The 63856-nt window shown below is 48.6% G+C and overlaps 1 protein-coding gene across 1 annotated transcript; it reads left to right on the top strand.

The window, feature by feature from the left end:
- The first annotated feature begins 27673 nt into the window (after window positions 1–27673).
- On the top strand, window positions 27674–62110 carry RYBP (RING1 and YY1 binding protein). Its single transcript, XM_052678759.1, has 5 exons — window positions 27674–27882; window positions 28742–28867; window positions 54337–54513; window positions 54630–54728; window positions 58224–62110. The coding sequence occupies exons 1-5, from the start codon at window positions 27851–27853 to the stop codon at window positions 58474–58476; spliced, it is 687 nt and encodes a 228-aa protein (XP_052534719.1). The 5' UTR covers window positions 27674–27850; the 3' UTR covers window positions 58477–62110.
- The last annotated feature ends 1746 nt before the right edge of the window (window positions 62111–63856 follow it).

Here is a 63856-nt window from a genome sequence, read left to right as displayed (position 1 = left end):
GATGAGATGCTTGATACTGCAGTGCTTCAAGAATAAGGTTCCATTTCTGTGTTAAAGCAGCAAGGGGAATATCAGAAACAATCAGGTAACTTTTCTCCTTTTTTGTTTTTCTTCAGTGCAGACAATGTCACCCACAGGACATTGCTACCTCTTCATTTCTGAAAGGAAAAAAAAAGTAGAGGGCCAAACTGATTTGTTTGTTCTCATTCCAGCCACTCTCTTTCAGAAGTTTGTAGAGACTTTCTTCTTTATCACAAGAAGAAAGCATTGATTAAACTTGGCTTACTACAGTAAGTGATTGGCATGGAAACGAATTCATAGCACTGGAGTGAACAGGTTGGGCAGCCCTCTGCCACTGGCACAGTGCACTGTCAGAGCTGAGCTGGTTGTCTCAAGGCTGGAGAAAACAAACAGGGAAACACATGTCAAAGAGATAAATAGCTCTACTGCTCAGCTCTCTGTGGAGGCCATTCGTCTCCAAGATAAGGAAGAATGCTCTCCAAAGCTGGAAAGATAAAGTGAGAGAACAAAACGAATGTGCAGTTGCTGTGGTCATCCCTGATGGAGATCCAGACATGCCTGCCCCTCCTAGGTTGTGCAGTGACAGTTGTGAACAGCCAATGTGAACTCGTACAATTCTGTTAATTATTTCAGCAATAGACGTTTGTACCTTCACCACATGCAAGCAAATGGAATTCATGTCAGTTGTTTGCACAAGTCTTGAAGTATTTCCTATGTCTGTTGTGGATCTGTTTATTTCCTTTTTTGTGGTAAATGGGCTGCAGGCTGTGGTGATGCAGGCACATTTGGGTGTGATTCCAAAATGGCAAACTTGTAAATTTGAGTTTGTAGTATTGGGAGACCTGTAAATCACATTTCTATACTTCCAGGTTTTAGAGAAGTGAGTATACTATTTCCACAAATACTGCATTTGGAGACCTGACTTAGGTCATGCTTTAAATGAGTCCTGTGATGTTGGTTTGCATTTTATTAAATGCTTTCTCATATTCAAAAGCCACAATGTGATTCAGCACCGCCTGTGGATGATGCTTGAGGACAAGAACAAAGCTGTGCACCTGTGGTGAGCAGCGTGAGTTCAGTGCAGGGAGCCAGCACATACCTTAACAAGAGATGCAGGCAGGTGAATGCTGAGCAAGCAGCTTGGTTGGAGGTGGCAGCTCCTCACAGCATGAAATTTTGTAGCTTTCAGCTGTGCTGCTCAGTCTGCAGTCATCAGCGAGGCGAGTGGCAGCAGCCAGCATCCTGTCTGCTGTGGATATGGGATGGGCTGGGCAGTGCAGCACGTAATGAGATGTTATGGCATAAATCAGCTGTTTATCAGGGTGAGAATGAACTGCTGTGCCCCACACCCTCCAGGCAGCGACCCGGCTGTGGCACCTTCCCACTGGGGCTGTCACCACGTTTTGTTTCGTGTCTGCGGTTTTTGGTAATTATGCAGAAACATCTCGTTTCCTACAGCGAATAAATTGGGATTCATGTTTTGCCTGGATGTAACTCCTCCTCCTCCAATACGCTGCATTGTCCATTGATTTGCCTAATTGCGCGTATTGCTGCAGCGCAAGGCGCCGCGTAGCAGCAGGGCTCCTTGGAGGAGGAGATGGCTCCATCTGTTCTACGAACTGGTGAGAGGCTCAGAGCAGAGGGGAGGAATTTCCATCCAGTGCAGGTGCTCTGGAAGGAGAATCCCACAGCCAGGTGCTGACAGCAGCTCTGTGCAGCTCCTCGTGTGCTTAATTACCCTGCAGTGAGGCTTCCCTGTTAAATTAGAGCAGGCAATTGCAATTGAAGTCTTGAAACAGAGTGGGGAGTGTAACCGTGCTGAATCTATTTCCCTACTGAGATCTGCGTTTCTCATTCAGCAAGATTCATGCCCCATTCAGCAGAATTTAAAAGCACTTACCTGGAATTAGATGATTAATTTAAAAATTGGAACGGAGAAGTGTAAAAGCAGACAAGGTCAGAACCTCAACGTCTGGGAAACCATTCTGGTGAGGTCCCACACGACAGATGCAGCACTGCCCTGTGGATTTAAGAGGATGCTGCTCAGCAGAACACAGGCTGAGCTCTCCTTGCTGTTTGCTGCTCTGGACATGCAGATTAACACCTCCGTGGCTGCTTTCCTGCTTTCCCTTCTCAACCTCAGGACCACAGGTGGATCAATGGCAGCAGTAGGATGATAGCACCTGCTGACTGCTGCCAACAGCTGGAGCTGGAAATTCATTGCATCCTCTGGGTCAGCCTGGCTGAGTACTGAGAGACACATAGTGTACTGAGGAATGATGCTCAGGGAATGTCATGTGGTGGGAACGATGTGCTTGGAAGGGCATGGCTGCCAAGGGTCAAGTCCTGGTGCGTGTCCTTTCCTGCCCCCGTGCTTCTTGGTGTGCTGCTGCACTCAGAGCAGTGCTGTGCAGCTCTGTGTGCTGCGTGCAGGCTGCCTTGCATCTATGTGGTGTGTTCTAACTTGGCTGTAACAGGGAGATTGCTCTGGAGGATTTAGCCCTGTAATTAATTCAGGAATTAAGTTGTCTGAAATAGTCACGTATCAGAGCACAAGGCAGCGTGGGCTTGGGGCCCATCCTTCTGTCACTTCTGTCCCTTCTGTCCCCTTGCCTGGCTGACTGATCTGCCCGCAGCTGTGGCACAGGAGAGGGCAGAAAATGTGATGGAGATCTGTCACAGCCATTGAGGGCCAGGAGGTGGGCTGAGGATGAGTGGAGCAGTGTTGTCTGGCAGTTGAGTGAAGTCTTTATTTCAGAAAACAGCGGTGCTGAAGTGGTTACGCCATAAGGCTGTGCTCCTCTGGGATTTGAGTTGTGAATAATTACCCTGATATGTGTTTCTTGAAATTGTTTTCTATTGCCAAAATCAGCTTGTGGAGCCTTAATGCCATGCTCTTAATGACACTAATGAAAAGTCCTAGATTGAGCTTTTCCCACTGAAACTGTAAAGCTGGTTAGGCACCAGCAAACATATGAACTGTGCAGGTTGCAGAGGGAGCATGCGTGAGCGAATCGATTTGTTTTCCAAGCAGCTGAAAACAAAAGTCTGAGGAGCTCCTGCTGCAAGGTGATGACCCTGGGCACTGCTCAGCTCGTGGCCACACTGACTGCTCTTTGTGCTGCTCGCCTCTCACAGGGGAGCACTGTGCTTGAGCTGAGGTGAGCAGTGAGCTGCCATGGCACAACCCAACCCACCTTGAGCAGGGGCTCCTGGCCAGTGAACTCAGCTAGTGGATCACTTGGATAGTTGACTGTTAATAATTGGGATTGGGTGCATTCTTTCTATTTCCTTTGCCTTGCTAACCTTCCAACTCGCACCTTAAATCCAAGGCAGCAGACCAAGTTCCAAACCAGTCCTTTGGATGAGTTGGGATTTCACAGTGTTGAGAGGGTACCTTTGCTGATACGGTGAAGCCTGTTTGCATGCCCATGCTGTAAGGATGGGAACACCAGAGGTGCTGCAGTGCAGGTGCAATGGTGATGCATTGGGTACCTCTGCTGTCATCACCATGATATAAATGTTTGGATATCCTATAGATCAGGGAGAGCAGGCTGAGTGACTGACAGCCATGGGAAGATGTAAGTACCTGCTGACATTCAATGCTGGAAATGTGGTTTGAGTGTTGAACTGACCGCTGCAATTACAAGCCATGTGGTGAGCAGACGTGAACTCAGGGGAGATGTTACACTGCTGTAATGTGTGAGGCAAGGCAGAAGCAGGTGCACAGAACACAGGGGATGTGTTTAATCCACCCTGAAAACGCAACAGGCACACGCTGCATTGCTGAGTGGTGGCTGTTGTGTGCTTGGCTCCAGGCTCTGCAGCACAGAGGATGCTTTTTGGTGCTGTGAGCTGCAGGACAGCTGCCTGCAGAGACGTGGGCATTGTGCTTGGGGTGGCTGTGTGGGCTGCTGGTAGCTTGTCCCCTATCTGCTTGTCCTTATGGCACCCAGCCATCATAATTTTGACAGAGCAAGAAACTGAGGACGCTGTGAAGGTGGAAATGGTTCTCCTGTTCACATCGTTTGCTGTTGGGGTTGCGTATTGCTTCAGAGAGAAGGTAATAAATAAAATACAAAGCTGCTTACTTGCAGTGCTCAATGAGGAGCTCATGGAAGCATTTTGCAGCTCACCAGCCTGCTCCTGCAGTCCACCCTAATCCCCAGCAGCCCTGGCAGTTTGCTGCCTGTGGTGGGTGTGTGGCTGTCCCTCACTGAAAGGTGAACTGGAAAACAGAGTTTCTGTCTGTTTAAACCTGGTGGTGCTTGCTGCGAGTTCTGGTTCTCTTTTTCTGTTGCGTTTCCCCATTGCTACAACAATTAATTAAGAACGGTTCTGCTGAAGCCTGTTGATTAATTTGGCACTTGGAAGCTTAATGAGGTGTAAACCCACAGCCTGCTGCTGACGTGGTGATTTATATCAATTGGTGTGATTAGCACTGGTCCTCCATCATCGCTGCGTTCCTCCCTGCGATCCGTCACAGCCCGAATGGGGAACCTCGATGCCACGTTTCTGTTCTGCGGTGCTGCTGACACGGAAAGTACAACTGGTGGAGTGCCTCGAGAACAGCAACGCCCAAATTGCTCCAGAGATGAGTGAGAGGCAGCCCTGCTGGGTGTGCAGCCACCTGGCTGGGCACTGGGAGGGTTTCTTTCGAGATACAACAAGCACCTGGCTGGCTCCCGTTGCTGCAGACTGTTGGCAGCCCGTGGTGCATGGCTGTGAAATCCCTGTGGGTTGCTGTGCTTGCTGTGTTGTGATGGTTCGTTAGCAATGTCTGTTGCTGCAACACCAACCCAGGGGTGCATGTGGTCTCTCCTCCCTTCTGTCATAGAATGGTTTGGGTTGGAAGGGACCTTTAAGGTCATCTATTTCCAGCTCCGTGCTATAAGCAGGGATGCCTCCCACTAGATCTGATTGCTCAGGGCTCCAACCAGCCTGGCTTTGAATGCTTCCAGGGAGGAGGGAGGCATCCACAGCCTCTCTGGGCAATCTGTTCCTCTGTCTCACTACCTTCACAATAAAGAATTCCTTCTGACAAACCTGTGCAGGGGTTGAGTGAGGGCTGTGAGTTCTCTGCTCCCTGGTGATGCTGTTGGTGATGCCGGCATCCTGTTAACTCCATGTTCTAAGAGAAAGGCACCTGCTCAGAGCTTTGGAACACCTTTTCTGAGGCACTGTGTGAAACAGAGGTGCTCTCGCTGGTGTGAAGCATAAACCCACAGCTCCATCTCTGCTGCTCAGACGTGGTGGTGTTATTGGAAAGATGTTCATATGCATGGTGCTGGTGCACAGCCCCAGTTGTGCCCTGGCTGTAGCTGGAGCAGCATGAGAGTGACAGGCATGGCTGCATCAATCCCATCCATGTGGTTCAAATCAGCTTGAGTTCGTACAGCATAGAGTGGTACCACTGCATTTTTGGGGGCCTGGTTGCTGTGGGGGGAAAAAAACAAGCCTGAAACCAGAAACATCAGAAATTAAGCTATACCAAAATAAACTGACCTTCAAGTGGAATGAACAGGTCAAATGGATAAACGAACAAATCTAAAAGCCAGGTACAGACCTTTCTATGTTCGCAGAACCAGAAGGCAGCTTTGCAGTTGATTCTTACAGCAAAGAACACGTGTGCTGTGTTCTCTTATTCAGTGTTATGCTTTTAAGTTGAGCAGTGAGGCGTGGACAGGCCCATTTCTGCACCGTGACAGTTGTGTAAACCGATTGTAACAGCCTTTCTACTTCCAGAGCAAAGAGTCCTTCGAGTAAATGAGTGTTTGACCCGTAGCCACTGGGAGCAGCATTCTCTCTGGGGCCCTTCAAAGCCCTGTGTGGAGAAATATAATTTATTTTAATGATATTTAAACTAATGAGCTTGGCTAATAGATATTTTTGAAGCCCTTTATGGGGGTTCAGCTATGGGACAACATGCCACTGGGCACAAATGCTCATTTACCCAGCGTGATACCAGAGAACGGTTGGCCTATTAGTAAAGTATTTGGTTTGAGTTTTTTTTTTTAAAGAATCCATTTCCATAAATTACCAGTAAGAAGTAAATCAAGCAGCTGCACATGGGGATGCTTGGGCTGTACAAAGCTGGAGTGCCCCCTGTCCTATGCTGCTGCTCTGCCTCCCCACCTGGCTGTGTGCTGCCTTGCACAGCTGCTGCCCACTTGCTCTGTGTGTTTGTTGGTGTAAGTGCTGGGCAGGGCAGGAGTTTTTGGCACTAGTGCATTCATGGCCAGCTCAAACTGTTCACATTCCCAGTGCTTGCAGGGCTAGGGAGGGAAAACTCTTGCAATAACCTCATTGCACTGAGGAACAGGGAAGGAGGCAGAGCTTAGAAGAGCCATTTGCCTGGCCGTAGGCAGGATTATCCACATCAAACCATCACCAGCAGCTGCTTGTTTAGTCCATCCTCGTGTGCTGCCACTGCTGCAGATCCCACAGCATCTCATTGCCATGAGTTTCATTACAGCATGGACGTGTCAACACACACTTGGCAGCTAGTATGGCCAGATCTCTTCTCCCCTTCAGCGGCAGTGAGGTGAGGCTCCTTTACACTGCAGCACATGGGGCTGCTCTGCGGGCACAGCCTGCTGGTACCAGCAGCCCAGCTGCACAGTGAGCAGATGAAGGATTATGGTGATCAATTTGGTGAGAAAGGAGATTTTTCTCTGTCTGTCCACCCTCAAGGCTCTATTTCCTCATAAACCATTCCCAGAGACATCAAGAAAATTGAAGCTGTTCAGAAATGGAAAAGATAGTTAGCCCAAAATGAATGAATATCCAATACACCAGCTGACTTTCATGAAACATAATGGGAGCAGCCAGCTGAACCGATGGCTTTCCTGCAGCATGCTGATTTTTTTTTTTTAAGCAGAGAAGCGTGGTGCTTATAGCAGCGATGCTCAGCCCCACATTGCACTCCCCAGTGAAGGTCCGGATGATGTGCTGGGTGTGGGCTGGCATCCAGCATTGAGCCTTGGCCCTGCTGCATGTCCTGGCCCTGCTGTTTGCGCTCGTTAGCAGAGCCTGCGGGTGGAGGACTGGTGCTGGCCGGCCTCGGCTGCTGCAATTGCCTAATGCAGCATCCAGGCTCCCAAGCCCTGGGGCTTTCAGTTCCATTTAGTAACCTAATGTAATGCATTTTCATTTTATTTTTTATTTTATTTTAAGGGAAGAGCAAATGATGAAGAGAAGACATTTTAAAGGGTGCTGTCACACCCCATGTTCACATGTCCTTGGGTCCATCAGTACTGCAGCTGGACTTCTGTTGGAGCTGCAGGGCAACCCTCAGCTCCTCATCACTCAGGGCAGCCAGGGATGCTCCAGAGCCCTGGGATACAGGGCTGAATTTGTTTTGGTTTTGCCTAAGGCTGCCTTTCTACCAGAAGAGCTTCCCCTGACCTATGTCTGCTGGAGTCCAGGCTGTGGTGGGGAGAACAGAGAGCTGCACCCCGAACTAATTGGAGTCCTCACAGGCAGAGCCTGGCCCAGGCACACTGCAATGTGAGCCCAGCGCTCCTCCTGTCATCTGTCATAGAAGGTACCACTCGGTGTCACACAGGCCTCAGAACTTCTTGCTGTTGTTGTTTCCTCTGGTTTGGGTCAAGAATGTTGCTGGGTGTGAGAAAACAGGAAGCAGTGCCAATAGCAGAGTTTTTTTCCTTTTCACAGACACTCTTTGAACTCCTTTTATTCTGTCTCTCCTCGTGTTACATTTACACACCCTATAAAGAACCTCCTGATGCTTCCAAATGCTTTTACTAAGAAAAAAAGTGGTTTTTTATTTTTTCAAGTCCAGTCTAATTTTCTTCATTATCTGTAGATGGCCTTCAGAATAATGATTACAAATGGCTTTAGGTTTCAACCAGCATCACCGCGTGCGCTAATCAACCAGGAGAGCAGAGCACAGAGCCAGCAGGAGCCAAGAGGGTGATGACCACTGCCCTGCATCCCCCTACATCAGACTAAGGATGCTGGATCTGAGGTTGTGGCTTAAAGAACTGCTTGGAAAAAGTTTGACTCCAGGGGACACAGCAAAACCACTGAAAAACCACCCAGTGAGTGCCATTAGCGCAGCACTTAATGATGGCAGATGAGGCTTTCTGGAAGCTTAATGAACCAGGAGGTGAGACCACTCCCACCAGCCTTGCAGCCTAACGAAGGATTTATCTCTGCCTCTTCTTATCTCACTGAATGATGAAAGCTGTGTTCACCGCCATCTATCTTCAGCTTTCTGTAGCCAGGCACTGACTGCAGCCCCAGCGGGGGGGGGGTCAGGGCTGGGGTTGTCTTTCTGGATGTCACTGCTGCAGCTTCTGCTGAGGTGTGGTGCCAACCTGTCTGCTGTCCTGGTACCAGTGTGCCTGATCCTCTGCTTTGGCAACGCACCTGGTTTTTAGTGGAAGTTGGAGGTTTGGTGCCAGGACATTCCTTACCAAACATCTGAGCAGCTTGCCAACTCTGCTCGCCCACCTTGGCACAGGTGTAAGACATCAGCTTCTGGATATAGCTAAAGATTTTGGGCAAAATGACACCAACTAAACCCCCTGCTTCTGGGATATCTATAAATACATTGTTGTGTTATTGAGGATGGTGCATTTTGCAGGAGCTGAGCGAGGGAGGAATTTTGAACCAGCCTGGTGGCAGCTTGGCAGGTCATTTTCTATTCTACGTGTGTGAGCCATGAAGGGCATTAGCTAAATAAGAGATGATTTAGTGGTGATGGCACTATTGGGCCACAGATCCCACAGCTGCTAAATTTCAATATAAACTCCATAACTCTGGATGCAGAAAGAACTGAACGCGCACAAGAGACTGTTTCTGAATATATTTTCCCCCTCTCTCTCCAATAAAAGGCACAAATAATAGCATATTTTTCAAAGTGCAGAGCATTTTACATTGCAAATAGTTACATTAAATTTACATTTCATGGGTGAATGGCTGTAGCTGCTGCTTGCCACATCCTCACCAGTGCTGTGGCAGCAGTTGCAGATGATCTCCCACCCCATTGGGCTCCATGTGCCTGGATTTCCTGGGCCGGAGGCTGATAGCAGAGTCCTGCCACACCAGCAATCCTCCAGGATCTGGGTGCTTCCTCCATAAAGGTCAATGCACTCGCTGTGCCTGTTTTCTCCAGAGATAATCAATGCGATGCAAACACTCTGCTGACAGTTATGGCCACTATGGAAAACTCATTTTCAGCCTTTAGGATTGGGTCGGTAGAACCAGTCTAATAAACTCCACTGGGAGCTCACAGGTTGGAGCCGTTCTGGCAACCTGATGGTCTTCCCCTCTGGTGTCAGAAAGTGCTGATCGAGGCAGAAGGGCGATGGGAGCAGGGAGCAGCTGGCATTTCACAGGACAGGTGGTGCTGGGAGCTCAGTGCCCCTTTGCTGCCTCTCACTGTGATAAGAGCTTTTTTTTCCTTTCTCTTATCTGCAACAAACTTGATGACATTTCTGGTCAGTCCCTATCGTGACCTTTCCACTCAGCACGTTGGTTTATGCCTTGTCTCAAGGTTCATTGTTTGCCATGTGTATCTGTGTTGGTTTTGGCACCTGCCAGCACAGGGAATGCATGTGAGTCAATTGTTACCTGGCGGGGGTGATTCTTCATTAGTCATCATGCTGCCATTTTCCCTCCTGGCAGCCTTGAAGTCCTGCCCTATGTGGAGCTGGACTGAACTACAGTGGGCATCTGTGGGACACTGAGGTGACACGAGTGGCCCACACCTCTGTTGCATTCCCCAGCATAGGATAAGCGTTCTTCCCTATAACATTCATCCTGCTACGGCTTCATGGCTTGAAAAGCCATAAAGGTTTGCCAGGCTATGCAGCAGCCGTGACTTTGCTAGTGCAGAGATGTAGCTGCAGCCCTGTGCACGGCTGCCTTTTGCTTTTTTGCCCTTTTGCATTTATTGGCAGGCTGCCCCATCCCCGTGAGCAACAGCTCAGCAACACGGAGCCATGCAGCAACACGGAGCCATGCACACGGCATGCAGCCACGCACTGCAACACAGAGCTGTGCACTGCGGCGCGGGGCTGTGCCACATCGCCGGGCCTGACTCCTGCCCTCAGGATGTTACTTTCCAGAATGGTGCCTCTCTGAGAGTCTCAAGTAGCTCCTTAATAAACTAGTCCAACACATAAAGCATTGCACTGTGGGCAATTTCCTGGCAAGCCAGCGGGTCCCCTAATAAATGCCCCAGCGTTGTTTAGGTTGCACTGTGTGTACCATCAGTGGGCAGAGAGCTCCAGGCAGGGCTGGGAGCCCCGGGCCCCCACTGCTGTGCCTGCAGGCTGCCTGCTTCCAGCTGCACTCCTCACAGAACCAGTTATTCTCCTCCACCTCTGTGTACTCACAGAGCCTTTTGCCTACAGGGCTGCTTCTGGTTCCCGGCTTGAGATCTGAGCTGGGCTGGGTCTCGTGCAGAGATGGAAAAAGCCTCCTGCTTCTGCAGCCCAGAGCTACGGCAACCTCCACCTGCTCAGCTCCCCAAGGAAGAGTGCAGGGCTGGGGCCATTGGTGGGCAGCACCGTTCTGGGGGCAGAACAGGGCCCTGGCAGCCCACACACCCCCACATCGGGGCCGGCCCCTTCATTGCACTGCCCCAGCGAGAGGAGCAAAGGCCACAGTCCACACAGGGCCTGGGGCAAAGTCTGCTGCAGCCTCGAGCTCTCTGCTGACTCAGTGCACTTTGCACCCACAACCATCAGGGAGGATCCGTGCCCCACATGGGAACTTTTCCATCCAAAGCCGTTCTTTAAAACGGGCACTTTGGGTAGGGCTGATGCCATCGCATGCGATTACTGTTTGTGTTTCTAAAGGAGAGCTGCTCACAGGACCTAATTTGTGAAGCAGGCTGGGGCTGCCCAAGAAGCTTGAGCTTGGCATGGTTTTGGTGTAGTTGCATTGCCTGTGCCAAGTGAGAGCATCGTGCTCTCTCAGCAGCCTGAGCACGGCTTCGAGGATTTCCTTCCCCTGCAGCTCTTGTTAATGAAGATTGGCTTAGCAGGGGGCGGCTCTTCGGGATTTGGCACTTCCTATGCTACATGCACAAGGAGGTACAATCTGTTGGCAGACCTTCCCCCAGAAACGCCCTCAAGCCACAGCTTAATTCATCCCAGCTGGGCACCGCGTGCACATCTCTGACTCCTCGTGCCTCAGCTCCATCATGTCTCAGACTTGCTGTGTCTCAGCCCCTTCATGCTGGCAGGACCGGCTCCTGGGCTCTGTTCTCTGCACAGAAGGAGCGCAGTACTCACTCCACCCCTCCACCAAATCCTATCTTTCAGCATGAGCTGTGGACGTGACACCAGCCAGGCTTTTATTCAGTATTCTGGGCAAGATCTGTACATATTTTTTTTGCTCTAAATGTCTGTTTTCCCTTCCCAGACCCAAAAATCAGTTTCTTTGCTGTGCCCATCCCAGAGCTGCTCTCTAGAAACAGCTTCCCACGCTGAAGCCTTTATTGGGTGCTCCACTTCAGGCAGAAATCAACTGCTTTTCTGTCTGGAGACAGAAGGCAGCCAGTTAGCTACACTTCCTTATTTTTGTTTAAGTGGCCATCACATCCTAATTACAGTTTCTCTTTTTTTAACTACTGCACTCAATTTACAGCCTAATTGCCCTTACCTTGTTTGTTTAATGAAGCTGATATAATGATTCCTGTGATCTTCATGAGACGTTTCGCCGGGATTTTATTTTTTCACTTTATAAACTGTGATTTTACATTAATGTTTCATAACCTCAGGTTTCTAATCATAAAGTCATAAGGAGTTTAATTGATTTGAAACTAGCCATGCCCTGAAGTGTGTACATGTCAGATTGATTCAAATTGATCCAATGTGCTTAAATAAAGCTCGTGCCAACAGCGTGCAGCACCTTATGCTACCACATACTTGCCCAAAGGCCTCTGGAAGCTTAATTATGCTACCATCTCGGTACCATCAATAATTGACTAGGAGATATTTTCTGGTGTGTTTGTTGTAGGTTGTGAGTTTCTTGTGCCCTGGGACCGCAGTGCAGGTGCAGCACGGAGCACCAGCACCAGCAGAGCCATTTGGAGCCACTAACAGAGGCAGAAGTCCCTACATGCAGGCAGCCCTGTGCTCTCACAGCGTGGATCGCCGCTCTCCAAACTGCCTTACCAGTAAGATACGAAGCTCTGTGAGCAGCGTGCATCGCTCTCAGGAGAATATTTTTTATCAATTGGCCCATAAAATTTCACCAAGGAGTTACGCCAGCACCGATGTATCTCCAACATCCCTCCACTGATTGTGGCAACTCCTTGGTGTCAATGAAATTGAATTTTAATTTGTTTGCTCTCACACACAGTTTTGTTTTCCGGGCGTATGTATGGAGCTTACATATGGGACATTGAGTCTCTCTCCTGGGGTTGTGGTGATGTGCATCGCTCTGTAGCCACGTGGTGTGATGGCAGAGCCTGGTGGGGTCAGGCATGAGGACAGGGTGTGGGCAGCAGGATTTATCTGTGTGCTGTGGGGCAGGGGGTCCTTATCTCCGCAGCAAGCTGATGGAGCACAGCTCTTTCAATCTCGATAAGCATGCGAGCAGCATGCATAATTCTTGCAGGGGTTTCCTTCCAGCCTAAACAGAGACTCTGCAATTTTATGCTCCAGGAAGATAAAAGGTAATGAGACTCCGTACATTTCCTGCCCTTGTCTCTTTACCAACCTTTCAATTGCTTCCAAAATGCCCTCTTGTAACCTCTCCATTAGGAAGAGATTGGCTGCATGCTGCTCTTACTACAGGCAGCGCCCTTGGAGACAGCCCTGCAGAGCTGCCATGGGGTCAGCCCCGATCAGCCCTGGGGAGCAGCTTGGGCAGCTCCAGCACCCCAGGCCATGGCAGGAAGCTGTGGCAGCTCTCACATCTGCACCCACAGACAGGCATTACAGAAACAGGAGTGTGTTGGAAGTGCTCGAGTTCCTGAGGTCACACTCTAGCATTTTATCATTCAAAGGCAATGTGTGCTGCTTTTTGAAACCCGCTGAAGTCCAGCCACACTCGTGCTCTCCTCAACGTGCAGAAAAGAGCAACTTCTGTTCTTCGTTAAAGAGAGATGCTGTCGGCTTTTATTTGTGTGCTTCAAAGTTGCTCCCATCCATTTTAATCTTCCTGCTTTGAGCTGCCAGCACTGCATGGCACGTCCTATCCACCTTTCACTCTGCTCTAGCTTTGCTCTAGCACAGTGAGCACTTCTCACCTCCCAGCACTTCTAGACCAGAATGGTGTGACTCCTATCCCATGTTTCTTTAAATGAACTAAGTGAAGGTGAAAGAAAGGCCGAGATGCAACCTCTGTTCCATGCCTTGTGTTCCTTCTGCATGCACAGCGATCAGCAGAGGACCGTGCCCTACTCACTGCCGCAGGAGCCAGGCTCTGGGCGCAGCTCTGAGTGCATCCAGCTCCCTGCCTGCTCTCGTGCTGGGGATGCTCGGAGCATTCCCACACCTGCCGCTGCTGGTGGCTCTGGACGATATCAGTGCTCCGTGTCTGCCCGGGGCCAGCCTGCCCCTCTCTGTGTCAGCCTGCTCCTCTCAAGGCATTGCAATGCAGTGAGCCCACATGCCGGCACATCACCAAATGACCATTGATTTCCCAGCAGGGAGTCTGAGCTGCAGGCAGAGCGCTGCTCTTCAGCCCGGCTGCGTGCTGCGAGAAGTCAGTGAGGTATAATATGAAGACCCGACGTTCCCAGCTGACCTCGCAAAGTGCAGCAGCGGGCAGCGGTACGGTGTGTGTTTGATGACAAGAGAGCACCTCGGGCTCTGTGCCAGCACAGCAGCACGCCAGCTTGCTTCTATATGGGTCTGTGCCAGCATCCTCCTGCTCAGTCAGGGCATGGAGCCCACAGCACGTGGCCGTGTTGGGCTGTGGAGGTTGGAGCCCCCTGAGCTGCTCAGCACCAGCCCCCGCTCTGCTCCAGTGGCTGCTCTGTGCCTCATTTTGTGACACAGGAGTTTAGGATCTGAGAAGGATAAAGGCTCTGCTTGGCTAATTCAGCTGGCAGCAGGGGGAAGGAATGGGTGTGCTCCCGGAGACCACCTCCAGACCTCACAAACCACTCTCCATCACTGCCATCTCCTCGGGCAGCAAGCAGAGCCCGTGCAAGCAGGGAGGTGTGCGGCTGCGATGCGGGGATGTGTTTGTGAATGCAAAGCAGCCACTCAGCGAGCCACCAGGGCTGGAGGCTAACTGCTGCTAAATGGAGCAGCTGTTGGCTTCTGTTTTCCTCCAGCAGCTTATCAGAGATCATCTCTTCAATCACAGGCACTTAAAAAATCTTTGACAATCAATTCATATTCTACTCTGTGCTGGGGAGAGAAAAAGCGCTAATAAAAGACCTCCTGTGATTGCTTCCCTAATTTCTTCTGTACGAGATAAGTTTAGGCCCCAGTTCATAAAGTACAACTTGCAGGACATTAAGTTGTTGTTTTATTCAGAAAAATGCTGCCAGCCCATAAAGAATTCAATTTTGTGATTCATTAAACCTTTATTCCACGTCTCTATATTGCACCCTTTGAATGCATAATCCCAGACAGTCGATTGGTAGAAAGATAATCCTATTTTTAGCTTGGAAAAACATCCATCCAGCAGCAGGGCGAGGCAGCGATACGAGAGCCAGAGCTCAGTGCTGCTTCAGAGAGTCTGTGCTGGGAAACAGGTGAGATAGGGGCTGCTGATTCACCCAGCGCTGCACTGACCCAGCACACCCAGCATCCCTGCGCGCCCACCTCTGCCTGCTGTCTGCTGGCACAGAGCTGCTGTGCCTCCTGATGGATGGTGGGCATAAAACCCTCCTGCTGAGCCAGGCAGGTTTTATGGCTCCGTAACTCATCTCCAGGGCCCTGCGGCCCCACGGCAGTGATGGATGGCTCCAAGGCCACCATGTATCCCCAGAGGGATGGAAGAGCCTGAGGAATCTTCTGGGTGCAAAGAGAGCAAATTCCATGCTCCAGTTTCTTCTCTGGAGGGTGAAGAGTGCTTTGGGGGGATACTTTGGCTTCAGATATGCAACTCCCCAGGAGAAGCCCTTGGAGTACTGCAGTCTGGCTCCAGCCCGACCCCCGGCCCCAGAGGTGTAGGGATTTCTGGGCACAGAGCTGGAGACCTCTCCCTTCCCAGTTTCTGAGTCGGAAAAGCCTTCTCTTTGATAACACTCCTGTCACTTTTACTGTTTTAATCACAATGCTAATGATCCAACCCTTACATTTCCCAGCCCATCTGAAGACAGTGAGCAGAAGGATACCCCTTTCCTGGCCATGCGTTCCATCTCCCCGGCGTGTCTCTAAGAGGAATTGGAATCAGGGTTGTGCCTCTCCCCAGCACCCAGCAGAGCCGAGGCTGCACCACCTGCAGTCAGCTGGAACAGGGGACACATGAGGAGCACATGGGCATCCACTGCCATCTCAGATCCCGCTCAGGTCCTGCAGCCATCATCACTGCATTGCCTGACCTTTCTCTGCCTGGGGACAGAGAGCCATAACTCAGCACTGTGTTGCCACCAACGCCTTGATGGGTCTCATCTCATGAACGAAGATAAAGGTCGATTCAGAGCTGAGTTCAACCAATATGTTCTCCATATGGACAAGAAATGTTGCCTTTGTGTTACCCATGTGCTGAAGTAAGGCTTTTTTTTTTTTTCTTTTTTTCTTTTTTTTTTCTGCCATGGGGTTTTAAACTTCAATGTAGCCAAGCACCAGTCATTAAAAAACAGCTCCGGCTACGAGAAGAAGTTGTGGTATTTATAGGCAGTTAAAAGAAATCACTGCTTCCCATTTAATGCTCCGTCTCAGCAAATCACTTCAGTACACAGCTAAATTGCAGCACATGATGGATCCTCCCCATGCTCGGCAGCATGTGCGCTTCCTTTGATATCAGTGGGACCTGAGCTTGTTCTGAAGATGGGCAGAGCCGTATTTATTGGCTTCAAATGGGTGCTCAGTGCTGGGCTGCATCAAGGCCATTTTATTAGCACAAAATTTGGAGATCTTACATCAAAGCCGATACTATTTATACAGAGTCACATGCTGCTTCTGATGATGAGACAACTGTGGGAAGCGATCAAAGGTTTGAGGGTGAGGTCCCAGCACTACAGGCAGATGGAGAGGCCCGGAGCTGTGTCCTACACCCAGCCCTATGCCCCTGCTTATCGCTTATCAGCTGCCAATATTGACACGGGTCCCAGACACCCGGCTCAAGGGCACCCTTGTTTAAACAGTGGTGTTAACAAAGGTGCTCAGGTGTCTGCTGTCCTTCCAGCGCCAGATGCCAAAAATAAATAAAGAAAGGGAAAGAAGAAGTAGCCAGATCCCATGATGTTTTGATTTTTGCAGGGATGGTTTTACTCCACCAGCCTGCTGTCTCACATCTTGCAGTTGTTTGTGTTTGATGTGGTGAGGGCTGGGGGCTGTCTGAGTGGGCAGAGTGCAGGCAAATCCCACAGAACCCCACCTGGGGTTCTGCTATGAGACCCTCATTTTTCTCTGCCCGAGGACGTGGGCACTGCAGCCAGGGGTGGGGACATCCTTTGGTCCCCCTGAAAGGGACCCTTCACTCAGCCCTTTGCTAGGGCTGCTGTGAGTGCAGTCCCCTGGAAATGCACTGCCCACAGCCGTGCTGCCTGCAGCAGGAGTAGGTTTTCTGCTTTCACCTGGGCTCTGAGCAGGGATCGCAGCCTAGGGAGCACGAGGCTTTGGTGTGAGGGCTTCCAACAGCTTTCAGATCTGCTTTAGCTTTATCCGTGTTGAACCAGGAAATAAATAATGTACATAGGAAGCACAGTAATGTGTTGTGGCACCAAAACCCTGGAGATGGCTGAATAATAAATAAAAGCCTCTCCTTTTGTCATGGCCACGTCCTTGCTCCAGACCCTGTAGCCGCACTGCTAACACTTGGGCTGTGATAAACACGTTCACTGCTTGACATGAACTGCCCTGAGCAGCGGGGCTGGGGCTGCGTTGGGCATAGCGGTGTCAGGATGGGGACCTGGGGATGGCAGCCCTGTCCTGCTGTCCCCATCGGGCTGTGCAGCATGATGGGTTTGTGCCATGAGAACAGCCAAAATCCACGTCCCCGCAGTCGGCAGAGAGAATTGATGGGCCGGGTTTGCTGCGGGGCAGAGGGCATCGATCCTGTCTCTCTGAATGCTGTCAGGTGCCTGAGCCTGCTCCAGCTGCACAGGTGTCAGGCTGAGGGGCACCGCCAGGGTCACTGAGTGCTGCTGGAAGTGCACAGTGAGCTCATGGCCAAGAGGGACCAGAAGTCGTGCTGCACACTCGTGAAACCTGGCACGGCGTGCTGAGAAGCCCAGCCTGCAGCACCGTGCACTCAGTGGGTACACCTCTGTGAGCAGCAGTGGTGCAGGAGGAGCACTGCATTCCCCTGACAGGGCCAGCAGTGCCCCTGAGAGACGCTGCGGGGGAGGCTTAATGCCTCTACTGAGATACAGCAGAGCCTCCCCATAGGAAGTGAGGAGCATTTATCAGGCACCTGAAGCGCGCGCCTCGGCAGGGCTGATGGGAACCAGCTGCACATGTTTGTGCTCGTGCTTTTGCCCAAGGAACGGGGTCTGGTTTCCTCTGCAGCTATGAGTGCTGTGCAGGTTGTGCAGGCGCCTGGATGGGGCTGCGGGGCTCTGGGCTGTGTCACCAGTGCTTGCAATGAGCAGTGCCAGAGTGTCAATAAACGGGTGAAGAGAGCTCAGTGCTGGCTGGTCCTGAGCCACCACAAGCAGGGAGCATCCATCAGTCTGGGCAGGAAGGGAAATCCCAAAACAGCAGGGAATGTTCACTGCAGCAGCCAGGCTGCTTGTGTTCATTGTGCCTTGCTTGCCCCCTCTTGTGCACAAAAAGCCCTAATTCCATGTCATGCAGCACCGGGGAGCTTACGGTGCCCCTGTGAATTAAGAAGCATCGCTACATGATGCCCACATCCCATCGTGCAGCATGGCCTGCAGGTACCATGCAGCAGTCTGGCTGTGAGCAGGGATGCACAGCCTCAGGGAGAAGCCCCTTACTGCTGCAGCTGGTGGCGTGCCTTCAAAACATAGAGAGACACAGTCGAGCTCGAGATGCCGTTTAAAATCCCGTGCACACGCTATTGCCATTCACCAAAAGGTATTTTGACAGGACTCTGTGATGCACTAATTAGAAACAGTCACTTAAAATCCACATCTGAAACACGTTGTGGGATTGAGGTTCAAGGAGTGCAGGTTTGCTACAGACACCAGATTCCTAAAGAACAATTTCCCACACCTAAATAATGATGTTTTCCATCATGTTACATCCATTAGCTGAAGCTTGGCAGTTGCATCCATCATAATATGCTATTTCAGGGAAATAAATGAGTGTATTTTTCTCTCTGAGAACCAAGGCACAAATATCCAGCTGCTGAAATATTGAGCACGTTTATAGAGACAGACCCAGCACAGCTTCTGGCTCTGGTGCCTTCGCTCAGACACGGACAGATGGAACAGATCAGTTTGCTCTCTTTACCCCAGGTAAGGATTTCCGAGGATGTAATCACAGGATATCTGGAGATCCCAACTATCCACATGGCAAATCCAAAGGAAGGTTTCAACGTCAGCTATGGAGCAATCTCTGCTGTGAGCAGCGCACTGCTGAGCCCCAGGGCTGCAGGGTGGGATGGGAGCAGCGTGGGGCTGACGTGGGGCGGCTGCGGGGGAATGATGCTCCAGGCAGCACTGCTCCCATTGATTGCCAAAGCAATAAAATGGGCCTTTAGCAAAGCATTGCAAAGTTGCATAAAGCACATTTGATGGATTACACCTATCACAACTTTTAGTGCGAGAAACAGGTACAATTAGCAGGCTGCGTGCAGGATCTTCTCTGCAATTTTTTCCTTGACATCATCAGTAATTACCTGCAATAAACACGCTGCTGCCGAGGGCAGCTTGTCAATCACATGGCAGCACACACCCAGAACACCATAAATCCTCCACCATAAACTCTGCTGCCAGAGAGAGCGCTGCCAGAAGGTGCCCCCTGCCCCTGGGGCACCGCAGGGCTGTGTGCTGAGCACCGGTCCCCCCCTGCCACCCTTCAGTGCCTCCTGCCAGCCTGGCAGCGCTCCGCCGGAGCGATCCGGGGTTATTAAGCAAATGTGATTAATGAATTAAAGGACCTCTGGCACGCTGGAGTGAGGCTCACTGGGCGCCGGGAGGATTCACCGCCAGCACCGCAGGAGCCGTGCTGGGTTTCTGCAGTAATGTGATTAACGCTGAGCCCATCCCCGAGCATCTCTCGGTTCGGCCCCTGCCTAAATGAAGCCCCATCGCCGCTCTTGGGAGGGATGCAGAAAAGGACGTGCTGTCGCAGATGTGTGCTGAGCCCAGGCTGCAGCCGCTGCCTCCTGACAGATTGCAATCAGCTGTGGGCAGATGGCGAGAGATGGAGATCTGCTGGGGCTGCAAACTGCTCCACTCCGGGGAGCGGCTGCGCTGTCTGCAGGCAGAGAACCTTCCCTGCCCGCCGGGTACAGAGATGGAAGCACAGGAATTCAAGCTGCTTCAGGTCGTCGGTAGGCTGGTTACCCCATACTGGGTAACTTCTGTGGCAATATGCTGTTGTAGTAATTCCCTGCAAGTAACTTTGTTTTGCAGGCTCAGAGAGCTCTGTGCTCAGTGTGGTCCCCTGCAGTCTGGTTTTGGCTCTTCATCGCTGAGCGATGGTGAGGAGCTGAGCTGTGCCGAGGGGCTCCCGGGGAAGGGATTCATCTCAGCCAGACCTTTAAAATCGTGTTGCCACACCAATTCCCCACACTTACAGAACCTGACCGCAGTGTGAAAATTGATATTTATGCTAAGGAGTGTGAATGTGCCGCTCCCCAGCTCCCTGTTCTCTGGTCCAAACACCAAGGCAGCAGTGAGAAGCACTGCTGGATTTCCAATTATTTGGTGGTGTGAGCAAATGTGCAGTGTTTTGCTGTCCAAATTAAGCTTCTGGGTGAGAAGGGAGGATGCTGGAGAGGACTCCCCAAAACCCCACGCAAGTCTGCCCAGCGTGCAGGAGCTCTAAGCACAGCGGTATGCAGCAGCTGGATCTTCTTACAGCAATCTGAGCACCCACCCCAGGGAGCAGAGCCAGAGCGGTGACACACAAGGGCAGAGCGTTGGTCAGAAGGGACAAATGGAATGCGAAAAACCAACAGAAGCTCCCAAAGTGGGTCAAGTTCCTCGATGCATCCAACGATAGCCGTGGGACGGGAGGGGCAGGGTTGGTGACTGCGTGCTGCAGCCCGGGCTCAGCTCCAGCTCTGTCGGGGCGATGCTTGGATCTGAACAATGCCCTCTCCAGCCCGGCTTCACGCCTGAGCGAGGAGGGCTCGGCTATTAAACTGCAGCCGTGCCTTGTGCTCGCCCTTGGGTATTTCGGGCTGCCGGGTCTCTGGGGCAGGATGCTTTAATGCTGCTTTTATACCACGTCTACCGCAACAAGGGCTCCTTAATTGGCTTGTGGTTCCCACCAGCACTGCAGGCACCGAGCGAGCAGTGGAGCAAAACGTGGCAGGAACACACGCAGCTGCTGTGCGCTTCCCTGAACCACAAACTGGGCAGAACCCAGGAGAACCCAGCCCCAGGACACAGGGTCCCACACAGCCCTGCACTGCCGCAGCACAGGGGCATAAAATTGCAGTGACGCTTTGTTCTTTTTGCTCTCTTGACAAGAAGTACTCCCTCCGCCCCCCTCCCGCTTTAATCACCTTTAAACAATCCTGGAGGAACAAGATGAGGGTAAATAGATGTGGGAACCAAGGGAACAGTTAAAGAAATCAATACAAATCACAGCATAACCTTGCCCTGGTATCTTCCTTATCACCTCTGAGGCTCTACCTGCCTTTGTCTAACAACAATCCCGGTTAATTACATAATTAATCTAATGATCTAATTAGGTGGAATAGCTAATAGCAGTTCCCCTGGCGAGGCCGCACCTTGCAGTGTGGCTGTAGCCCTACCCAGCCCTCTGCCCGGGTTGCTTTAACCACGCTCCCACTCCCCTCAGATGTGAGCAAGGCGGTCACTTGGAAGCAGAAAGGGAAACTCTCAGTGTAAGGTTACAAAAAGGTCCTTTCTGTACAATCCAAAAGGGGCAGCTGTCTGTAAGCCAGCAGGCAGACACGGCCCTGAGAGCACTGCTGTGCACCCAAAGCTCTGCGTGTCCCACCTTGTGCACCAGGGCAAGGAAAGCCATTGGCACCCGAGCGCCGCAGGAGCTCTGCCAGCCCAAGGACGTTTCTGGGCAGTGCCATTGCCACCAGCTGGGGTTTTGTTTGTTTGTTTTTGTCTTTATGTTTGTGTGTGTGTAGATACACATACGAATGTATGAAAAAACACCATGAAATCTCTCCTTGGGTAGTTAGATTTTTAGATTTATATGGATACATACATATACACACACACAAGTTCTTTTAATTGGTTGGAAGAAAGTTGTCTCAGCATTCTCATCTGGAAACCCCCATCCTGAGCTGTTTATTACAGCATTGTGAAAACTTACATTGAGTTGAAACTTGGCAAATGCTTTTTGGCTCGAAGCAAGTTTTCTTTTGAAGGAGTTTGCCATGAAGTGTTCAAGGGGTTTTTTTCCTCCTTTCTGCTTTCCTTTTTGGAGAGCAGCCCCTCTCAGACCGGGGTGAAGGAGCTGCTCTGCACAGTGTGTGAGCTGTGAGTCGGTCGCACGGCCTCAGCCCCTCGTGCTTCTTTTCTGGCATGTGTTGAGGAGATGGGAGGAAGAGGTTCAGCTGTACTCGAGTAGAAAAGACGGTCTTGTTTTGTTCTTCAGTGAGTCCTGTGGAGCTGTGCTCACACCAGATGCTGGTATCTTAATGCCAGCTGCATGAATGCAGCACCATGGGTTTCCCTTTGCAGAGCCAAGGCTGAGTTACTGCACCTGTAAGGAAATGGAGCAGGAGACGGGCCTGGTGCTGCTCTGTCACCCGGCTGTGTGCTCAGTAATGATGTCCCTGGTCTGGTGTTGTGTTGTGCTGTGGCTCCATGCAGTAAATGTGGTTCCTGTACTCTGATGTGCGCTGTGGCCTCAGAACAGATGGCACGCTCTGTGCTTTGCTTTATACCCTTGGGTTTTTCTTATTTCTCAGGTGGGAAGACCCAGTGCCTCCACGAGGACATGCAGATGGATGTCTGTGTTCTATGCTAACCCAGACACACAAGGCTCGTATGAGCTCACTGACCGCAGGAGGAGGGCTGGGATGTGGTTCTGCTGGGGAAGATGCCTCCTGTACAAAGATTCCTTTTTGGCAAAGGATCTGCAGTGCCTGAGGGCCGGGCAGGACTCAGTGTGGGCTGTGCAGAATGGGTCCTGCCTCCCAAAATGCCTCAGCTCTGCTATGGAGCCAGCAGGGTGCAGCCCCACAGTGAGCTGCAGGGCCAGGAGCTCCCAGACACCGAAGGGTGCAGCCAGGGCTGGAAGGACCCAAATTTCCCATGTGAGCATGCATCTCCCAGCTTAGTCCTGAGAGCTGAGGACATTTCCTGATTACCACCTTGCCTGTGGTTCTTTGCCAGCTTTGCCTCCATCCAAGGGGTTCCCAGTGCCCAGCGTGGGATGGCTGGCAACCACTGCACTGTCACAAAAATGAGAAAAAAAATCACATCAGTGCTTTTAGTTCCATTTTTGCAGCAGTTTTTCTGGTTTTTTTTGTACTCCCAAGGAGTTTCCACAACAGAACTGTACCTATCTGTGAAGATACCCATCTATTATCACCATTTTGTATCACAGACTGACAATCTCGCTGCAATATTTAAGATAGCTTTGTTGTTGGACAAATAAGGATTTGGATCTCTCTATAGTGGGGTTTTTCAGCCTCTTCCACGACACAGAAGTTATTTAAGTTACTGATTTCCGAAGTTGACTTGTTATTTTCTCCCATTCTTTCCTGTTTTATCATTTATTTATTTATAATTTTATTAAATGTGATTTTTTTGGACATTCTGCTTGCAGGTATCATTTCTATGCAGATGCTGCACAGATGTATTCCCTGTTTCCCATTGCCTGTGTCTCAGCAGCGCAGTGTCCTCCCCTGCCTCAAGCCTCAGTGCTCTGCATGCTGCGTGGGGCTGGAATATCAAGGTGCTTTTTCTTGGCTGCCAGCATCTAGCACAAAGGGGGGAGGCAGATTTGGCGATGATGCTTGTTTCTATGGATAATAATCAATAAGACCCATTAGGCAGACAACTACATACATCACTAAACTTTGACCTCTGCTCTCCAGAGCAGTCCCAAGATGCCTATTCATATGCCGGTGACATCCAGATTGTGCTGTTGCAAAAGCCTCTTTGCTTGGGAAGGGATTACAGATTTAAAGTGCGCAGCCTTCGCTATCAGCAGAGTGCAGTGTGCAGGATGCTGAGCTGTGTCTCTGCTTTTTGTTGCCTTTCTTTTCTCTCAGCAGAGTTTTGTATTTAACGCTGTTGCACACTCAGCTTTGTGTGCCTCTCTAGACCTTTCTGGGCTGCTTTCTGCTCCTGCCTTCTGGCATTTCAAGGGTTTGCAGTCCGGGGGATTCTTGGCACTGACTTGTGCTTGCACATTGCTCCTCATCTTTCAGATCTTTTTTCTCCTGAGTCGCTCTTCGGCAGGCTGTTTCTGATAGAAAGTTTTTGGCTTGCCGTTTGAAGTCCCTGATAGTCAGCATTTGATCACTTGCTAATTCAGTTCTAAAACTATTTCCCAAAGAACCCATGAAAGACCATCTATAAATAGATTATATATATTAAAGGAGAACTTTTAAAAGACCCTTACTTTGCTGAACAGAGGAAGTTTTAAGTTTTCTGGGATGGCAAAGAACACACACCAAATTTAGAAGCAAGTCAGAAATCCCTGGGTATTTGAGAAATCCACTTCCAGAGTTCTCCTCCCCTTTATCCTCCCCTTCCAGGGGAGATCTGCTAGGAAGCAGCCAGAGGAGCTCAGACGGTGCTGGGGGTGAGCAGGGAGATGTGTGTGTTCTGTGGGACGCTGAGCCCAGGGGGGCGCAGGGCAGGGGGAACCATGGTGGCCGCTCCACCGTGCAACTCTCTCTGCAGGCACTCGAGGTCCATCCTGACACCTCCTGCTTCACTCCTCCCTTCACAAGGCTGTTCCCTGTGAAGGCTCGAAGCAGATGTCAGATCTCCAGACCACATGGCCAGCACAGCTCGGCTGTGCTCTTCCTTCTTGTCTGTTAGCTCTTTTATTGCTCTGACATGCTGTATCCTTCCCCCATTCCCTGCTGTGCTTTCAGAGCGCAGCCATACCCCCCTCAGCCTTTGTTTCCCCAGGCTGTGCAAGTCATTTTCACAGAGACTTCTGTTAAATAGGCTTTCTGCCCCTTTGACAATCCTAGAAGCTCTCCTTTGTGCCTGTTCCAGTCCAAATGCATTCTGTCTTCAACTGGAGAACTGTCTGGAGAACATGGAGAATGGCAGTTCCAATACGATCTTGCCTATGCCTTGTGCAATGCCACTTGCTGTTTCTCTGTTTCTGCTGGAATTTTGGACCCCTCTGCTTGACATTTGTCTTTCCAGAAGCTAAATCACACTCATGGCAGATGAATCATAGAATTGTCAAGATTGGAAGAGACCTCTAAGATCCCTGAGTCCAACCCCAAGCCATTCCCACCGTGCTCACTGACCATGCCCCTCAGTGCCACATCTCCTCAGCTCTGGAACACAGTGACACCACCACCTCCCTGGGAGCTGCCTGACTGCTCTACTGAGAATTAATTTCTCCTAATATCCAACCTGAACCTCTTGTGGTGCAACATGAGGTGATTGCCTCCCATCCATGAACAGCTGAGTCTTTGCCTCCTGTGTGTCAAACCAAGGAGAAGTCAGAATGTTTTATTATCGGCACCCAACTGTCGGCTAACGCTGCATTTCGCCTCATTTCACTTTATCTCAAAGTTATTCTTTACTTCAGATGTGACATCTGCTTCACATCTTTGGGTTGTTATACAACCCCTCATTTTCCTAATAGGGTCACTACTGAAAAGATAAGTCATGCTCATCCCAAGGCAGGTTTTTTGGAGGAGTTCTGCCAAGGACCTTCCTCCAGCCTGGCTGAGCTCCTCACTTCATCTCCTGCCCGTGCTCTCAGCTCAGCTAAAAATACACCAACTGACAGCTATCAGTGTCCTTACTGAAGTCTGGAAAATGCACACTGCGCAGGAACCCTTCCTTATCTCTTGTTTCTCCCTCACAATTATCAGCAAAGTCTCTCCGTGTCTCTTCCTTAACCCAACACACTTGTTAGCTCGCTACGCTTTGCAGCAGTGCGCATAAATCTCAGCGGTGCACCAGGGCCATCCATTAGCGAGTTCTGTGTTTACACAATTCCTCACACAACGCTTTCCCCAAAAGCTTATGGACTCAGCCTGGGCCACATTTTTAAGGATCCTGTCAAGCACTAAGTGAGATTTCCAAGAGCAGCTTCCTCTTGCCTGCTTGCTGGCAGCGGCACCTGAGAGCCGGCGGCAGCTGAACTGTGCTGGAAGCAGCGCGGGGTGCGGCCAGTTGGCCACCGTGCTTCTGGCCACCGCCTGCCCTCTGCTTGGCTGTTCTGGCTGTTTGTGGCAAAGACTTCCAGTGTACAATGCCTGCTTCCTTTGCCAAGGATGCTCTTGTGGCAAACCTTGCCCTGCTTTGTGTGAAGTCCGTCAGCTCTCACACAGTCTTTTTCTTCCGCCCCTCAATGTCTTCTCAGCTTGGAAACCAATGCTTCACCCCTCAGCAGGATGTGTTGGATGCTGCAGAGTGAATGGCTGCCGCTAATAGGCTCTGTGCAGATGGTTCCCTTTGCCTACCCTCAATTGCTAACTTCTCTTTCCACCCACTTCCACTAAAAGGTGCTAATCATGTGGTGAGACGCAGCCTTCCTGCCCCGGAGAGCAGCAGCATCGCTTCTGGTGCTCCCGGTGCTCTGAAACTCATAGAAACACCTATGTGCCGAGTCCCATTCCTGGGTAACACATTCCCCATTAAATCCACAGAGAAGTCATTTACAAGTGGTTAGAGTTTGGGCTGCTGAGAACAGCAGTCACTTCTGAGAAGTTACGCTGCTCTGATGCGAAATTACAAAAATGCATCTTTACTGCAGCAGCTAACGGGGCCGAAGAGCTCGAGTTAACATTTATATTTGGCATCGAACCTACGCACAAATACTGACTTTGGCCACGTGCGTAGCGTCCTGCTTTGTTTTCATATCCATTTCTACCAGTGCTCCAGGTGCGTGGAAACACCTCTGTGCTCCCAGCACGGGGTTCAGGAGATGGTGCCAGGCTGCGGCGCTGCCAGAGGGGCGCATCTCTGCTCAGGGGGAGGTGTGTGCTGCAGTTCGGAACCACCCCTGTTCCCTGAGCTGCAGCAGGAAGCGGGAGTAGGGACGGTCCTCCTGAAGTTGTGAGGGCTCTCAGAAGAGCAGCTGAGCTCTGTCGGTACCACAGAGAAAGTGCCATTTTGTTGTGCCACTTTGTCTAACGCGGAGGGATGGCAAATGGCTGAGGCTGCCAATGGAGTTGGGCTGCTCCCAAGCCAAAGTTTCAGGCACTTTCTGCCTGTATGTGCTCTCTTTTGCTGATGTTGTCCCCAAACATGTTGCTGTTGTCCGTAACAGCGTCGTGGTGGAAGCCCTGGCAGCAATCACACAAAGGCCGCCGTGCCCCACACACACCGCCGGGCGCCTGTTCCCACACACGTCCCCGCAGCAAACATTGATGCTATCATCTAAAAGAGCAAAGATGTTTGGAAAACAGCAGATGCAACGGGAAAATGACACTTCCTACTTGTGATAATTACACAACCTTAGCTCTGCCCTCGGAGTATGTCTGCTTTTTGCTGTACTGCTCGAGAACTGGCAAGGAGAGGGCTCCATGCAGCCATTACGTAGGGAGGGGGACTCGGTGGGCACTGGGGTGGGATGAAACCTGCTGCTCGTGGAGGAGTGCAGCCCGACCACCACAGCGAGCCGGGGGCTCGGAGCTGCTTTGGGCAGCGCCACTCATTGCCACCTCAGGAGTTTGGCTTCAGTTGGAGCGCGTCTATGGATCGGCACCGGGTCCACGAGGATGTCGCTTTACGGACGCGCTGACAGAAGACTTTAACTCAGAGCCATCTCTGCGCAGGGCTGGCGGCTCGATCCGAGGAGAAAAGCCAACTCGCGAGGGCACTTCGTGAAGCGCTCGCGAAGCGGCGGGGCTCCCCCCGCGCTGGGAGCGGGCACCGCAGCTCCTCTGCCCGACCGCCGCCCCCCGCAGCTCCGCGAGGCGAGCAGGGCCTCCGGGGCCGCCCCTCCCGCAGGAGCCCCGCGAGGGGGAAGGGAAGGGGTCGCCTCCGCTCGCGAGAAACCCATCCCTCCTCCCGCGGCACGCTCCGAGGGGGCGGCGGGCGGAGAGCGCCGGGGGGCTCCAGCGGGGCAGGCTGAGCCGCGGGGCCGGGAGGGCGGGGGGAACCCGGCGGGGCGGCCGCGGCGCGGGGGGCGCTCCCCGCTCAGGGCCGGCGGCGGGGCCGCCACCATTGGCCGCGGCGCGGCGGAGAGCTCCGCCCGCCGGAGCGGCGCGGGGAGGAGGAGGAGGAGGCGGAGGAGGAGGGAGGGCGCCGGGCTGCGCTGCGCTGCTAGTCTGGAGCGGAGCCTGGCAGCGGCAGGAGCGGCGGCAGCGCGGGGGTGAGCGGCAGCCGGAGCCCGCCGGCCGGAGGCAGCCCCGTCCCCCTCTCTCCCCCCTCCCCTCCGCCCGCCCTCCTCCCTCGCGGCTTTCTTTGTGCGCAGGGCAGGGGCGGCCCCGATCCATGGTCATGGGCGACAAGAAGAGCCCGACCAGGTGAGCTGGGGGGCGCGGGGGCGGGCGGGGAGCGGCGCCTAAGATGGAGGGAGCGCGGGGAGGGAGGAAGGGAGGGAGCCCGGCCCGGCGCCGCCGTGTGCGGGGATGGCGGCTGTAGGCCCCGCGCTGCGGGCGCGTGGGGCGGGGGGGAGCGGCGGCGGAGGGGCGCCCTAAGATGGAGGGAGGGAGTGCGGGAGGGGCGGCCCGGCCTCGCCTCGCCTCGGCGCCAGGTGCGGGACTCGGGCGGGAGGCGGCTAAGATGGAGGGAGCGCGGAGCGGGGGGAGGAGGAGGAGGAGGAGGAGGAGAAGGAGGAGAAGTGTGCGCGGCTCTCCCCGCCGGTGCCGGGCTGATCTGGTGTGAGAGCAGCAGCCATGGCGGCTCGGCTCGCACACGCACTCCCGCCCCGCACACTCACTTCTCCCAGACAAAGGGAGATTTAACAAGGTGGAGGCGGCGGGCGGGCGCCGAACACGCCTCCCGGCCTTCCAACTCTCCGCCACGCCGCCCCTCCGAAAAAGGAGGGCGAGGGGGAGACGGCCCCCGCTCGCCGCTGCCCCCGCCCCGGGGCTCGGGGCGGCCCTCCCGGCGGGGCCGGGGCAGCGCGGGGCGGCCATCCCGGGGAGCGGAGCGGAGCGGAGCCGCGGCACCGGGCTCGGGCCGCGCAGGGGAGCGGCGGGGCGAGCGGAGAAAGCGCTGGGTTTTCAGGGCTCTGTAATATGGTTTCTAATGTGTGTGTTTTCTTTCTCTCCTCCTCCTCTCTCTCTCCTCCTCCCGCTGCTTTTCTCCTCCTCCCCAAACGCACGCATACACACACACACACACACACACACACACAACGCTTCTCCCTCCCTCCTCCAGGCCGAAGAGGCAAGCCAAACCTGCGGCCGACGAAGGCTTTTGGGATTGTAGTGTGTGCACCTTCAGGAACAGCGCTGAAGCCTTCAAATGCAGCATCTGTGATGTCCGGAAAGGCACCTCGACCAGGTATGCCGCACCTCTCCTGTTGTGTTTCATCACACAGAGCGATGGATGGTTTTGCTGCTCCCTGATCCTGGTTGTGTGCAACCCCCCACCATGTGCTTCAGCTGTCCCCATTTGAAATAGTGTGGTTTTTAAAAATTCTCTTTCAAGCACTTAATTAGCCCCAGGAAGTGTGTTCCGTGGCTGTGGCAGCGACCTGAATCTTTTTGTTCTCTGCTTTTCTGTTGCTGTTTTGAGAAAGAGCTCTTAAAGCTCTGCAGGCAGCCAGGAGCGCTCAGATGGTGTTTTAGAACAGATGGCTTTTGGGGAAGATGTACCTGTGTGTTGTGCTGGAGTGACAACAACCAGGAGTTGAGGAGGGCAGCAGCTGGGTCTGGAGATGTCACCAGGGCACAGCTCCCACCCTGAGGTGTTGATCTCTGCCTGTTGTCGCCTGGAAGGGATTGGCTGTTCTGGCGATGGAGTTTCTTTTGGAGTGCTTGAACTGTCAGCTGTCTGACTGCCTTCTGCCCAGTAACTTTGTGCAGTTGTGAAGCTGACATGGAGTGGTTAATTTAACTCCCAAACTCCCCAGATTGTACTATTCTGTTAGTTGGTTCAAAAAGTTTGTTCCAGAAGGACCAGTTGGTGCTGAAACAGCCACGTGGTGCTCTTCTTCTGCTTTGTTGTACAGTGTTGTCTCCTGATTTCCTTTTCCTGAATGTGCATGTCCCATATTTGATTCATGTTACTGCTCTCTCCGTCAAGGCAGTGGTCTGTTAGATGTGCCTTGTGGGAAGCATCATCCTTCTCCTTCTTAAGATGAAGCAGTGTGTTGTGGTGCTGCCAGAGGCAGGCTGTTCTTGTGAGCTGGGTGTCTTGATTTGATCGACAAAGGAACTCACGGCGTTGTTGGTTGTTGTTTGCCTGTGCTTTAAGCAGTGGGAGGTGGCAGTGTTTTTAACGGGAGCATGCTTTTGGGCCACTGAAGCTCTTTAAGTTACAGTCTGATATTCACTGTGAACTGATTACAGGTAGCCCTACTTCTTACAAAAATATACTGAGATGCTGAACTTAAAAGTTGCTTCATGTCGTTGAATGCAGTCCAGCTCTCGGGACAGCGGCACTCTGTACATGCATAGATCTGATTCTTCTCTAGCTTTGTTCAATCTTGTTTTGTCATGCAGCTGAACCTTCAAAGCATGCTTGAGTGCTGTGGGTTTCTCTTCTCTTGGCTTCACCTTGATGCAGGTAAAACACGTTGGTCCTGCAGCTTCTGGTACAAACTGTGCTGCTCCAGCACAGCGTGGAGCCCTGCAGTCACTGAGTCTCAGCATAACGTGGAGCATGTGCAGAGTGTTTGCAGAAGGGGAGTCGTAATGAGATGTAGGAGCCCACATGGAGCGTGGCTGGTATCATACCGGGCCATTGTCATTTGGCCACCATACTGATGCTCGTTTGGAGAGCAGGAGCTGTAATTTTTTTCTCTCTTTTAAATGAGAAATTTCAAAAGGTTTGTTGAGGTAGTAAGAAGGTTTTGTCTTCTAAAGGGCTCTTCAGAGGGAAAGCGATTCATGGTTCACGTTAACAACTACAGCTTTGCTTGCAGATGTGATCCACGGGTCTGCAATGCTGTGTCTGTTTCGCTTTTTTTTATAAGCACTTATGAATGGCTTCTAATTTTAATTCATTTAATTCATCAGCTTTCTATTCATTTTTGCCACTTTCTAAGTTGCTTTTGTTTGTAGAATTTGAGAAAGTCTTTTAAATACTCAATGGACCATCATGCCTTCTTGCATATTTATGTCATTTATGAATAAATACCAAGTTCACTAACAACATTCAGTTGTATGGTGGGAAGGGTGGGGGTCAGAGCACTTTGTTGTGGTTCTGCTTTGGCTGTTACTGTGTGTGATGAACAAGTCGATGGCTGGGAAATTCATCAGGATTTTTTAAATGAATGACTGATGTAAGGAAACCTTGTGAGTTGTGATTGATAATTTATTACCTGAAACACGATGAGCTTGACTTCTGAGTTGTAATTTGACAAGTTGGTGATACTTATCCCCATCTGAAACTGCCTTGCATCGTGAAGGCTCACTTTGATAACATTTATCAGAAACTTACCAAATGCACTTTCTAAAAAACCCAAGTGAAAGAAGAGCATCATAAATGTGATGAAGCAACTTGTTTTCATCAGATCTTACTGGGAAATTACAGGATGCCCAGCATTTCTATGAAGATCTGATACGACCTGTTCCTCCCCCATAGAATCAGTTCTTTGCTGTAGAATTTTGGCTGACAAATATTCTCCTACCTGAGAACTAGCTAGATGTTAGCTAATTCTTACTGTGTCTGTGTTCTCAGGCTTGATCTGATTGCTGTGGTGTGTGTGAGAGAAGGGCTGGCAGCCTTGACGAGTTGGACCTTCTCAGCTCCAGCTATCTCCTTTCCATAGGATCTCAGAAAAGGAGCTTTAGTTACAGTAAGAAAATGCAGAGCAGTTGTGCAAACATTATTCTAAACCTGTAGTATTTACTTGAGTATTGGATTTTGATATAGGTTGTCACTGACTCACTTTCCCCAACTCTGTTCTCGCTTTTTATGGTTAAACTTTGCTCTGGCAAGTATGTTGATCGTGGAGCACACTGACTTTTTCTGAAGTGTTCCTTCTGTGAGGACAGCAGCGAAGATGCAAGCTGTGTTCAGTGCCGCAGCATCCAGTTCAGTGAGGTGACAATTTAATTGGCTGGCTTGGGAATGAGTAATGGCAACGTGCTTGCTGGGCTTTGCAATCATTTTCTTTCCTGGAGGTTTCTGCATTGGTGCAGTGGCTCAGGAGCTGCTGCTGTCACCGCTCCCACGTGTGTGCTGTGCTGCTCGGGTGGCTGCTCTGCTGGAGGCTGTCTGCTCCAGAACGCAGAGGGATGGAATTAAGCTGCTGCTGGGAGCTCTGCTCCACTAACACACATTCCCTTCCAATACCCATTCCCTCTTCGCCGTGGAAAGAAAGTTTACTTTGGATTTCCTGAGAACGTTAGGCTGTGTTTGGCCTTGTATTCCCTGTTAAGGGGAGCTGTATGTCCCTGTGTGAGGCATCGCCACATTCTCACTCCCCCATTCTTTCTCTGTAGGTTCAGGTATGTCGTGTTCCTCTGCACTTCTTGGAGCTGCCTCTTCTCCAGGTGTGACTTTAAGGCTGTGCTGTGGAGTAGGATGCCCCTGTATTTCACAGAGAAAGTTACTGTTTTCTGAAGTTTTCTTTTGGTAAACGTAGCAGCGGCAGAGGTGAAGGTTTCTCTGATGTTCCTATTTGTCTAACTTTAAGATAAATGCTTTCACTATCTGAGCTTTGTGTCCTTTATTGTAAATGTGCCTTGATTATAGAAAAATGTTCTGAAAATATCACCTGAAGATGCGCAAGCAGCAATTAGATGGCTTTCTATTAAAAAGTCTTTTTTAATAAATTGGAAGTCAGACAAGTTGCAGTCTCTATGTCCTCCAGAAGGCATGCATTTAGTAGTAAGTGTTCCTGCATGCTTGTTGCTAGTATCTGTGTATACCCAAAGCACATGGTTTGGGGATAACGTACATTTCATTGTGGAGCACTCAAAGAGTTTACAGCATTGGATTTTCATTTTTCAGCCATCCTTGTTTTTGGGAGGCCAAGTCGAACCTATTCAGTCCAACTTTAAAATGAATTTTGTCCTCTGTGGAACAAGTGTGTGGATGCTGGCCTTCATCCCCCGTCACTTCCCCAGGAGCTTGCTTTGCGTGCCGCAGTACTGTGCTCACACCTTGCAGGACATGAGCCACTGCTGTGCCCTACTGCTGAGTGCTCTCCTGCTCTGTACCCGGGCTGGGCTGACCAGAATAGACATCAGATAGCCCTGCTATTCCTGGAATGAGGAATCGCTTCTGATCCTGGCCTCTGCAGGACTGATACATGCCCTGCTGATTTGCCACCTATTAGCAGGGCTGCTCTTTTAAAAATGCTTGCTGCTGTGTAGCTGTGGTGTAGGTTAGAAACAAAGTGGTTTTCATTCAGTCCTTTAATGTTAAATATCTTTCACCCACATTAGGATGGGCTTTATTTTGTCATCATGTCTAGCCTTTTAAGTGGGTTATTCTCTATGAGTATCTGCCTCTTCTGGAAAAAAGCTGTTGGGGAGGGGAACTTGGTGCTTCTGCTCTAGAATATTAACTTTGCCACCTGGCTGTTTAGGGCTGTAGTGAAATCATGTCTGCTTGTCCAGCTGGTGGCTGAAATTCAGTGGCAGCCAATGGGGTCTGTGTGAGCCCAGAGCCCAGGATGGCCCTGCACCTTGTGGGCCTGGGGACGTGTCCCCTCAGGAGCTGACTGCTGGTAGGGAGTGAGATCAGCATAGTTCTGCCTCGGTCACTTCAGTTGCTGGAATTCACAGTACGTGTTTGGTAAATGTTTGTCCACGTGCAAGGAGTTCTTCAGACCCCAGTTTTCTCGTATCTTATTTACCAGCACTGTCTGAAACTGATTGGCTGTTACTTTCTGAATGTGTAGTTGAAGAGCACTTTTACTAGGTTTGGCAAACCCTCTGTGGTGTGGGAGCTAAAAATAGGAGGAGCCTTCTGCGAATCTAGCATTTTACAAGCAGAAAATGCTGATTGTTCACAGCAAGACCCGAGTTCTCAGGCTGTGGTTTGGTGATACACCGCTTGACTTTGTGACTTACGTTGTTGCACTTCTAGTGCATCAGCCAGCGCCAGTTATAAACTGTTACTGGTACACATTCAGCTGCTGTTTTAACCAGCCTAGAATTGGTCTGTTAGGCTCTGTCTGGGCGGATGAAGCTCTTCAGCTGCAGATCATCTATTATCTGTCATCCTGGTGCAAGCACAAAACTGGCACAGGATCAGGCTCCTGTGCTTTGGCAGCTGGGAAGGAGTGAGAGCCATGTCCTGATTTGCTCTTTGTTGGTGTTTGTGTCTGGCATTAATGATCTGGTTACCCTGATCCCAGATTTTTCTCCTGGGCTTCAACACCTCTGGGTTCGTTCCACTGAGGGAGGATCCTCTATTATCATGTAACATCTTGGGATAGCACTCAGCTATAGTCTTCAAATTTGGGTCCCTGAAGTGTGGTAGGTGACAAATGGCATAGGCTCTGTGTTAGCTGCTGAGGCTCACTTTTCTTCTACCACTTTCGCTCCTCGAGATCCTAGTGAGGAATTTTAACTGTATCTATTGTGATGCTTTTGTATTAGGGAAGGCAAAAAGCATATTTAACAGTGTAGTAAAGTGTTTAATGTGGATGAAGTGTATTATAGTGTTCATGCAGAATGCCTTTTTGGGTTAAATGATGGCATATTGGGGGGTTTAAAGATCTACCCCTAATTCTGCTGGTGATGGCGTAAAGGTCTGATTGATAAACTGCAGCACTGAGCATGTTAAGCTGTCACTGATAACACCAGTGTGGGTATTATTTATTTTCTCCTTCCTCTGTAGGCTGCTTTTTTTGGAGACAGGAATCCAAGTCAAAGCATGCATGTGCATGTAGGAGGAGAGAGCGCGCAGCTCTGTTACTGCTGGGCTCCCTGGGACATTGGGCTCCTCTGTAGGTCAGCATGGATGGCTTGTAGGCAGAAGAATGCAGGGTGACTCCCTGCATGCCTGCCTTATATTGAGAGGATTGTTTCACACTCCTGTCAGCTGCCCGTGGAAGGGCTGTATGTCTGCAAGTTCGGTGTGTGGGTTTTGTGCCCTGGTGTGGCTTCATCAAGCACACGGAGCCTTGTCTAAATAGAAAAGCTTTTGTACAGTGTCGCTCTGAGGAAGTGGTGGATACAAAGAGCAGTTCTCTGTGGACACCTTTGACTCGTGCAAGATCTTGACTTACTGTCCTGTGCTGAGTGTTAATGTTCCCAGCAACCCTTGGAGCTGTGGAGCTCTATTGGGGCTGAATTATTAGATCTGTGCAAACAATGCGTGTGACCCACAGCCCCTCAGGGATGAAAGGTGTCAGGCAATGTGCTGAGGGCTAGATGAGTTATTTTGGTTGGCTTGCTCCAGCTTTTGTGCTTGGATGCCTCTGCCATAACTCCAGGCTAGTTGGCTGCAGGCTATGAATCAGGTGTCCACTCCCCTTTAGGAGTGGGAATTGCACAGCTTTGCTGTTGGTGTTCTCTTGCTGCAGTGCTGCTCTTCTTCTCCTTGCTTCTACACTTGGAAGGCCAGGCAGTGCCTTCCATTGGTGAGAATCAAAGTAGTTGCCTGTACACAAATACGGCAGCATGGTGAGAAGTAGACTTGGCAGCGTGCTCCTGTGTTAGCTGGGCAGAGGACGTGCTCTGTGTTCTCCTTTACATGCAGGCCTTTGTGTCTGTGTGAACCTTCCTACCAGGAAACCCACTGACCTATTTTGTGGGCTTTCAGGTGGTTCTGTAGGTTAGTGGGTTTCAGTTCCACAATGTAGGTCACTTGCAAGGTGCGCTGGAGTTTCGTAACACAGCTCTGACCTGAAATCAGATTCACATGCACTATAGATGTGGCTGCATCCTGCGGCTGTGCTTTTCATCTCTTTGCACTGCCCTCCTCCCAAGGCAGAAGGAGAAATCTGGGCATTTCAGAGGGAGGTGATCTTGCAGAAAGGCTTAGGAGCTTTTATGCAGCGTGCATATTTCAGACAGGTGAGGGCACACTGCTGTTATTTGCTGCCTCATCTTAACTGAAGACACTTTAAAAAAAAAAAAGCAGACTACGAATATTGAAAATCGCATTCGTACTGTAAGCAGATGTCAGGATTACAGAAGTAAGGTGACAGTGCCCGTGTTCTGTGTGTGCAAGTTCCTCTTGGAGGTTCCATATGCTAGATACTTTAATTTCCTTCCTGTCAGCCACGAATCCATTTAAACTCCTAGTTACATCTGGAAGTACGGCCAAACCCTTGGTGTCTTTCTTCCCATAAGCCAGCTGCTAATTAGAAGCGTGTTCTTTGTAGCAGAGCACTAATTGGGATGCTAACAAATCACCGTCAGCTTAGCGTTGGAAGTGGTGTGATGCTGAGTGGCTCAGCCATAAGGCATTGCTGCTCACAGCAGAGGGGTCTGTGTGGGACCCAGCTTCTTTTGTAGCACTGGGCCCTGCTGGAAGAGCATGGGAAGGAGGGTATGGACTTGAAGCACAGATCCTGAAAGCAGGCGGGTGGCTGTGAGAAGAGCATTGCCTGGCTCAAGGGGCTGCCCTGGGGTTGTGGAGCAGCCCGTGCTGCAGGGCTGACGGGAACACGTGTGGCTGTGTGCTGCAGAAGCCTCCTGATTTTTGAATTGATTTTAGCTTTCTGACGGCTGTGCGTCCTGAAACCCACACTTTGCAGCAATTTGCTGAGAGCTGAGATGTACCATATTTAAGCAAGCACAGCGTATGCTTTATGTCACTTGCTGTGCGGAGGTGCAAACTACCAAAAAAAACCTATCTGCAGCTTAATGTCTGAGTGTGTCCGGAAGCTGCAGAAACTCCAGCTTTAGGATCTTGTCTGGTTGGTTGTCTTTAAATCCAGTGGCAGTAAAACAAGCCGGTTTTGGGTTCTGTTTAGGGATAAACAAGGAGTAAATGTTTGGACGTGTTTCCCGAAGCAGAGTGCTCTTTGGGATCTCTGAGTGATGATGGATTGCCTGTAACACACAGAGGTGCTAAGTGAGACAAAATATCTCACTGAGATAAAGCTGCCTACTTCAGATTTATATTGTTGAGTAGACAAACGTGAGACTGATTATAATCTTGAAATACTTTTCCTGAGCTAAATTATTTTTGTGCGGGTGGAACGACGTCTGGGTAATTCATGTGCAATTTAACACAGCCAAATCACAGAGGTGGATGGAGGATGCAGAAGTGCTGTGTGAGAAAGATGGCCAGAGCGCTGCAGGGTTTATAGGGAAGCTGTTAATTGAAGAGGATTCCTCCTTTCTTTTTTTTTCTTTTTTTTTTTTAATGTTATTCTGGATGCAGTGGAGAAATACACAGAAGGATGTGTATCATCTCTCACTTCACCCAGGTGGTGGAGGCATCGTTCCTGGGGGTGTCCAGAGAACATGCATTGAGGGACATTGTTGTGAGCACGGTGATGGTGGGCATTGCCAACCTTAATGATTCTATGATTCTGTTTGCAGGTGCCAGTGGGGATGTGGCACTGGGGCAGTCTGAGTCTATGTAAAAGTAGCTGGGAGTCACCTTTAAGTGACAAGCTCGCTGAATGTCCTCAAGCTCTAAATGTCTTTAGTCTGCCTGGTTGTATTTGCTGTCTCCCTGAGCTCACCCAGGGAACTTAAGCCTGTGCTAGGTGCTCCATCCACTTGCTAAGGAGCTGCTGGAATAGGGTTCTGCTGTTGTTGGAGAAGTGAAGAACTGAAAGAGTAAGGACATCGAGAAGTGTCTCATTGCCTCGTTGTAACAAGGAAATAAAGTGGGGCTAATTTACATAGGTTACATCTTCTGTAGCGAGACTGCTCTCGTCAGTGAGAAAGGTATGTTATGATTCAATCAAATATTGTGTGTTCTGCTGCACGTGGAGTTACAGTGTGAAATTGTCAGCATCCCTGGCATGGAGCAGCTGAGTGCCCATGGAGCTGTGTGACACCAGGGAGAAATGGGCAGTGTGTTCAGGTGGCTGCAATGGGCATAGAGCTTTGGGGAACAGAGCTGCACTCCTAAAAGCTGCTCTCCCATTATTTATTAATTCTTATTATGGTATATGGCTCAAATTGTTGGCAGTTTTTCCAGTGGTTGTTTTTGGTCTTTAGAAATGCCAAAATGTCTCTGGGAAAAATCCTTGGGTGGGATTCTCCCATTCTCAGCAGAGTTCATCCTAAAGCACCATGAGGAATGAATTCTGCTGTGGGAAGGATACGCCCTTATGTATTTCTTCCTCTGTATGTAGCTTATGTGTTCCTGTGGCATGCCAGGCTGCAAGGAGTCCCTGCATGTATCTGCACTGTGCAGCAGGGAGTGGGCTGGGCTTTCCTGGGACTCTTATACACACAGTGCCACCGTGTCTGGCAGTGGTATCGAGAAGCATTGCTCAGACAGACAGGGTTTGTAGGGGTATGTATGTGGGGGGAAGTTAATTTTTGGAGAATTCAGGTGGTATGGCACAGCTGTGTTACTGAAGCCGTAGGGTTGTTAGAGCTGCACATGTTTTCACATGTGGGACAGCAGTGAGGAACACTCTTCAGCATGGGTGTGGGAACCTAGTACTCTGGGAGCAATTAAGAGTCATTAATTGGAAGCACTTGTTGCCGGATGTGACTCAAGTTGGTTGCAAGTTGCTTCACTCACAAAGTCGGGAGAATCCCTGCATTCAGATGGATGTTCTGGTGTCCCTGAGGTTGGGGGCTCTGTGTGGGGATAGGTGGCAATGCCAGAGCACCAGCTGGGACATCTGCAGGTTCATTAGCTCATTTATGTATAATTACAGCTTGAAAGGCCTCTGTGAGATGGGACTGCATTTACATGCAGAAGTTCAGACCTAGGAGTGCCTCTTCGATTCCTCGGTTGTATCTCCGGGTTGAAACACGCTGGGAATTTACACGGCTGTGCTGAGTCTGCTATTACTCATCCAGCATTCAAAGTGATAGTGAAACTGCATCACAAACAACAGCTTCCTGACCTGTGTGAAGAGGGTGACGTCTTTTTCCAGTTACGCATTAACCAGCGGATACAAAGTCAGCAGTGCAGAGTGGTAGAACATCCAAGTGTGTGCCAGGTGCCTCGGTGTCAGGCATTGCACAGAAAACAGTGCACAATAAGGGACCTGTTGTGTTTCTGTACCAGTTCTCTGTCTTTTCCTAAGGGGTAACTTGTAGCACTTGCTCATTTCTAGAAGCCTGCCGCAGGCATGAGCAGCGTGGTTTCCTTGTTGTGTTTTGTTACACGAAGGAGCACAGCATAAGGAAATGCCTTTTTAGGCACGGATGTGGGGATGCGGAATGCTGCTGTAAGAAATTAGCTTAATAGCAGTTGGTGACTGTATTTCTGAATGTGAGAGCATTGAAATGTCATGGTGGTTCGGCAGGTAGGTGACACATGGAAACGGTGACCTTCTGTTGTTTGCATCGTGCTCCTCTGAATCATGTCCAGGGCTGCAGGGCAGCACTTTGCTGGCAATTGCAAGAGCAGGATCTCTGAGGCTGATTCCTGCAAAGATAGGGAGTAAGCTGGCAGTAAACCGAAGGTAACTTTTGTGGTCTTACTTTGTTCCAGGAGCATTTTTTGATTATTTTTTTTTTTTCTTTTTGTTTTTAATCTATTTGAAAGGAATTAATTGTGTTGTGTGAAGCCCTAAATGAAGCTGCAGGGACAAATTCTGTTAAGCAGAGAACCTCTTTGGATTTCTCATTGCCCTGGTCATCCCTCTATCCTATGGAGTTTGAACAATGCTGAGACTGGTGAAACTTGGGATTTTATAGTTTAAGCATTTATATACATGTCAGAGATGGTAATCAAACCAAGGCCAAACCACTTCTTGTTACTCTGTGGGAGGAAACAAAATGCTCAGTCCAATATATTCATGAAATATTGCAGGGCCATAATTCTTTATGAGTTTCATCTGTCCAAAGTGTATTCTTTCTGCTGCCAACTGAGAGAAGTTCTTGGTTTTGGTGCTAGTGTACAGATACTGTTGTCCTCTTCTTCCTGTTGCTCACGTGGACCAAAAAGGTGACATTCTTTCCGCTGAGCTGTGTCTGTGCCTTTGCTCATTGAGCTGGCGGCAGGTGAGTTTTAGCTTCAGTAGCTCCAAGTAAGTCTCCTCTTCAAATAATTTCTTGCTCAAGGCAGAAGTTGTTTCCTTACCTGTCCTGAGCTGCTGGGACTATGGTGCTTTTTGAAATCCCATTCATCTGTTCACAAAACTTTTACAAGTACCACTTGAATCATGTACAGCCTGAAGAATATCCTGGGGATAAAGAGGCTTAAATAATCTTTACTTGGGCTGCTCTGGTATGTAGCTTGTATTGTGTTGAGTATTTGCAAAGCACTGAAGAAAATCAGTTCTTTACTGTAAGAATTCTCCCAGACTGAAACTGAGCATTTATCTTAGTGAAATGTAGTGTGCTAAATTAAGTGAGATGTGCAAACGTGTTTTGGCTTAAAATTTTTGTTGGTGAATACAAATGTTGTGCTGAACTCCAGTGACATCCTCCTGTAAGGGAAAGGTTTTCTGATGAATAGCTGTATGAGTTGATGGTAACTTTGTTTCACTAGATTTCTGAAAAAACATCCCATGTCTCCTGTGGTGGCTAGATGGGAGAGCAAAAACAGGAGCAAAGTATTGACATTGCTTTTACTAAAGACATTGATATTCTCCTAAAAATTCAGTACTGATTTTCAGTTCACGGGCACACAGGTGAGTGTAAAGCTAAACTTCTCATTCTGCAGAATGTAAGTTCTTGCACTCAAAACATGCAGCAAAAGCAATCCCATGAAAATCAATTAGAATAATAGAGTACAGCCATTGCAAAATAGCATTACAATAGTTAAGTAATTATCCCACTGCATGACTTAGCAAGAGGGATAAATAATGCATGCAGAATTGTGTTGGAGCTTGCAAGGGAGGTTGGTGCTGAGAGTGAGAGGGGAAAGAGCACAGACAGAGCCCCTGCCAGGGAAGGTCTGGTGGGCTGAAGCCTTGTTGAGCCTTGAGAGGGGGCAAAATAGACCATTTTCTATTTCTTTCATGCTCATTTGGAGATAACTTTCAGGAGGAAATCTTTGGTGTCTTAGCGGATGAACTCATAGCGGCGTGTTTTTTCCTCCTTGGTGTGGCACATTGGAGATAAAACACACACACTTAAGAAAGGTGTGTGAGGCTTTATGTGGGACTGCTCCAGGATGTGCTGAGGTTGGTCTGGTGGCTGCTCTGGCCCCAGAGGGATGGAGGGTGCTCACTGGGTTTGGGTGTACGTGTGAATGGCGATGTGCTCCTTCATGGGTGGGACGTGGTCCCACCTGTGTGATGCTCAGCTCTGCCAGCTGCAGGAAGAGGCAGAGAGTGAGGCCACTGCACTGCTGTGTGAAGGGACAGGGACTCAGTGGCGCACAGAGGCATTGCAGTGACTGGTCAGGAGGCTGAGCTGCCTGGACAGGGTATGGCTGCTGGCTGGTGCCGTCTCAGGCCATGGGGCAGCTCCTCTTGGTGCCCTTTGCATTCCCCTCCCTGGTGCCCTTCTCATCAACACTGGTCCAAACCAAGGATCCTGCTTGGTTTGGATCTGTTGTTTGTCTTTATGTTGCAGAAGTTTTCCTTTATTGTGTAAGGATGGTACTACGTGAAACAGCTCTTCAGGCTGAGGCTGAGCGTTTGTGTAGCTGCTCTTTTGAAGAGAAATTTCAGGGAATTTGTGCAGTGCCGTTGTGTTATACACTGCTAGTTAAGCTCTGACAGCCTCTCACCACTTGTGTTTTGGGGAAACTGACATGGTCTTTGAGATTTCCCCAGTAGCTGCTGTTCTGTGTCAAGCTCAGATGAGAATGTCCTGAGGACGCAGTGATCAGAATGCTGAGATGCTGCTGTAATGCTGAAGGAGTCCGATAAAAGGTTGGTGTAATTGTGCCATTTGCTTACTTTAGTTGTCTAAAGCCTCGTACTGTACTCCAAATATTAGTTAATTAGAAAAGAGAATAATTATCCTGGTGCGTAACTTGATACAGGTTTCTAAAATTGGCACCTTAACAAATGTATTGATTGATTGTTTAGAAAGTAATTCCCATGTCTTAAAAGAGCCACTTAGTATTGAGATGCAGTATTGCTGCCCTCCACTTCTGGGTCTGCGTGGGTTCCCTGTGTCAGTTTGTTCAATATTCACTGCCACTGACCTTGGATAATTAAGAAGTCTGCTGTTTGGAGGAGATAAATGCTGCTTGTGTTTGGCACATGACTGATTAGCTCAGCTGTGGAAGTGTAGTTTCTGTGCTGCTGGCAGGATGGATGCTGCCCTGCACAGCCCCGTGTCCCTCTGTGCTCCGGAGCTGAAGCTTTGTGTGAAGGTCTCCCCGGGCTCCAGCACTGGAACCGCTTTGCATGGGCTTCCTTTCTCACTCGGGATAAAGTGCTACACTTGTCCTGGAATAGTTCTCAGAGGCAGAGATGGCTGGTAAGTTGCTTTTCTGTTTTGTCTTTTTTTCTTTCTGGTCTCTTCTTACTGATATAATAAAACCATCTTAGCAGTAATAGCAAATCAAACCAAAGAATAGCTTTAAAAATACAGCTGCATCCATGCCAGACTATTTTAGCTGGTGTCAACTTCCTTTGTGTTCTTGAGAGACAGAACAGTGGTGGCAAGTAGTGTTCTGTTGGGCTGCTTTGTTTGCACCCAGCAGGGCACTGTCCCTGATGGGATCTCTGGACTGGGCACCCAGGAGGATTAGGGATGACATGTGCTTCTTACAGACTCTGCTTGTGAAGCCAAATCTGTAGCCTTGAAAATCTGGAGGACTTTGTAATCTTCCCCCCCTGCAAGGATATTATTTATTTCAGAAATTGCATAATGTCTGTTATGCAAGCAGTCTCTTTTCAGCAACTGTGTAAAGTGTACTATAGAAAAAAAAAAAAGTGGGTTTTTGTATGTTAAATTCAGGCTTCAAGTGGCACAAACTAGATCCCACAACTGAAGTGTTCTAATGAAGAGAGGCTTTAACAAAAGTTGCATTCTATTTATAACAGGAGCGAGGCAGAGCCGAGCAGCTCTCACAAACACTCACACCTGTTTCCACAAAGAAGTTTGATTCCCACCATGCATCCAGTTCTGAGAAATAGTGATTAAGTGCACGGACTGTGTTGCAGATGAAATCAGCACAGACCTATTAAGCTGATCTATGTTGGTGTTTTGTTGTTTGTTTTTTTTTTTCCTGGAATATCTTTAGTAAACAAAATCTTAGGTGAAATATATGCATACCTCACTTTACAGCATCTCACTTGAGGATTTACTGCTTACCCTGAGTTCTGAGTCCTTTTTCCACCCATCTGTACCCATCCTGAAATAAGTCACTTTGTAGACAAGACACCGAATATTCATCTCTCCTTTCTTTTGCTACTGGTGCACTTGGAAAGTTTCCTGAACAATGTGAATTAAAAGCAGCAGCAGTTGATGAATGGCTGTTGCTGGGGCTGTAGAGGCACTGGAGCCGTTGTGCCCTCAAGTTGCCCGTGCACGACTCGGGTGCCTCACAGGGTGCTGGGCTCTGGCTGCAGAGCTCTGTGTGCGAGGAGTGGCCACTGATGAACACGAAAGTTGGTGCAGCCAGCCCTCTGGTAGGAGGAGGTGCTGGATAAGAGCTCTGCGTGAAATGCTGCACAGCTACTTTCTTTGCAGACTTCACGTTCCGACTAGGTTCTCATGCAGTCTATCTGTTTAGCTCTGAGTGCTTTCTTTAATGGAATACGTCTGAGAAGAAGACTGACTCAAATGCAGGAGGCATAAGATGAAGCTGTTGTCACAGCCACTGCCTTTTTCCTGTGCATTGCTGTCTACTGACAGCTTTTCAAACTTGCCTCCAGGACAGAAGACCTGTTCTGCTCAGTTCTGTCATTGGAGCCTGCCTTATTTAAACAACAGATGAGTATGTTTGTGAAACCACTCTGGTGGTTTTGTTTGTTTATATAGCAGTAAAAACAAGTAATTTGTGAAAGCATGGGTCCTGCATTTCCAGTGGGCTCTGTGCACAGGCATGCTCTGTTGCTGTCTGACAAGCCGTGTTCATGAGACTTGGCTGTGTAATGCCCTCTTCAGACTTATTTTCAGGTATTTTATCTTGCTACAGGAGAGAGGGGCAAGGTGTGGGTGCCTGCCGTGCTTGTCTGCAGGGCCATGGTGTGCTGGGGCACTGCTGCAGCAGGTGGGATGGAGAAGTGGTGAACTTGTGCAACAGCCTTTCCTTAAACATCTCATGCTGGCTTGCAGCGTATGAGAGTTGCAGGGTATGAAGGAGCCAACTTGCTGGTGTTTGTGTGCACTGTGGAGGGGTTTGGTGACTGTTGGTTCTGTGTGGGAGATGGAAAGCTGTTGGTAAGGCTGCAGGTGTACAAATACTGCAGGGTGCAGCCATGGTGCAGAGCTGCTGTTGGTGATGATGAAGACAGGAGTGCCAGATGGGAGCGTTTGAGATCAGGACCGTAAAGCTGGATTTACACCTTCATGCGAGCATGGAGGTCCCAGAGGAAATAAAACAGATCTGTGCTGTGTCAGAAAGCTGCCTTGCAGTGGAAATCCCCACGGAAGAGCTCTACCAGCACTGCAAAATGAGCACGCTTGTTTACAAAGGGCGTTTGTGGCCAGGCTTCCTACTGCAAACACACATGCCTGGAGGTTCGGCCCCAGCCCTGCAGGACCTCCGCGCTGTGCTGGGCAGGAGGAGCCAGCTGGCAGGGATGGGCTGAAGGCTGAGCCTCAGCTGGGATGGACCATCTGAGACACCAGGACGTGTTTGTCATATGCACAGCAACCTCGGGCATCCGGAGGCTTGGAGATGGCTCCGTATAAATGTATGTTTTAAGAAGCTTCTGAAATGACGTACTGCCTTATGGGGTCTTTCCCCAGGCTGGGAGGAGCAGCTCCCAGCAGCAGGAGCCAGCCAGCCACAGGACGCATGTAGCTGTTGGCTGGAGCTGCTCACCCCGCACTGAGCAGCACACAGCCAGCTCTCTCGGGCTGCTGCTGCAGAGGAAAGGAGCTACGTAAACAGGGAAGCTGCAAAGTAAACAGGCACCAACCCAAAGCCGGCCCCTGTGCATCCCAGGGCAGTGAGGCAGCAGGTTCCGAGTGAACGCTGCCTGCTGTTGAAATGAACACGTGCAGGAGAGCTCTCTGCTTTTGTGCTAGTGCCATAGTGATCATTTCCATTCACGTTTTTTGTGATCCTCACAAGGTTGTTTATTTTGAGGAAATTTGTCTGAAAAGCTCGTGGTTCTTTAAGTTGTTTTTGCAGCATTTACTCTAAGTGGCTGCTTCTGCCTTTTTGACTAGGTGTGCCTCCAGCGTTCCTGGTACAGTAATGATTTTCAAGCAGCAAGCTTAAACCTATGCTGCTTTCTAAGTTTCCACTGAATCTTTGAAGACTTCTGGGCACTGTATCCACATGTCAGGGTGCTGCTGTCCCTGTCCCAGCACAAAAGCCTTCCGTTGATGGGATCCTGCAACTTGGTGCTGCTGGGAGTCACTCTGGCGATTAAGATAAGGGGGGAATATTTTGTTTTTCTTCTCTGCGGTTTGTTGAACCATTGGGCCGACCTGGGAGGCTTTGGCTCTATTTTATCCCTGGCTTTGGTGCAGTGTGGAGGGCTGCACTCTTAGGAGTTGGCTGCTCAAGGCAGTGCATGCTGTTTTGTGCATTGTATTTGAGTAAGAACATGGTTCTGTTTTTAGCTTGCTTTTACTTGGAATAAACAATTAGCCACACAAATCCAGGAAGAAATTAGAAGAGGAAGCAATGTGAGATGGCAGTATCTCACTGACTCATTTCTGCAAATCTGTAGCAACGAGTAATTTCTGTAATCTGGTAGATGTGCATCTCTGATGTGGTGTGATCTCGAGGATTGGAAGACCTCTACGTATTTTCCTCTGCTGTAGTCACCCTGGGGTAAGTCACTGCCACAGCTTCCCCACTGTTAGATGGAGATGAACCAAATTGATAAATACAGGTGGTACCTGTATATACAGGTGCCTGGGTGATGTGCTGTGGGAATACACGTGAAGCACCAAACCTGCCCCCATCTGACCGCTCAGTGATGGTTGTCAGGACTTTCATTTAGTAGTTCTGGTACTGTGTTTGGTATTATAAAAACAAGGAGCAGTGTTTATCAGCAGCGAAATACTCTATAACGCTGCGTAAAAATTCTTGTATTTAGCTGTGGAGTTAGGAACCTTTTATCATTTTCTGAGTACTCATAAAAATCTGTAATGTGACATCAGATATAAGCATAGAAAATCTTGGTGTGTGGTACGCCATGCGGGGTATGAGAGGCTGGGAGGGATACACTGTGTGCTGTGATTGGGCTTTCTGGTGTGTGTTGCCGTATGGGGGAAGTGAAACTTCAGAGATACATTGTGTGTTCTTCCATTTCCAAGAAAGCTCTCCCTGGCACATCTGTACTTCATTCGTCTACAAACCAGTTTTCCTTTCATTGCCCATCTTTGTTAGGAAGAACGTTAAACGTGCGCCTATCTGCTAATTGCACGTGGTCTGCTGCTTCCTTCTAAATAGAGTTAACCCCTGAATCTTCACTTGCAGGATCAGCCTGGAGCTCCAGCAGCATGCTGAGTGCTGTCACTGCTCTTGCCGTGTGTGCTCACCTCTCAGTGGGCAACCACAGCATTTGTGCACGCATCTCCTCATCCTGCAGCTCTGTGCAGCTGCTGGCAGTGCCCTGGACTCAGTGTGTCCACTCAGCTGCTGCCTTGCATCAGGCTGCCAGTCCTCAATGTGCTGTGGGTCGGGCACGCAGCCAAGGGCGGCTCTGTGCAGGCAGGGAGAAAGCATCAGGAATCCCAATAATGCATGCAGCAGTCCCTGTGCTGCTCGGTCAGTGGAGAGGGAGCGAGTGAGCTGTGGAGAGATTGTGGGTATTAAGTGGGATGGGTAATGAAAGGCTGCTCGGGCACTGATGGGAGGCTCTTTAAATGGAAAATGACTTTAAGTGATGGTGCTGGGCTGGTCGTGGTGATTTGCAGCCGGCGTGGGTTCCTGGCTGAGCTGGTAGCTTTCAGCAGTGATAACCACTGCTATGTGATGGAACACCAGGATTGTTTTGGAGAATTCAAAGAAAGAACTTCTAACAGAGCTTGCTCTCTTTCCCCCCTTGGAGTCCAGAAGGAGGGCAGCTGATTGTATCTCTGTATGTTTGTGTGGGCCTGTTTTATACAAATAAATGTTAGGTGAGGAAGAGCTGAATTGAAGTTGGTTCCTCCAGCCCAGGAGTGATAATTCTGAAAAGCCAGAGTGGTGCTCCTGGGGCTGCAGTGCTGATTTGCCTGACGCAGGTGTGGGAGCAGTGGCAAAGCTACAGCTGGGGGCTCCCTGGGCTTCCTCAGCAGAGTGCTGTGCTCAGGCAGAGTGGATTTCACTTGCCTGTCTATGCTCTGTTTTCATTGTGTATCTCATAACAAGAAATAAGGCTCTAAGGCACATGGTCTCCTTATAAAAAGGCATGCCTGCTTGCATCCTTGTCTCAGAGCATCTGGTATTCCGTGCAGCGTTAGGAGAGCACGCTGCTCCACTGGGCAGGGAGCTTTCCTCTCAGACCACAGGCAGCAACCGTTTCTGTGCAGAGTGTGCTGTGACAGAGCTCAGCTTCTCTCGTGAGATAAAGCCTTCCTGACGTAGCTGAATTAAAATCACCACCTTGCTCACTTGGCTCCTTCTCATGGCATCCCTGGAGATTTAGGGCCTACAGAGACTGTTCAGCATCTGCTGCAGAACAGGTAGCATCTCATTGTGCTGCTGTGTGAATTGAGCCTAGCTGGTAAATGATAGAGAAGTCTTTTTTTTTTTCCCCAAGCATACGGAGTGCTGCTGTGCCATGAGCACAGCACGATCTCACACCAATGAACTGGCACATCCCTGCACTGCAGGTAGCTCTGCAACACGGGGACTCCAGAGGAATGGCTCAGCTGTTGTAAGCACAGAGCTGTCAGCCTTTGTGCTGCCGGTGCACCTTACTGCAGGATAGCAAGTTGGGGGACTGTTTGCTTTCCACAGGATTACACACAGCTCAATAACGAGTCCAAAAGGAAGGAGCATTCAAGGAATTGTTTTGTTGTAAATCTGAGTATTTTATTACACGCATTGTGGTTGCTGCCAGCTTTATGAACTGTTTTCCAATTTTTGCTAGTGAGAGCAGCTTATTTCTGACACGCGAGTGAAATCGCTTTGGTTTTATCATCCTTTGGGTGATAGCAGGCGAGTAAATTTTGTGCTGAGATCAGTGAATTTTCCCTGACAATTTTAGAAGTTGTAAATCAGGGATCGTTTGGTAGTTCTGCAGTGAGGTGTGTCTGGATGGAGGTGCCAGAAGCAACAGTGCTGCAGCTTTTGCAGTTCTGGTGACCAAAGAACATAGCCTAAGGAAAAAGAGTCAGTGATCTCAGGGCCATCATCTCAAGTTCAGACTTGGTGGTGTTTTTACGTTTATGGCTGCATCTGGTTTTGTGTGAACTCGGTTGTGGGTTTTGTATATGACAGCGCAGTTGTCCTGCCGCTGTAGAACTTCTTCCCTGCAAAAACAATTGTAAGTTGTTGCAAAAGGAGGGGTTTTGCTCTCAAAGTGCAGTTTTGCAGAGGACTTTGTGAAGACGGTTCATCGCTCCTGAGTGCAGCTCTCTTAGCTGCTCTTTGTGCTCAGGGTTTCGAGCTCTGTCCCTTGGTGGCAAGCAGGTGCACTTCAGGGAGAGTTGTAAGGGTGCTTCTGCAGTGACAAATACTCCAGCCATTCCTCAGACATCCCCGCTTTCTGGCTTTCTCCTCAGTGTAATTTGTGTGCTGATACTCCTGCTGCTGAGCTCCTTCTCCAACTGGTGATCATCATGATTTGTAAATATGCCCAAATAGTAAGGAAAAAGCCAATGCTGAGGCTCCTGGTAAGAAGTAAGAGTTGCACGTTCCTGCAGGCATCACTGAAAGAGCCTCTGACACCACAGAGTGACGGATGGGCAGCGAGTGGGCAGCTTCCAGTAAATGCTTTCTCCAGTAGTGCTTGTGTTTAATAACCTTTTAATTCTTAATCTAAGGAAGAAAAAAAAAAAAAAAGAAGAAGAAGAAAAGGGAGGGGTTGCCTTTGCAGTCCTGGCTGTGCTGTTTCTGCACATCGCTGCCCTTTGCTGCAGAACACACAGGAGGCAGCAGGTGGGGGTTGGCAGTCTCTCAGGGTGTGCTGGAAGCTCACCGTAGGTGGCCATGCATTTTTAAATGGACTTTATGTGGTGAACACTGGTTTTGTGTGTGTGAAGTCATTATTTTCTTGCACTTTTTTCTTTCTAAAACGTTCAGACCTGACGCTGGAAGTCGTACATAATGCTTTGCTGTTTCCTCGTGCGTACAGCTTACAGCAAACCCTGTCCTTCCCGTAGACACAACTGTGTCTTGCGCATGAAAACCCCAAACCTGCAACCCAAAATTAGATCTTCCTTGGGTTAATTTACTTATTTTTAAACATCTACTTCAAACAGTCAGTGCAGAAGGAAAACTCCCCTTTTTCAACAGAGTACTGCTCAGTCATATGTTTCTTGCTGTTTGACCTTTTGTTTTTGGTACTGCTGCTGTCCTGTGGTCTTGCATTACACAGGGAACCTGAGGTATCTGTGCACAGCCCCTGCAGTGCTGTGTAGTTGTACACTAAGGGCAGTTTGTCTGTTCATCTCTTGCTGCTGAAAAAGGCTGTATGGTCACCACAACTGAGCTGGAAAACACATGCATGGAGTGCTCATCCCGTTGTTTTTATGGCTTAATTTCTCTAAAGTTTAGGTTCTTTCAGGTGTAACGTTCCTTAAAGGAGGCAATTTTATTCTCTTCTGTTGGATGTGTCCATGGGTTGGTTCCTAACCTCTCTTGCAGAATTTCTCTGAAGTGGGATTTCTGTACCATTGTTCTGGCACTGGTGGTTTCATAAACACATCAATACTTTTAGTCTCGTTTTTCCTTTAAGCAGAGAGACACTCATGTTGCTGGGATTATTAAAATAATCATGTACTTCAACTTTACACTGTGCTGCATATGAAACAGATTTCCTCAAAAGAAGCAGAGAGCCTCTCAGAGGTCTGCTGTATCACCACTTGCATCAAAGCTCGAACAGCATGAAATTACCCAAATCCTCAGTACTTCATGTTACATGAGGCTTTTGACTCTGAAATCCCACTTGATGCTACTTTCATTCTTCTGATAACAGAGTTGTAGGAAAGTAAGAGCAATTATAATTAGATCCACATTGCTGGGATTGCCAGAGTCCCCGTGTGTGCTGCTGTGGCTGTAAAGCAGGCTGCGGTTTCCACGCTGCGTCTTCAGGAGATGGGTGGTTTGTGATGTGTCAAGGAAGCAGGATCAGAGAAATCCCAAACAGATACAGAAATTAGGGTCACGTGAAAAACACGGTGAGACTTATCCTCCTTTATCCCCCTGCAAATCCAGCTCCGAGTAAATAGCACATGTTGAACGCGTGGTGTGATCTGCGTGCAGCGCTTGTGCTCTATTTTCAGCCCCGAAACGAGTTTCCAAAGGCGAGCCTGAAGATATGGAAGGAAATGAACTGGGAGATGCTTGGCAGAACCTTAGGAGTACGGCGCTTCCTTGTTCTGGGAGCACAGCAACGTGTGGGAGCCCTTGGTGGAAGGAGTCGCGCTTCGGGCGCTTCCTGTTGGTCTCACGCAGTGTAATGGGACAGTCCCAGGGTACAGCCCAGCTCTGTTAGGGAAGGGGTAGGGTGGTCCTCTCTGCAGTCAGGAGTGTGACTCAGTGCTCCTTGTGGGTTCCTTACAACTTGAGATGTTCTGTGGTAGCTGGGAGTATTTGTGCACAGCATGAGGTGAAGACTTGGATGCCTGAATCATACTCTGAATAGCCAAATATGTTCAGCTTTCTCGTGAATCACAATTTCTTTGCTGAACATACTTTCTCCTGTGGTCATCTGCAGTTGAACACTATAATTAATGTGAAGCAATTGATTGAATGCACCTTTGAAAGCATAGTTTAATTGTGCTTGGTTTTAGGGTGGAAGAAGCCAATTCTTGTCACTGGATTCTGAAAATATGGGCAGTGTTCACTTATATCATATCACTTATGTCATATCAAGATTGCATCTTCACAGTTGGGTCTTTACCCAGACTGTCACTTAATTAGAGAGAAATTGCCCAAGCAGGGCCTAACTTAATGCCAGGTAAAGGGAAACCATCTTGTCCTGGACACATACATTAACAAATTGTTCTTATGCTCAGCTGTTGGCATCACTACAGTAATTCTGCCCTTTTTGTTGCTAGCATGGAACTTGGATGCGTTTGAGACCACTATGCAGTGTTGCATCTCTTCAAAGACATTTATTGTGGAGACTGGAATTTGTTAGCTGTGTTGTGTGCATGATGACATTGGACTAAGTGATGAGATAGATATTGGTGTTCTGTTTAGAAGAGGCTGAGATGAGGTTTAATTTTTGTTGCCTGAATATGTTCATGGTTTGTATGATTTGTTTTCACTTTACAGACAGCAAGCTGGTGAGCGGATTTGGGATTAAAATGGTTAATGCTCATTTCTGAGGCTCTCTGTCATACAGAAAATTTGGAAGGGGCTTTAAGTTTCTGTTCAGGTTATTCTGCTCGAATGATAACTTATATTGAGATAATAATGGTGTATTAGAGTTGAAGCACTCTCTTTGGAGAGTGCCAAAAAAAAAAAAGAAGTACCAGATGGGAACAGAATAAGGGACACTCAGCCACATTGTAACGTTCAAAAAGAAAGGAAAAAGAAATTTGAAGGAAAACAACAACAAAAAAAAGGCAGCAAAGAGGGTTCCTTCTGTTTTTATGAGTTGATGTTCTGGAAGGGAAGCGAAGTTGTTGTAGCCCTCGTGGGAGTAGGACTTAGTTCTTCCCACTAGCTTTATGTCATCGCTTGCACTCAGGAAGGCAAGGTGAGTGGTGCCCAGTGTGGGCTGTCACCCAGCAGTGCTGCTGCTGCTCCTGGAAGGCTGAGCAGCCGGTGTGCTGCAGGACAGGGCTGTGCTTGGAGCGAGGCTGGGGTACTGCATACACATCTTTCGGTTGTGGTTACTATGGTTATGGCTTGCTGTGCTGGAAACATGCTGTTGTGCTTGCTTTGTTTGGCTTCTTGTGAAGGCCTCTAACCAGCGGGTCCTGGCTGGGGCAGCACTGTGGGTCTGACTGCAAGGCATTGGTTACTGCTATTGCTATTACTGCTATTATGCCAGTTGTTGAACTGGTGTTCTGACTTGTGTTCTATTATCAACTAAGGCCAGGCGTTAAAAAGAAGTAATTTCCCCTTTAAAATTCAAATCTTTATTGAAGCGACATGAACTGTGTACACCTCAGTAGCTGTTCAGGTTGAGAATAACATCACAAATAGCGACAGAATTAAAAACAGGGAGACATGGAAAGTGGTGCTCTTAGGTTCCTGAGCTGGGACTGCCCACACACAGCCCGAGGTTCTGATTTACCTGCGTGGGTAAACAGCATATTGCTGAGAGTGTGGCACGGGAGGCAGCTCTGTGCTGCATCATGCAGGGAGATGGTGTTCGTCTTTCCGTTCAAGGTTCCTTGATGCTTGAGATTTTTCACATTACTTTTTAAGATATAGGAAGTGAAAATCAGGAAACAATGCATGAACATCCTTCATTATTATTATTATTATTTAATTGAATTAGCTGCTGGCAAGGAAAAATGTCATAATTTTCTGTTCCTGTAAGAGTGATGGGTCAGCAGGTTGCTTCAGACGAGCTGCTGCTGCCAGCTGCATGTGGCTGCATCTGAGTAACTTCTCTGTATAACAGAGAAGGCTTTGTTGCATGCTTATTCACAGTCAGCAGACACAAGTTGCTGTATACCAGGATTCTAGGTGCCAGGGTGCTGAACACCTCTGCTGTTCTGTAAACTGTTGCATAGAACAGGGAACTGTGTGGTCTGATCTGCAGAGCTTTCCGGCACGATAATTACTGGTACACCATGCTTACTGAAGGCTGAAATCCAGATTCTTTGTTCTTTAGAAAACGTATGCATTTTGTGCTACAATCTGCACAATAGTTTCTGTACTGCATGAAAAATGCAAATGGTGGTGGTGACATAGATTTCCCAAATTCCAGCCTGTAGACTTGGCAAAAAACTTGTTGTGAAATCAAGTGTTAGGGTAGATGTGGCTCATCATACATTTGTAGGAAGAGTAGCCACACCAGAGATGGCTCTGGAGGTTGGTGATGCCTGTTGCTGGAGCGGGCTGACCAGGCTTCCCTGTTTGCAGGACAGCAACCACGAGTTGCCCCTGGGTCCTTGAAGTGCCTTGGGTTTGTGCCCTGTAATGCTGAGCAGGACCAAAGACCAGGGACCAGGTAATCAGCAGGGCAGCATTAATGATGTAGGTGATGATCAGACTAATAGGGTTTGTGTCAGGGTTCCAGCAGCAGTCAGTGGTGTAACTGCAGTGCAGAGCAACCTGGGAGCTGTGTGAGGGTCATGGCTCCCCATAGTTCCCACTGTCCCCAAGTCGGTGCAGGTGTCAGCTGTGTGCTGCCTTGAGAGTCTTCCCTTAACCTGCATGAAGCTTGAGCTGTGCTTGTAAGCAGTGTAACAACGTGGACGAACAACAACTGTTGCAATTAGAGTTCAGCTCCTAATAGACTTGACAGCTCTGTTTCCTTCCTCTCCAAAGCCACAGGGAGGGTGTAGGTCTTTGTGGTGTAATGGTACTGCTCTGTACTGGACCAGAGGGTGAGCTGGCAAGTTGCTGAGCTAAAAATTTGGTTGAGGAATGCGGAAGAAACCGAGGTATGAATTACTTGGGACTGTGGGAGCATCAGGTTCTTGCATGCCTTGGTGGTTTTTGTTTAGTTTTTTGTATAAATCATATTTTGAAATTGTCTTTGCAAGACATTTTGCTTAGCTGTGTTGTGTTCCCTCTCTCTTCCTGGCTTCAGCCTGTGAATTGTGTTGCTGTGCATTGCTTGACCCGTGCGCTGCTTGGTGTCCTTGCTCGGATTCGAGCTCTTGCAGCAGTCATGGCATAAGCTGGTGCCTTGCCTTGGGTTGCCACATGTTGTGATGGTGAGCAGCCATTCTTCCTGCCCCGTGCTGAGGACCTCACTGTGATTTGGAGGAGTTGACTCTTTTGCTTCTCTTTCAACCCATGTCTATATCCCAGAGCTCCACTCAGGGCTTTCAGACAATGGTGTGAGGACAACGTGCCGGGGGCTGGCACAGCCTTTCTCCCCATAGGGTACTGAATGCCTGTTTGTTTTCTGTGAATTTCAATCCTGGCGCTTGGGACAAAGCCATCTCAGTTACCTTCTCTTGTTCTTTGTTACATGTACTGCTTGCTGCATCAGTGCACCAGAAACTCATTTGAAAAAATACAGCTGGAGCCTGGTATTTATCAGGGAACTGACTTTTGTCTTTACCTCTGTTCCTTCTGTTGAAGAGTAGCCCATGCAGTGTGGTTGACAACTTCTTGGAAGCTGCTTTTCACTGTTGTCTAAATTTGGGCTGTGTTTTCATGAAATGGGTGGGAGAAAGGGAGCATTATACTTAAGAGTATTAGATGAGGCTGAAAATGGTGGAACAGCAGTTGGGAGCATTTCTTAATTTGAACACTTGTGTCTTGTTTGGTAGCAACAGTAGTACTCAACATGAAATGAGGACATCATGTAGTATTTCTTAAGTGATGTATTCCTCCCCAGTTGCCGAAATAAATCTTTGCAGTGCTTTCTGTAAAGTAATTGTTGCTTTATAAAGTCTGACTACAGATCTCTCTTACCATTGTAGAAAACCTAGGATAAACTCTCAGTTGGTGGCACAGCAAGTTGCCCAGCAGTATGCAACCCCACCACCACCCAAGAAGGAGAAGAAAGAGAAAGTGGAAAAACAAGATAAAGAAAAACCTGACAAAGAGAAGGAAATCAGTCCCAGCGTCACAAAGAAGAACACTAATAAGAAGACTAAGTAAGTTTCAAGGATGCAGTGTTAAATGTGGTGTGACTTCAGCAGTGCTGTTCATCGATTGATTGATTTGAATGTTAATCTAACACAATCTCCCCTCTTCCTTCCCGTTCTTACAGACCAAAGTCAGATATTGTGAAAGATCCTCCTAGTGAAGCAAACAGCATACAGTCTGGGAATACCACAACGAAGACAAGCGACTCAAATCACACTTCAAGGTAACTTTATGGACAACATTAAGCTCTAAATATTTGAGAATTGTATTACATAGCAGACACTGCTCTTTTGGTGGGCTGACAGTACTGTCTAAAGGACAGGCTCTGGTACAGTCAGTATGACAAGACCTTCCTTGGCTGTGCATGTGTAAGCTCTCAAACGCTCTTCTGGTGAGGACAGATTCAAGCATTGGAAATACTTGTTCTGTTAGCCACTCAGTTCTGATTTCATTGCTTAAATCATGTGACACTCGGGCATAATGTGTCTTGGCCGGACTCAATTCATCAGTCATCGTGCTGATCTTGGTCAAATTGTTGCTGCCGTTTGATACCAGTAATGAAGGCTTACTTTTTTTTATTTCCTTACCTGTAATTAAGTCACGGTAATTGTCAGGTAATTCCCTGAGTGTGCTGGAGTTGAGGCTGTGAGCAGATTTGTTGGAATCTTGCTATCAGCAAAAAGCATGAGTGGTGGGTGTTGTTTACCTATCTGAAATGAGCAGCTGTTTATGGAGCGAGGTTTGATCCTAGTCTTGCCTACACTGATACTCTGTGCTTGTTTTCCTTAAGTAGTGTCTTGTCCTCTACTTCATAAATCAAAAATTGGGAATCATAGGTTTTATGTTCTTGAAGAGCCCCTGTGGTGAAGCTTCATGAACCGAGGCAACATTAGTTAGCTGCAAACAGTCATGATGTACATGGGAAGTATGGTTTCCACTGTTGTATTGGCATTAAGATTGGCAAGATGTGGCTGCAGAAAACTGTCTTGGAAGACTGTAAATAATAGAATGAAAATGTTGAACAGTGGCTGTCCTCTATAGAGTAATTCATTTGAATGTAGGAAAGGTGTTGTGAGATTTGTTGTGCTAGAACAAGAAGACAGAGCTGTTTGTGGTGACTCCTGCCAACTGTCTTCCTCAATGCCCAAAGATTTAAGGCTGTATTCTTGGGCTGGTTGTAGAAGTACAGCTTTATTGCAGTGATTTTTCTTTTTTTCTTGTTCTGTTCGAAACAGTGCTTCCTTCAAAGCTTAGGATGCACGAGTCTCAATGCACTTGACTAATGAGATGATGTTATGTTGATAGATTGCATCAAATAATTGTTTTCACTCCTTAAAGGAGTCATTCTGTCGACTGCAGAGTTATGTTTTGTGACAAGACTTTGTCATTTCTAATTAATCCTTAGTATCAGGTCTACCTGGACTATTTTTAAGGGGATACATAATCTCCTTTGAATATTAAACTCTCTTTCAAAATGCTTAAGTGGAACCCAGCTTACAGCTCAGTGCCCTCAAGAGCAATTGTCAGTCATCTTTTCAAGGCCCTGATTTTTACAGAGTTCCAGGTTACCTGTTTTATTGGTATTCATGCCCAAGTTCCTTAGCATTTTTTGGTAACTCTCTGAAGGAGTCCTGTTTGAACTCCTGGTTCCGTGCTTATTTCTGACAGAACCTTTGTTTAATTCTGCATTGTCCTGCACTCTTTGTTTTGAATTGCATTTCTTACTTGTCCGTAAACTTTTTCAGCTATAAAAGAGGATGTGGAGCATCAGTGTGTTTGGTCAGTGGTGGCTTTGGAGAAGCTGTAGCAGGAGCGAGTGTTTGGTGCTGTCAGGAGGTGGAGGCGGCAAGGTCTGTTTATCTGGGCCAGCATTTCTTGGGCTGAGTAAGAGAGAAAACAACTGCCCCAGCCCAATTACAGGAAGAGCTGGGTTTCCTAGAGGAACTCAGGGTTTGAGGAGGAAAATACGTACGTGTACTACGCTTCCGGGAACGTTTACCGCTGCATTCAGTGCTGATGCTGTGGGGCAGCGCTCATCTGAGATGTTATCAAAAGCTGACGGAAACCCCAGAAGTTGCTGAGCTGGCTGCCCTTCCTTGTCACCCACAAATGAGGTGACATCATCTCATCTGGTCTGTGGTTACGTTGCACTTGCTCACTCTAGCAAGTGTGTATGTGCAACGCGTGCATGTGGGCGTGCGTCTCATTGCTGCCGGGTGGAGAAGACTGGGAAGTTTTACCCATGGGTATTTCTGTGTGGTTAGCATTCTGGTTGTGTTCTAAAGCTATTAGAATTGTTGCTCCTGCTGTACTTGTTAGAAATATACAACTTGTTGTATGAAACACCTTCTCGGTTTGATATGAAAATACAGCTTGTGCTGTAGCAGCTTCATTTTTGTTAAGGAAGTCTGCAGCAGTACAGTTGTCTATCCCTGAAGCTGTACATTCATCCTTAATGCTTCTTTCTATTCTGTCTAGTTCTGGAATACCACGTGGATTAACTTTTTAAGGACTTCCTTCTTGTTAACTTAGCACTGCGAGCCAACGAGTATACATGGCAAATACAAAATCAGCTTAATTTTCTTTTTTGTTTAGGCTGCATTAGCCTAATATGCTGCAGACAAAGAGAAAATTGGTTTAAAAGCTGCAGCTATCCTTCCCTCCATCTCTTGGAATAAGGCAGTTCTCAGCAAGCTACTTTTCACTGAAGTATAAAGACTCTCCTTTTTAATTTCCCTACTGAGAATATTCTACTGCTTAAGTCTGACCTTTAATTAGGAGGAAAAGCAGTAAATTGCAGCAGTTGCTGAAGCTGATTTGGAATTGGTTGGCAGCTGGAGGAGTGTCCAAGGTTTCTTGTATCAGAGCTTTGGACCAGCCCCTGAAGCACACGTGGATGTCAGCTTCCTAGAGTCTAGACCCTTATTAGCTGCATTACTAATTGAAAGATAGCACAGCATGCAAATTACTGAGATAATCCTAAGCTATAAATATCAGTTTCTTTTCTATTGTTTTTTTTTTTCCTCTAACCCAAAGAGCTAGCTGCAAGAAATGTTATTGTGTGTTCTGGATGTTATTTCCAATCTCTTTGTTTCCAGAGGGAATGTTCTGAGCGATTTCACACACAGGCTGATTGGGCATCTGATTTGTAGAAGCTTGAAGCCGTTGGAAGAGGAGCCAAGTTGTCCCAGTGCCCGTGTTGTTTGCAGCTGCAAAGCTCCAATATGGGAATGAAAGAGCAGTGTTCAACTGCTTTAATGTGGCTTTGTACTGTGGAGTCACAGCCTTGTCTCATAACATCAGGGAGCATGGGGAGATGGAGAATTTAGATAACAGAACCCTTTCATCCCTCCCTTTAGGGAGGAGATCCCTGGGTCTCCCTGGCTTCTGTCTGCCTGGCTCTGGTTTAGTGTCCTGCTTTCTGGCAGAGATGGTTGAAGATAACTGTCAGCAGCATGGCACCATTTGCTCTACATGACAGGTCTTCCCCCTGGGATGGAACACCCTGCTGCAGGGAGCAGGAGGTCAGACCTGTGTCCTCTGCTGCGCAGCTTTTGCTGCTGCCTGGGTTCTCTTCCCAGTTATTACAGTCTGTGCAGGCAAGTGGAAGGAAGGCCACCAAACTTGTTGAATGCTGTTTTGTTTTGTTTTTTCTAATAAACTCTTACTTTCTCATTTGTTTTCATTTTGTTCATAAACGTTTTCTCATTTATTCTAGACCCAGACTGAAAAATGTGGACAGAAGTACTGCACAACAGCTGGCAGTCACAGTGGGAAACGTCACGGTAATTATCACAGACTTTAAGGAAAAGACTCGCTCCTCTTCCACGTCATCTTCTACAGTGACCTCCAGTGCAGGCTCAGAACAACAAAATCAGAGCAGCTCTGGCTCTGAGAGCACAGACAAGGGCTCGTCCCGCTCCTCCACGCCAAAGGGGGACATGTCAGCAGTCAATGATGAATCTTTCTGAAAGTTGCACATGGAGTTGTGGAAACTATGAATCAGGGTATGAAATTCAAACACTCCACCTGCCCACGCTGCTCACATCCTGGAGAGCCTCTTCTGTGCTTGAACACGCTTCCTTGGACATCGACCTCTTACTGATGCAACCAGGATAATTTCTGCTTGCCGTGGGCATCTGGCCACCAAGGAATTTCTCACCCTAATGATTACTCTTGACACTTTTATGTATTCCATTGTTTTATATGATTTTCCTAACAATCATTTATAATTGGATGTGCTCCTGAATCTACTTTTTATAATATCTGCTGTGCACAATTTTCCATGAACGTTACGACTTTTGTTTTGGGATAGGGAGCGGGTGGGGAGGGAAGGGGGCTTTATTTATTGCATTCACAAACTCCATCCTCTCTCAACATATCCTTTTTAAGTTCAGTCCTTCTTCCAGTTATACTGTGTACTATCAGTTTTGATATAAATTATATATAAATATATATATAAATAAATATATATAAAGGGTTATTTGAAACCAATACATGGAAACGCTGGTGCTTGAAACACTGTGAAGTGAAAACAAAATATTGAGCAGTTAGAGATCTGAGACAGTCCCCTTCTGTGAAAGTGCTGAAACTGAAATGGAACTGGTCGTAGGTGAGGAGTGTTCCTGGAGGTTTGAACCTAGACAGGACCCGTTTTCTTGACTTGTTCCTTCCCCATTTCTTCCCTAAGCAATGGCTAAAGTGTACTGAACACAGTTTGGATGTGAAATCAGAGGATCGCTCCGGGGCAGCTCGTGTTTGCACTGGAGTGACTCGGCTCGGCACTTTGCAGGGTTGTGTCCAACTGGGGCATGAGTGCTCAGAGCCAGGCTGGTGTCAGCACACCCCAATCCACGTGCTTTGGTAACGCGAGCATCCCTGTATCATGCATAGCCAATCCCACAGAAGTTCAGCATTCTTAGGTTTAATGAATTTTGGCTGTTTTTCAAACCTGCATCAATAACTGAGGTAGCTCTAGAACTGGAGTTGTGCTTGGGATTTCAGGCAGCAGTGCTGTGGGGTTGTTTCTCACTGCAGCATGTGCTTGGGTGCCATCAGCTCCATGTCCTGTGCTGTGTGATTGCTGTTCAGCACAATTCCAGCTGTACTCCAGAGCAGCTGAGCAGCACCCAGCGGGGATGTTAGGCATGTGGCAGCAGATGCTCCTGGTGTCCTGCTGCAGAAGCAGTGAAAAACTTTGGTGCTGGGCACTGCTTGTGACCAGCGCCTCCTTCCTTCGTGCTCTGATGTATTCAGGCTGTCATTTTCCTGGCCTGTTAGTGTTGCTTTACAGTTTACCTTCCATGCATTATCCTGCTAAAACACTAGTCTGAAGAGGTAGAAAAAAACCTCTTTTGCTTTTTTTTTTTCTTTGTTTAGTGGCCCCGGAGTGCTTTGCAGTAATTTCAGGCACAGAGGCGGTGGCTTTGGTCAACATTGATGAGTAACTTTGGGATGTGATGAAAGAGTGCCACATTTTTTTTTCTTGTTTGACAACTCCGTGCCGGCTGTTACATTGTGAATTATTTGCTCAGCAAGAGGCGTTTCTCCTTATGGAGGCAACTGGTGTAACCTTTCCTTTAAGATCGGCGTGGTTGTGAGCAGCAGGTGTAGGTTCCTTTCACACAGCGACAGAAAGCCGTGCGCTGCCACCGCTCCTTCCCAGCCTCTGCCCCAGGTCGCACGCGGTGGCAGTGCCTTGGTGGCGGTGTCCCCAGTGCGTTCCTGTGGGCACCCCAGTGTAACTCTGCTGATACCCGCGGTGTGGGCCGTCTTTACCTTTTTAAACATTTTTAAAGTATTTATTAAAGAACCAAAGGAAAACCGGATGCTTCCTGTGAGCATCAAGACAATTTATTATACATAGTTTTAAATACTATGAATTTCTCAATCCACGTTTTAACATTAGTGGGATATTGCAAAGACATTCCTTTTCCAGTTTTTACTATTCCTTTAAGGGTCTCAGGGAGGGTAAACTGGTCAGCCATATTTATTTATTTTACTGAAATGTATTGGAATAATTTTTTAAGAGAGATTTTTTGAAGATGCCCCCGAACTTGTATATTTTGCACTGCTTTATAAGCGATCCATTATCGATTAGGCTTGCGCGCATGGTGCCCATGATCCGGCGGCGCGTGCGAGCGCACAGCACATCCCTCCAGTGGGGCTCTTCCTGGTGCTTCAAGTCAGCCGTGTGCTCCCACTCGTCGTTGAATCTGGGAATTGGTGCAAAAAAAAGCATTGTGTGTACCAGGAAATGGCTTCTTTCTCAAACGGATGGACCTGTAGATGAGCTTTAACGCGGCACCCGGCTACTCATCGGCTACTGGTTCAGGAAGCAAAATCTGGTTTTGGGTGCGCCTCCTTGATAAAGCAGCTTACTGTAAATAAGTGGGAAAATGTCTTTGGGACGAGTGACTTGTAATTCTGCATTTGGTAGGAACTGCTAGCAAAGCATCCAGCTCAGCCGGCCTCGTTGTGCCGTGGGTTTGAAGGACAGCATTCACTTCTGCACTTGGTTTCTGAGCTCAGCGCCCCAAGGCACGCGTCCAGAAATGGGATTCTGTTCACACTGCGTCCGTAGGTTTCCTGCTGTTGTTGGGGAGCGTGGCTAACAACCAAGCCAACAAAACACTAGTCTAGAGGAAGGACCGGGCTCTGGGCGATCAGTGGCACAGAAGCAGGTAAGTAAAGCACAGTGTTACGTTCGCTAAGTTTCAATTTGGCACAGACACACACATACCAACACAGCTTGCCCGACTCACTCAGTTTAACGTAGTTATGCAAAGGAAGAATCCAAAAGCATTTCAGGCAAACAGACTATTTATTTTAATTGGAATACTTGGCTGGTCTCAAATTGGACAGAGCTAAAATGTGGCGGTAGCTTCCATGAGTTTATTTCCACTGAGATTTTTCACCTGCCTTACCAAGATCATTCTCAGTCTACTTTTTTAAGCTCTACCATAAACTTAAATTATTGAAAACTTATTAATTGCTGACTATATAATAACCTTTGCTTGTATGTAACCGAATGGTTTTAAGAGCCAACATTTAGAGTATGACAATGGAGCTGAACAGTTTTTAATGCGCAAGCAGTTCTGTTCTTGTGTATGACTTGTAACCTTAATTTACTGTGTAAAGATGGTTACATTATTTCCTTAGCTTTGTTTGTTGGAGACAAATATAGAATGCTTGTTTAAGTATGTCAAAACATAATCTTATCTTGTGGATTTTTATGTTAATGTATTATACGAGCTATATTTTTCATTTGCCCAGAAAGACAGCTTGTATAACGCTTCTGAAAGTTTTTCCGCTCTGTAAAGTCTTTAGAGCTGACAGTCCTGTTAGGTTTGTTTTAATCTTCATGCTAAAGTGTCAATGGTGGTTTTGTGAACTGGTCAGAAATTCACAGGTCTTAAATGTTTTCGAGAAATTTATATTGGACACTGCTCTTTGTCTAGCAAATAAAAGATGTTAATATATTCCTGTTACTGGCATGTGCACGACTGTTATTAGAAGCCACTTTATCATTTTCCTGCTTTAAATAGAAATGTCTATTTATGAATTCTGCTTGTAGTTTTTTCACAAATAAAATAGTAAAATTTACTTCCATCTGAAAGCTCTCTTTTTTGGGAGATGCCACTGTTTGGTAACAGGGAAGCACTTTGTCTTCCCTTCGAGCTGTCACTGGAGCACCCCAGTTCTGCAGAGCCACGACTGTGAATCCGCCATGTTCCTGAGGGTAGGGTTTGGGGTTTGTGGTGGTGGCTGCAGAACTGGGGTCCTCTTCCTGTGACGTTTTCCCTGTGCTGTGGCCATGGAAGCGGTGAAGCTCCGTGCAGGAGGTGTTGGCGAGAGCCCCTGGGAGCTCCTCTGGTTGCCGTGCACTAACGAATTCCCACGAGTGGGATTAATGGAACTTAAACATAATTGAGGGTCTAACTGTATTTTTGGTGCATAGAAGTGCTGTTACTTTGCAAGCAGTAGTTTGATCCTCTGCTCGGAAACAGGCTGATGTTCCCTGGCTGGAGGCATTTTGTGACCATTCAAATCCAAATACGAAGTTGAAATATGGGAACCAAGTGATTGGTAAAATGCAAAGTAAGAAATCTTATCCAGAGGTCTTTTTTCTTTTTTGCTGGGGAATATGAGACAGTTACTAACCTAAGAGCAATCTGGGTATTTTTGTGTGTGCAGGGGGAAGTGTGTGTTACAACCAGAGGTCGCATTAAAAAAACACTGTGCAAACAGACTCCTAAATGCCTTAACCTCAGCTGGAAGCGAGTCAGAGCGGCGGGTGCCAAGAATAAGAAGCAGCAGGAAAGGCGCTGTGTGGTGCGGCCGTGAGCAGCTGGTGATGGTGGGACAGGCAGTGCTGGTACGGCTCGAGCAGCGCGGGCGGCACAGACTGCCTGAGCAGCAGAGCAGTGAGGAGGCGAGCTGAGGGATGCTGTGGGCAGAGGTGGGGAACGCTTGGGCTGACCGTGTCCACGTGTCCAAGACTCACCTGTTGTGCCACTTTGCTGCTGGGTGGTGCAGTGAGGTCCCTTTGTTGGCTTTGGGTTTGAGGGAAGGAAGTTTTTCACCCACAGGGTGGTGAGGCACTGGAACAGGTTGCCCAAGAAGGTTGTGGATGCCCCATCCCTGGAGGCATTCGAGACCAGGCAGGATGTGGCTCTGGGCAGCCTGGGCTGCTGGTTGGCGACCTGCACACAGCAGGGGGTTGGAACAAGATGATCATTGTGGTCCTTTTCAACCCAGGCCATTCTATGATTCTACTATACGATTCTACGGATGACTGCTTGGTACTGCAGGGAGCCCTTTTCTAGGCAGGGTTGAGGCCAATGCTGATCCTGCCCACATCTGTCTGATAGAAATGTGCTGGAACTGCTTGCTGTGCTTTCTCATTGCTTGTTTGCGTCTCTGCAAAGAACAAAGTGTACACTGAAATCATCAGTAGCACCAAATGGCTGTCATAGAAATCCTGAATCCAAAGCATTACGAGCCATACCTGTGTAATGATCCTGTTTATGGAATAAGATGGAAACTCATGATGACACAGAGGAATCTATATATAACACTGGTCTTCATACAGTATGAGGCTAGAAAATAATGGTGTTATTCCCTGTGCTGCATGTCTCTATCTAGATACCAAGAGGAAGCTCCCACCACGATTATTGGCTATTTCCACTACCTTGAAAATGTCATGATTTTCTATCACCCGTAGCCATATTCCTTCCTCAACTTCTTCTTTAGCATTTGGAGGTGCAAATGCTCTTCCAACTTGCAGAAGATGATGCTCCAGAGCACAGATCACCTCCTTACATCTCCACGTTACATACCAAAAATCTG

The sequence above is a fragment of the Tympanuchus pallidicinctus genome, unplaced genomic scaffold, assembly GCF_026119805.1.
Source record: "Tympanuchus pallidicinctus isolate F22 unplaced genomic scaffold, pur_lepc_1.0 scaffold17, whole genome shotgun sequence".
Classification (NCBI taxonomy): Eukaryota; Metazoa; Chordata; class Aves; order Galliformes; family Phasianidae; genus Tympanuchus; species Tympanuchus pallidicinctus.
This window is presented reverse-complemented; position numbering and strand designations above follow the sequence as displayed.

Coding starts and splice junctions, on each gene's coding strand:
- RYBP (XM_052678759.1), top strand. CDS start 27,851: ATGGTCATGGGCGACAAGAAGAGCCCGACCAG. Junction 27,883..28,741: donor GACAAGAAGAGCCCGACCAG/GTGAGCTGGGGG, acceptor TCCCTCCTCCAG/GCCGAAGAGGCAAGCCAAAC. Junction 54,729..58,223: donor GACTCAAATCACACTTCAAG/GTAACTTTATGG, acceptor CATTTATTCTAG/ACCCAGACTGAAAAATGTGG.